Consider the following 72089-nt stretch of genomic DNA (forward strand, 5'->3'; position numbering starts at 1 on the left):
ATGGTCGATGGGAAAAGAACCCTATGATGGTGGCTGAGCTCTAGACGATCAAACCGTTTCTTGAGAGGATTTGAACTCTAAAACAGCAAGGCTTGACCGGCTTTGTGATTATTTCTAGTTTTCTTCGTCGCCGAGTTCAACCTTTGAAGGAGCGAGAACATTACGGTTTCGAGTACTCTAGGGCTAAGGACCCTTCTCATATGGTCCCTGCCCTTGAGTTGACTGACGAGGAGGTGCTTGAGCATCTTCAGAAGATGCTAAAAGGAGTAAGCGTCATCTCGCTTGCTGTCCTTGAGTACAGTGCTAACAACCCACCCCCTGCTATGAGTTGTTCTTTTCTTTATGCAGGTACTTTTGATTCTCTTTTGTTGTATCCACTTTTGCTTAATCTTCCTTGTCTTGTTGTTTTACTCTTTTATAGGAATTGGGGCATAATTTTGCTGATCCAATTCCCCTTGATGATTGCCCTGCAAATGTGGAGGCTGGGGGTAGTCTTGCTGGGGCATCCTTGACCAGTAAGTTTCAAACTACCATGATACTTCCTGGTGTTTCTTCTGTATTTTTTGATGTATATGAAGAGTATGTTCCTCGTCCAGTTCCTCAAGCTCCTTGTACTTTCGAAAAGAGGGGTCGAGCGGATAGTTCTTTTGCTCCATCTGCTGCCAAGAAGTCTCGCCAGTCGAGTACTCATCCTGGTACTCCAGTTGTAGCTAGCATGCTCTTAGGTGTGCATATTAATACGCTCTGCCCTCTTGTTGTTTGTTTTTATATTTGACTGAGTACTTTTGTCCTTTTTCAGCTGGCGCTATGGTGGCCTTGGTCGAGAGTGAAGAAGAGGAGGATGATGATGCCGCCCTTGTTACTCGTCGATGAGTTGTTTTCTTGTTTTCCTGTTGTTGAACCCTTCTTTTTGTTTTGACTTTGGTTTTGTTCCCTTGTAGTAAGCGGTCATTAGGTTTGAGTTCTTTTGGGGCTCTAGTTCCAGCCACGCTACTCCCGTCGTAGGGTGGTGGTGATGTTTTTGCTACTATGGTTCCCCCTGCGAGGTCTTCTTTTGGTTTTATGAAGAAGAAGATAGCTGAGTGAGTGGATTCTAGTTTTATTTCTTTGCTTCTATTCTCCTTTTTCTTATTCTTATTGACGAGTTTCTTTGTCAACTTTTAGGCCTTCGTCTTCCCTGAGCCTCTAGTCGACTTCTTGTCAGACCTCTGGTGTGCCCTTGTGTACCGAGTCTCAGGACTCGGAACACACGGTCGTCGAGGTGGCTGTGAGGGGGACAGAGTACGAAACTACTGATTTGCTGACTCCTAAGGTGACCATGGCCATGGCGGCGGGTTCATATGAGGGATTAGCTATGGCTTCCTAGGAGATTGCCCTAGTCGTGCCTTCTTTGCCTCGGCTAGCTTCTCCCTCTCCTCTTCTTGCTTTCGGTGGTCGGCCTTTGGCTGATGACATGGTGCAGTAATTTGATGCCACTCATCGATTGTCGGAGCTGACTGCTGCCTGGGGAAACTTGGCGACCTTCATGACTTTGTTTGGGGAAAAGCTCTAGGTAAGTTCTTCTGAAGTTCTTTCTTTGGATATTCATTTTTCTTCTGTCCTTATGTCTTTTTTTTCTCTCTCTTTTTGCTCAGTCTTTTTCTTATGATCATACTAGCTTCTTTTTCTATCTGAGAATGAGAAAAAGTTGTCTTCTGAGGTGAGTACCCTGAAGGCAGAGCTTGACCTCTATCGAGCCGAGTTGGAGACCAAGCATCAGATGCATCAGAAGGAGGAGAAGGCTCTCCATGCCTGGGTAGTTGAGGTGGAAAAGCAGAGGGATGCAGCTGCCTAGGAGGCTTTGAAAAATGTGGATGCCATGAAGAAAGAGTACCAAGGTATCGTGAGTTCTTTTTTTGTTTCCCTTTGTATTCAAATTTGCCTTTCTACTGACTTGTCTTTTGTTGCTTGGTCTAGCTCTTCGAGTTGAAAAGCAAAAGCTCTCAGAGGGTATCGAGGAGATGAAGACACTCGTTCGTACTAGCCACAATAAGGCTAAGGAGGTAATTACTCGAGCTGAAGAAGAACTCGCGCTTGCTAAGTTGATTAGGCGTGGAGCTGACAGAGATCTTGTGCAGGACCAAAAAACCATTGAGGACTTGACTGGTAAGTTGGCAATGGCTACTAAGAACTAGAAAGCTTTGTGGAAGTCTTTTTGGTCAGTAGTTGACCTTCTCTGGACTCCAGCAGATGATGGTCATTGTTGGGCTCAGTTCATTCCCCAAGTGCCGACCCGTTTCTAGGAGTTCGTGAAGAGGTGTGCCCATCTTTGTACCAGGAATATTCTTGCCTAGGTCCGGGTTCTTTCTCTAGAGTTTCCTTTGTCCAAGGTTGCTGATGAAGCCGAGAGTCAAGAGTATCTGGATGCTGTTGAGAAGTTAGAGCTTGAGGTCGATGATTTAGCCAGGAAGATTGTAGATAATCTTAACATTGATGTTTCTTCTCCTGATGACAATGCTTGATGTAATCAACCTTTGTATTCCAGCTTCTGTGATAAAACACTATACTTGAAGACTAAATGGAGATTCTTTATTTTTTGTTGATGTCTTCTTTGTCTGTATTTCTTTGTCTCGTAAACAACTCGGCTTAGGTAAATCATTGTCCTAACAAACTTTCTTGATCTGTTGAGTGCTTTTCTTGCTTTAGTTTGTGCCTTGTAAACAACTTGATATATGTAGATTGATGTTTTGGCAGACTTCCTTGATTTGTCAAGTGTTGTCTGGCTTTCATCAGTGACTTGTAAACAACTTGGTATAGATCGTTGTCTCGACAAACTGTGTTCTTGTTAGTACTAAAAAGACTTAGGACATCTCTAGCTTCTTCTTTTCGGCTTACCTCGGAGTGTGGTCAACATCTGGTCCTATCTCTGGTTGCAAAAACATCCTAGGATCGACAAGCCCCCAAGCACTTCATGGTTGAGTTCTGAAAGCCTCGTCTTTTTCCTTCAAGTCTTGTTGAGCAGGAACAAGCATCGTCCGAGTGCTTTCTTGAGCGAAACCATGTAGCACTACTTGGGATCTTCTGAGTGTTGCCCTCGAGCCTCTTGCTATTTGGAACAAGGAGCTAGAGGGTCTTGTGTTGAAATTGCTCTGATTTATGCTTAGGCTTAGTTTCAGTCATTTTGTTTTTTGGTTCGGGTGTTAGCTTATTAGCTACCCTCATCGGCGGGCTCAAGCATCTTTTCAACTCTTTTGCTCTCGATCGGTATGCTCAGGCGTATTTTCAGCCATTTTGCTTTTTTGTTCGGATGTTGGCTTATTAGCTACCCTCATCGGTGGGCTCAAGCATCTTTTCAACTTTTTTGTTCTCGGCCGGTATGCTCAGGCGTCTTTTCAGCCATTTTGCTTCTTTGTTTGGGTGTTAGCTTATTAGCTACCCTCATCGGCGGGCTCAAGCATCTTTTCATCTCTTTTGCTCTCAGTCGGTATGCTTAGGCATCTTTTCAACCATTTTGCTTTTTTGTTCGGGTGTTAGCTTATTAGCTACCCTCATCGGCAGGCTCAAGCATCTTTTTAGCTCTTTTACTCTCGGCCGGTATGCTCAGGTGTCTTTTCAGCTATTTTGCTTTTTTGTTTGGGTGTTAGCTTATTAGCTACCCTCATCGGCGGGCTCAAGCATCTTTTTAGCTTTTTTGCTCTCAGCTGGTATGCTTAGGCGTCTTTTCAGCCATTTTGCTTTTTTGTTCGGGTGTTAGCTTATTAGCTACCCTCATCGGCAGGCTCAAGCATCTTTTCAGCTCTTTTGCTTTTGGCCGGTATGCTCAGGCATTTTTTCAGCCATTTTGCTTTTTGGTTGGGCTCATTGGAAACAACTCTGGGAAAGCCATAATAAGACATATGTTGTCTAGAAAAAACCATCTTTATTGATCATGAACATTGGTAAGTCATAATAGTACATATGTTGTCGATGAGCACCATCTTTATTGATCATAAACATTGATCTCTTGTGGCTTGTATATATATTTTCCCTTGGGTTGTTTTCATGCATAGAATCTTCTTAGCTGGCTGATGTGCCATGTATTGTTGACTTCTTTTCTGTCTTCAATTATCAACTTGTATGTGCCTGGTCCGGTGACTTTTGTGACGATAAAAGGACCTTCCCATGGACTGAGTAGTTTATGGCGTCCATTAGCTTTTTGTATTCTTCTTAGTACTAGGTCTCCGACTTGTAGTGATCGATGCTGGGTATTCTTGTTGTAGGGGCGTCTTAATCCTTGGAGATATCTTGCTGATTAAAGGGTAGCGTTTACTCTGATTTCTTCTATACTGTCGAGTTCTAATCTTTGGGTGTGTTCTGCTTCTCCTTCATCATATTGTTCTATCCTTGGTGACATCCAGATCAAGTCGGTAGGTAGTACGACTTCTGATTCATAAACTAGGAAGAAAGGTGAGTATCCGATGGCTCTACTTATTTGGGTCCATAGCCCCCATACGACCTTAGGTAATTCTTCAATCCATTTTGATCCATGGTCCACTAGTTCTTCATACAATCTTGGTTTTAATCCAGCTAGTATGAGTCCATTAGCCCTTTCTACCTATCTGTTGGCCTCTAGATGTGCGACTAATGCGTAATCTATTCTGAAGCCACAGTCCTGTGCCCAACTTTAGAATTCTGCGGCTATGAAGGGAGAGCCCAAATCTATGATGATTTGATTGGGCATGCCGAAGCGGTGCATAATGTCTTGGATAAACTCGACTGCTTTGGCTGTGCTATATTTTGCGAGTGGTTTGTATTCAATCCACTTGGTGAACTTGTCAACTGCTACGAAGATGTACTCGAAACCACCTTTTGCTTTCTTAAGAGGTCCTACTTGGCCAAGCGGGTGGGATGCAGATGAGGTTGTGAGCTGGCACATGAGCTTGTCTTATGAACATTTGACAACCTTTGCATCTTCTAACGAGTTCTTCTGCGTCTTTTAAAGTGGTTGGCTAGTAGAAACCGGTGCGGAATGCTTTGCCGACTAGTGTTCTTGAAGCGGCATGATTTCCACAGCAACCTGAGTGTATTTCATCTAGGATCTCTTTGCTCTCTTTAAATGAGACGCATTTTAGGAGTACTCCTGATGATGCGACTCTTTTGTAGAGCTTGTCTCCTACTAGGACGTAATTCTTGCTTCTGCGAACAACTCGGGTAGCTTCCTCTTTTTCCGCTGGCAACTTATTCTCTTTGATGTAATCAATAAAAACCTGGGTCCATAAAGTGGTGATTACCAAAATCTAGGTGCCTTTAGCTGAGATTTCAGGGGTTATCTCACCAGGTTGTTTGATAGAGGGAGCTGATAACTCCTCTATGAATACACCGGGTGGGACCATCGCTCTGTCTGATCCAAGCTTGGCAAGGACGTCTGCCGTGACATTAGAATCACACAGGACGTGTAGAATTTCTAATCCTTGAAAATGTTTTTCGAGCTTTTGTATTTTAGTACAATAGGCGCCCATGTTTTCTTTGGTGCAGTCCCAATCTTTGTTGACTTGATTGATGACTACTGCTGAATCGCCGTATACGAGTAAACACTTGATTCCGAGGGTAATTGCCACTCATAGCCCATGGATGAGGGCTTTGTATTCTGCTTCATTGTTTGTAGCTTGCCATAATATCTAAAGGACGTACTTGAGTTGTTTTCCGTCTAGAGAAATGAGGAGGACGCCTGCACCGGCTCTGCCTAGCTTGAGTGATCCATCAAAGTACATCTTCCAATGATCAAGGATGATACTTGACATAGGTTGTTGAATTTCTGTCCACTCGGCAACAAAATCGGCTAGGGCTTGAGACTTAACTGCCTTCCATGGGGTAAAATCGATATTGAGAGCACCAAGTTCAACTGCCCACTTAGATATACGCCCTGTTGTGTCTTTCTTGTGCAGGATGTCTCCGAGTGGGAAATCTATCACCACGGTAATCTTGTGGCCTTCAAAATAGTGGCGAAGCTTACGTGAAGTGATCAGGAGGGCATAGAGTAATTTTTGCACTTGCGGGTACCGGATTTTTTTATTCTGATAGTACTTCGCTGATGTAGTATATGGGGCGTTGTACTTTATATACATGCCCTTCTTCTCTTTCTACGACAATCGCTATGCTGATCACAGTAGAAGTTGTTGCGATGTACAACATCATGTCTTTGTATTTCTTCGGAGGTGTGAGAATGGGTGAGGAGGTGAGGTATGCCTTGAGATTCTTGAAAGCTTCGTTGGCTTCTTCTATCCACTCGAACTTGTCTGTCTTCTTTAGCAATTTAAAGAAAGGTAACCCTTTTTCGCCCAGTCTTGATATGAAACGATTGAGGGCCACCATGCAGCCTGTTAGTTTCTACACATCTTTGATACTTCGAGGAGGACCCATCTCTATTATGGCTCAAATTTGCTTGGCGCTTGCTTTGATTCCACGATGATTGACCAAGAAACCGAGTAGTTGTCCTGAAGGCACTCCGAATACACACTTGTTTGGGTTCAATTTCCACCTCCATCTTTTCAGATTTTCGAAGGTTTGCTTTAAGTCTTCAATTAGTGTATCCGAGTTTTTTGTCTTTACTACTACGTCATCCACGTATGCTTCTACATTTTCACTGATCTGATCACCAAGGCACGTTTGGATAGCTCTTTGGTAAGTGGCACCAGCATTCTTGAGTCCAAATGACATGGTTTTGTAGCAATAGGCATCGAATGGAGTGATGAAAGATGTCTTGCTCTGGTCTTGTTCCTTTAATGCAATCTGGTGATATCCTGAATAGCAATCAAGGAAGGATAATAGGACAGATCCTGCTGTTGAATCAACTATCTGATTAATGCGTGGTAGCCCGAATGGATCTTTCGGGCAGTGTTTGTTGAGATCTGTATAGTCGACACACATGCGCCACTTGTCCGTATTCTTTTTCTGTACCAGAACTGGGTTTGCTAGCCAATCTGGATGGAGGATTTCTCTGATGAATCTGGCTGCCATTAGTTTTATGATTTCTTTTTTAATTGCTGCCTTCTTGTCGGGTGAGAATTGTCGTAGTCGTTGCTTCATAGGCTTGGAGCCTTCATTGATATCAATTCTGTGCTTAGCCAACTCTCTTGGGACCCTTGGCATGTCGGCCGGCTTCCAAGCGAAGATATCTTTGTTGTCCCGAAGAAAGTTGGTGAGCACGAGTTCCTATTTTGTCGATAGGTGGGCGCTGATGGTTGCCGTTTTGGAGGGATTACCAGTGCCCAGGTCGATTTGCTTAACGTCAGCTTCTTTTGGTGGTGCTAGGATGCTAGGTTTTTTAGCCAGTATCACTAGCTCTTCTATGCTCATTTCTGCTGTAATAGTGGCTATTTCTTTTCTTCCATCGGCAACCTGTGCTTTTGCTACAATTTGGATTGCATGAACATCGCAGTCAAAAGCGCGCTTCAAATCACTCCGAAGAGAAAGGACACTGTTAGGCCCTAGCATCTTAAGCAACAGGTATGGATAATGCGGTATTGCCATGAATTTTGCTAGTGCTAGACGCCCGAGGATTGCGTGATATGATGAATCGAAGTCCATAACCTCAAACTTGATGAACTCTGTATAGTAGTTCGAGGGAGTCCCAAAAGTAACCGGTAGAGTGATTTGTCCAAGTGGCATTGCTGCCTTGTCGGGTACTATGCCATAAAAAAGCATGCTTGTTGGTGTAATCATCCCAGTGAGTTGTAGTCCCATCTTCCTTAGAGTTTCTAAAAAAATGATGTTGAGTCCAGCTCCCCCATCGATTAGTACTTTCATAACAGTCATACCAGCAATAGTTGGATCTAGAACCAGTGGGTAATGGCCTGCGTTTCCTATGCTAGTCCATTGGTCTTTTCTTGAAAATTAGATTGGATACTGTGACCAATTGAGATATCTTGGTATAGCCGGTTCTGCTGCCATGATGGTTCATAACGCTAGCTTTTCTTGATGTTTGCTTCTAGAATCTAGAACCCTGGCAAAGATTACTGCTACTGTCCCCTTGGATTTTTGGAATCCCTTGTCTTCGTGATTGTCTTCTTCTTTTTTCTGATTGCCTTCTTTGGTATTCTCCTTACTATCTTTCCTTATGTATCGATCTTTGAAGGTGTAGCAATCTCCGATGGTGTGATTTCCTTTGGGGTGCAAGATGCAATGCATGTTTTCAATGTTGTCATACCTTCTGGGCTTGGAAAACTTCCTTGATTTGTCAATCACTGCTACGGTGTTGTCTGGTCCACGTTTTCTTTTCTGATGTCTGTTGTTTTGAAGATTTTGCCTGTCCGGGTTCGGTTGTTTCTATCCAGGAATCTTTCTCATGTCTTTTCCTCTATGGTAATCATCTTTTCCACTGTTCGTCTAAATTCTTCATTGTTTCTTAGGTTTTCTTTGCAGAAGTCTTGAAATTGTCACCTAGCTATGATTCCGTGAGAGAAAGCTTCGATTACTTCTCATTGGGTGATGTCATGTACATAAGCCCGTAGTTCACCAAATCATCGATAGTAATTTCTAAGACTCTCACCTCCTTTCTGCTTGAGTCCTTTTAACTCTACGTGGGTGATTGGGTGTGTAATGATACCCATGAAATTTTCACAGAAAGCTCTTTGCAAGTCCTCTCAATTTCTGATTGATCCTGGATTTAATTTGTCAAACCACTGAAGGGGCATGGTTTCTAGGGCCATGGGAAAGAACAAGGTCTTGATGTCATCGTCTCCTCCGGCCAATTCAATCAATTGCGAGTAAATCCTGAGCCACTGCCTTGGTTCGGTCTTGCCATCATACTTAGAGTGGTTGGACGGCTTGAACTTGTAAGGCAGTCGTATTGAAGTAAGTCTGTTTGCAAAATAGGGGAATCTATTGTGCGTTCTGGCTTCTGTGTATTCTGATTCAACACCCCCTTCTTGCCAACTGTTGTCTTGGTGAGAGTAGTTTTGCATGGCTGTCTGAGTAGGTGCTTTTCTTCTGGCCTTTCTTGGTTGTTCGACTCGGTCGTTTTGACTATGATTTCTTCTACTTTCTCTGTTGTGACTTCCACTTGGTCCAAGTCTCTCGAAAGCGGACTTTCTTTGATTTTGATCTTCCTGCTCATGAGATGTTGACCTATCAGGTAGTCTTGAGCGGGCCCTTCCGTCGTGCGTCCTTAGGACTGTTGATCGGAGGAAATCTCAGAGCTATTCTTGTTTTCCATTGGGATGTAAAGTCGCCCTGAGTTCTTCTAGTGCTTCTCAGATCTTATCGTAGGGTGTATTCGCTGCTCGTCCTTCTTCAACCTCTCGCTCTGATTTTCTTCTATTGTACTCAGCTAGGTCTGACTCATATTTGATCCAAGCTTCCTTGCACTGCTTAGCACGGCATTGATGTCCTTGTTTTAATTTGTTCTTTCTTTCTCTGGCTTGCCTCTAACTCTCGATCTCACCATCGTGCCCCTGGGTAAATGGTGATATGTTGGATTTAGATTCATTTGAAGACCTGACGTTGGGTGCTTTGGGGGGACCAATGGTGATCGAGGGCGGTGAATCATGAATACTTCTCGAGCGTGAGTTGTTCTATCATCAGCGTTGGTTTCTATACTGTTAGAGTGGTTGATAACTTTAGTAGAGGCTTTAGGGTCGCAAATCGAGTCTCCTTCTTGGTAGGGTAGAGCTGTTGTCGTTGTTGTGTCAACTAGGTGGGTACTTCTATCCTCAAGAACAGAACCTGGCCAGTGGATGATGTAGTCTTAAGATGTTACAGTTAGTACGAGACCTTTCTAAGCTCCTGTCAGTGGTATTCCAAGCACTAGATTAAGAGATCTTTTGAGCTATGCCCGATAAGACATTGCCATGTTGCCGAGACCGAATGGAAAGGACCTGTCTTCTTTAGAGTGCTCTGAGTGTACTCTGAGTTGTATTCTTGATAGGTTGATATCGTGTTCTAGAGCCTTATTGGAAAATAACTCGGTTTTCCAAAAGAACTCGGATAGGACTCCATCTCGAAAGTGGAGCCTGAGTTTGAATCGGATGCGTAAAGCCATGAAATCTAAGTTGGATCGGACATCGCGAGCTGTGTGAATCTTCTAGCAAGTTGATCTATCATTGTTGCCGAAATGGAAAAGTCCTGATGATGATCTGAATCTTCAAGGAGACGGCCTTAGAGCTTGCCATCGTCGCCTGTCTCGCAGATCCATGAACCGAAGATGAAGGTTGATCCCTTCGAGAAGATCATGTTGTCGAGGTCCATCAAGCTCTCGGATGCAAAGTCACCAAAGGCCCCTACCTAACGCGCTAGCTGTCGATGTTTGACCACCGATAGCCTGCCATAGAGGTCCCCCAGGGCAGTATGTTCGGGCTTCAGCGTACGCAAAACTCGACGATTTACGCAAGAGACAGTCGATTTATCCTGGTTCGGACCCTCGATCTTTGATCGAGTAATAACCCTACGTCCAGTCAGCGTTAGCCTCTACGTTGGATTGATTGTAAAGTGTTGTGTTGTACAATTGTCTAAAAGTCGCCCGTCTCTAGGAACCCTGCCCTCCTTTATATAGTCAGGAGGTCAGAATCCTAGTCGGTTTACAATGAGAGTTCCTAGTAGGATTACAGAATAATACTACTACTAAAATTACAGGAGAAGAATCCTAGTTAGACTAGATCTTCTCCCTTCCTTGCGCGGTATCCCGTGGGTCCTGCACCGATAGTTTGGTTCTTTAGTCGCTCCTAAAATTCATGTCACATCGAATGTTTAGATACTAATAAAGATCATTTAATATAGATTAATTATAAAATCAATTACATAGATGGAGGCTAATTTGCGAGATAATTTTTTAAGCCTAATTAATCTATCATTAACATATGTTTACTATGGCACCACGTTGTCAAATCATGGACTAATTAGGCTTAAAAGATTCGTCTCGCAAATTAGTCACACGTTGTGTAATTAGTTTCATAATTAGTCTATATTTAATACTCCATGCATGTGTCTAAACATTCGATGTGACAGGAATTTTAGGAGCGCCTGTAGAAACCAAACAGAGCCCTAGATTCTAGTAGAAAAGTTTCGGATCCAGATTTGTTCAAGAAAAGTTTCTCATGATGAACCAGAATCACTTTGTCAAACCTTTTGGCTGATGGGCTGAATTTGATTAAAAAAATATATTTTAATGAAAAATCATATAAATACTTCAAAAAAATTTAAAAATTTTTGTAGAAGAAGAACAACTTAAATGCAAAAGGGGGCAAAATTTTTTGTAGAAGAAGAACAACCTATTGTACCTTATTTCACTTAAAAACTAACTAAATAATAATTGTTGTTAATACACAAGGGGGCTAAAATCAAAATCACGCGAAACCAGCTAACATGCATGTGTTTCTTCTTGCTAGGCATAAAAACAAAAAATGTTTCCAGTGATTCTCGAAAACGTTTCTCATTTAATTCATTTGGTATTGATTGTACTGATTTTCGCAAGAATCTGAATTGTAAGGAAAATGGACCCTAGGTCCATTTACTTTGGATTTTGATATTTGATGACCAACACAATCAAATTGGACTAATGAATTTTCAAGTGATTGTTTTGTAGTTCAATAGGGGTGCAAGACGTGGCTTGGATGAAGGCGACGTGATGATCCGATGATCAACACCTTAAGCAAGACCTTAGAAGCACAAGGGAAAACCCAAGATATCAAGCAAAGTCCAAGCACAAAGGTAGGAACCAAGCCAGACACAAGATCACAAAAAAATAAGCTCACAGAAGTGACCGGACGCTGGACTGGATGCGGGTAGCACAGTGACCGGATGCCCCGATCAAGAGGCTCGGCAGCAGCAGCAACGACTAGACGCTGAACGAGCAAATCATCCGGACATAGGACAACAGAGTTCGGTCAAGTATAGAGGGGTTCTAGAGCGGTGAAACTACGACCAGATATGTTTGGTGGCATGTGACCGGACGCTGGCAGCGTCCGATCTGTTGATCACGGCTCTAACGGTTGGGACGACTGGATGCGTCCTATCAGGACGACCTGAGCGTCCGGTCAGTAGCAGGAAAGCAGAATTTTGTTCCCAATAGCTACTTTTTCAGTGGGGCTTATAAATACAACCCCTAACCAGCCAAATGAGAGTGAAGCTAAGAAAACATATCAATGGTGTTGATACACCATTTTAGTGATCTCCACTTGCATAGTGCTTAGTGATTCATTAGGTGATTAGCGTAGGTACTTTGCGAAGTGCTTAGGTTGATTAGACCACCGCTTATGCGCTTGCTCTAGGTTTAGGCCTAGTGTTTAGTGAGGTTTTTATACCTCTTACCACTCGGTGCTTGCGCGCACTATTGTTGTACATCGGAGGGTCTTGTAGTCTTGCGAGATCACATCAACCGTGTTTATGGTGTGGCCGCCACCGTGTACCAAGAGGGAACAAGGCCCGTGGTGTTTTGGCCGGAAGCTTGATAGTGAAGACGGTGGAGAGCATCCCAGAGAGGCTTGCTGGAAGTCACGTTGGAGACCCACTTGCGTGTGGGGAAGGCCCGAGGCTATCCACAGAGTTACCAGACCAAGAGCTTGGCCCTTGCGAGGGATTTCTAGCGAGGGACTCCAACGAGGACTAGGGGGAAGCTTGCGCGCTTCTCGATACCTTAATAAAAATATCGGAGTCATCGACAAGAGTTTGCATATCCCTACCTTGCTCTTTAGCTTCCGCATTTACATTGATTATGTTACTCCTTTTGCGGTTGAGATAGCAATACACTAGCATAACCATAGTTGCACATTTAGATAGTTTATCTTTTACATAGGTTTTGCTAGGGTTAGAAAAAGAGGCCAAAGTTTAGAGTTAGATTTTAAGTTACCTATTTCACCCTCCTCTTAGGCATCATGGTCCCCTACAAGTAGTATCAGAGCCGATTGGCTCAATTTGGACTTTTGGCTTAACCGTCGTTGAGCCGACACTATTTAGAGTAGTTGGGATGGATACCTCTAGGCCTCCACACTTTAACGGCCCTAACTTCCCCTATTATAAAGCTAGAATGGCTTGCTACCTTGAGGTGATTGATTTGAGAGTTTGGAGAGTCACTCATGATGGGATGAAACCCATTAAGAATCATGGTAAACCCACAAAGAGTGAAGAAAAGAAAATGCATTTCAATGCTAGAGCTAAGAATTGCTTGTTTGAATCATTTAGTATGGATGTGTTTAACCAAGTGTTCACTTTAAATACGGCACATGAAATTTGGTTAAAACTTCAAGAGCTCCATGATGGCACATCTAATGTCTGTGAGCAAAAATATTGTCTAGGTAAACAAAATTATGATTCCTTTACAATAAATGATGATGAGCTTGTTCATGATATGTATTCTTGTTTGAATCTAATTATCAATGAGCTCCATTCAATAGGATTAACAAAGCTAGATGATGTGGATATTGTGAGGAAGATCATCTCCGTACTACCACAAAAGAAATATACAAGCATCATCATCATCCTTCATAATATGGAGGACTTAAGCACCATGACCCCGAACATAGTCATTGGCAAGATAGTGGCATTTGAAATATCACATAAGATGGGTCATGAAGAAGCCTCTTCATCAAGCAAAGGCAAAGCTCTCGCATGTAGCGAGAAAAAGAAGATGAAGGGCAAGCAAGTTGAGACAAGCTCAAGCTCCTCAAGTGAAGATAAAGAAGAAGATGAGGATGATGATGATGATGATGAAGATTCAAGTGATGATGGTTAATCTTCCTACTCCACCTCCGACCTTGATGAAGAATGAATCAAACTTTATCAACAAGGTGGAGAAGTTGATTCAAAGGCTCAATGTCAAGGGTGTGCCCATCCAAATTCAAGATCTCATTTTTACCAATCAAAGAAATCAGCAAAGAAAGAGAGGATGCTATGGATGCGGTGAGTTGGGGCACTTTGTGGAAGTTTGTCCAAACAAGCCCACACCCAAGATAAAGAAGAAGGCATACAAGAACCAAGCCCTCACATCAATAAAGTCATGGGATGATTCTTCAAGTGAAAAAGAACACCATCACAAGAGGTGAGGGCGCAATCACTCATCATCAAGCTCTTCTCGTATGTGCCTTATGGCATGAGGTAACAAAAGCTCATCTTCTAGTGAGAGTGATAGTGATGATGAAATGCCTTCTTATGATGAAATTGTGCAACAAAATCTTAATTATGCTCAAATTTGCACTAGTCAACAAAAGAAGCTCAAAAAATTAAAAGAAAAGCTAGATAGTTTACAAAAAACATATAAAACTTTGCTTGAACAATATGAGAACTTTGCTAATCTCAATGTTGAACTATCTAGTAAAATTAAGCAACTTGAAACTAGTGCAACAACAAATGCATGCACAATAAATAATGAGCAACTTGTAAAGAGAAATGAAAAATTAAAAGAAAAGTTAGCTAGCTCACAAGATGCTTATAAAAGTTTGCTTGCTAATATAGAAACCATGTGCAAATATTGTGATGAGCTAACAAATAAAGTTGCTAATCTAGAAGCCGTTAGTACAACCCCCACCAAGGCATCTAAAAGGAAAAGTTCTATCTTCAACATGTCTAAAAAGGATGCCTCTACTTCTTGTAATGATTTATGTTTAGACTCATCTTTGTGCAACTAAGTTTGTGTTGAGAAAGTTGTTGTAGATACATGCATACAAGAGGTTGCAAAGGAGAATGAGCAACTCAAGAAAGAAGTAGCTCGCCTCACCAAGGACTTGACTCAAGTAAAAGGCAAGGCGAAGCAAGCCCAACTTCATCAAGATAACACCGTCAAGGGAGTGAAGAAGCTTGATGAATGACAAACCGTGGTTTGCTATGTGTGCCACAAGGAAGGGCACAAGTCCTATGAGTGCAAGGTGAAGAATGAGGGAGGAGCAAAGAAGAAAGAGAAGAAGCAAACAAGCAAGCTCTCCAACACCTAGACCAACAAGGTGGATAAGAAGGCCTCCACACCATACTTGTTAAAGAAGAAGAACAATGACAAGGTGGTGGCCATCAAGGTGAACAAGCAAGCCATCAATGGGGTCAAACGCTTTTGGGTGCCAAAGAAAATTATTTCTAACATGAAGAGCACCAAGAAGGTTTAGATCTCGAAAGGGAAGTGAGAAGTCTATTGGACTTTAGAGAATTCAGAGACTTGGCAAAGTATGGGTGCATTTCATGGGGTGCATCATGATGGTTAAAATCATTGCCAAGTGGGTTAGTGAAAACTATGGACCTAAATTCTCCTTTTCATGTTAGGTAACTAGATTCAATTTCCTTCAAGTAGTATCAATTTGCATTTCCTATAAGTGGTATTTCTTACAAATTGGTATCTTTAAGAATCTAGTTACTTTTCATGCCTATGTTTGCATTTATATGCTTATATCTTTTGTCATGCATACACTAGGTATATCTTATAGTAGGCTTGCTCGGTTTCATTCTTATTCCTTGGAGCAATCATACATGGTTTAAAATTATTTAGAAGCACGGCACATAGCTTGTCTGTCGATTGTTCATCTAATATGTGCCAAAGTCTAAATTGTAGATAATTTCTTCCGAATATCACCTTCGAAAATGACTCTCACATTTATGTGATGTCATCTTTCAAGTGGTATTTTGATTCTAAAATCAATGTGCATGTTTCCTACAAGTATTCTATACTTATGTGCATAAATTTAGGGGGAGGTTACTCTATAAGTTGGATGCTTTGAGACTAACACCTTTTTAAGCTTATCATGTGTGTAGTAGTCTCATTGTAAGGAAAATGGAGTCCCCAGAGTTAAGCATCGTACTTCAAATATCCACCACCTATTGCAAGTGGTACAAATCAAATTGGCTTCCACATGTGGTATTTCTAAACCGATATCATCATGGTGATTTTATTTTGATATTTATAAGCTTTCTCCATGCATTATATAGATTAAATTCCCTTAGGCAATAATTTGCTAATTATGCATATGTTTTGTCTTCTACCATATGTATGCATATATTTAGGGAGAGCTTAATATATATAATGTGAGAGTCAAATTTTATGACATATTCCACTCTACACACAAAGGATCACAAAGTTTGACCCTCCCTTGTGCTACTAATGTCTTCCTTTTCGGTGTTTGATTCCAAAGGGGGAGAATTTATAGGACCAAAAGCTAGATCATAATAATTTACAAGTGGTAATGGTCTACAAGTGATGTCTACAAGTGGTAATGGTCTACAAGTGATGTCTACAAGTGGTAATGGTCTGAGAAAGAGAGAATAGTGGATTATGGATTGCCTATGTAATGGAGAGAATTTGTAGGAAGCAAGGCTTAAATCCATAATGCCACATGAGGACATTTGTAAGGACAAGTTAAGTTTTTATGTAGTATCTTTTAGTCTTACAAGTAGTATCTTTTAGCATCATATAACCTTGCCCCTTGCATTGCATCCTAGCAAGTAGATAGCTTTTAAATTGCAAATTTTTATGATTTGCTTGCTTTGGTCGTGTTGTCATTAATCACCAAAAATGAGGAGATTGTAAGAAAAATGGACCCTAGGCCCATTTACTTTGGATTTTGGTGTTTGATGACCAACACAACCAAATTGGACTAATGAATTTGTAAGTGATTGTTTTGTAGTTCAATAGGGTGCAAGACGTGGCTTGAACGAAGGCGACGTGATGATCCGATGATCAACACCTTAAGCAAGACCTTAGAAGCATAAGGAAAGACCCAAGATATCAAGCAAAGTCTAAGCATGAAGATAGGAACCAAGCCAGATGTAAGATCACGAAGAAATGAGCTCACAAAAGTGACCGGACGCTGGTAGCACAGTGACCGGACGCCCCGATCAAGAGGCTCGGCAACATCAGCGATCGGACGCTGAATGAGCAAATCGACCGGACGTAGGACAGTAGAGTTTGATCGAGTACAAAGAGGTTCCAGAGCGGTAAAACTACGACCAGACTTGTTCGGTGGCATGTGACCGGACGCTGGCAGTAGCCGATCAGTTGATCGCGGCTCTAACGGTCGGGACGACCAGACGCATCCGATTAGGACAACCTGAGTGTCCGGTCAGTAGTAGAAAAGCGGGATTTCATCCCCAACGGCTACTTTCTCAGTGGGGCTTATAAATACAACCTCCAACCGACCAATTGAGTAGAGTGGAGCTGAGGAAACATATTAAGGGTGTTGATACACCATTTTAGTGATCTCTACTTGCATAGTGCTTAGTGATTCATTAGGTGATTAGCATAGGTACTTTGTGAAGTGCTTAGGTTGATTAGACCACCGCTTATGCGCTTGCTCTAGGTTTAGGCCTAGTGTTTAGTGAGGTTTTCATACCTCTTACCACTTGATGCTTGCGCGCACCATTGTTGTACATCAGAGGGGCTTGTAGTCTTGCGAGATCATATCAACCGCGTTTGTGGTGTGGCTGCCACCGTGTACCGAAGGGAACAAGGCCCGCGACGTTTTGGCCAGAAGCTTGATAGTGAAGACGGCGGGAAGCATCCGGGAGAGGCTTGCCGAAAGGCACGTCGAAGACCAACTTGCGCATGGGGAAGGCCTGAGGTTATCCATGGGGTTACCCGACCAGGAGCTTGGCCCTTGTGATGGGCTCCAACGAGGACTAGGGGGAAGCTTGCGCGCTTCTCGATACCTCAGTAATAATACCGGAGTCATCGATGGGAGTTTGCATATCTCTACCTTGCTCTTTAGCTTCCACATTTACATTGATTACATTACTCCTTTTGCGGTAGAGATAGTAATACACTACCATAACCGTAGTTGCACATTTAGATAGTTTATCTTTTGCATATGTTTTCCTAGGGTTAGAAAAAGAGGCCAAAGTTTAGAGTTCGATTTTTAAGTTGCCTAATTCACCTCCCCTCTTAGGCGTCACGGTCCCCTACACGAATAATTGACAAACATGGCCTAGGATCCGTTTGGGCGCTTCGCACCACTCTTTACAACACCTTTGTCTTCGTGAGAATGGTCCCTCCTCGGCTATCTCCTACAACTAAAAAGAACAAAAGTAAGATAATTTTTTCATGCAACTTTTTTTGGGTCGTCTTCGGTCCGCCTCACCTGCGATCCAAACCGCCATCCCGTCGCTCCCCCACGATTTGTCTGTGAGACCCGCTCCTATGACCCATCTCCTCCAATCACTCTCTATCTCCTCCGCCGCGCACGCCGCTACTCATCCCTGCGCCCTACGGCCGCACACGCTGCCGCTCCCCATCACCGCACCCCGTGTCCTTGCCGCAACACCATCCCCATTGCTCCTCGCCTAGGTCCAAATCCCATGGCTTGCCTTGCCACGGATCCTGGTGGAACTAAGCGGCTGCAGCGGAGGACGCACATGGTGCGTGCTTGGTGGCCTCCATCTCGCCACACTTCTCGATGTCGCTCCGTCCACCCCTGTTGCTGTGCCGGTGAGGGAGGCATGTATGTTGCCACGCGGAGGGTATCCGTGACTCCTCCTCAACCCCTCTCCCACGAACAACACGAGCTACCAGGCAACGGAGCCACCCCCTCTGGTCCTCACCTCCTAAGCCGCCGTCGATGCAGCCACGCTCACTCCGTCCACCCCTATTGTCGTGCCGGTGAGGGAGGCACATCTGCTGCCGCACTGGATGCCACGCCGCGAGCGGGGACGATGGCTCATCGCCGCCCCTACTGCCGCGTGGAGGGGACGTTGCCACACCGCCACGTCGGGTGCCGCCGCACGCCCTCCGTCTTCACCGTCACTACCCTCGTCGACCTAGGAGACGACGCTGGTGAAGGTTCCTATGCTGTTGACTTTCAACCGGAATCAGATCGGCGGCACCATGTCCATGGATCCACCCTCACCTCCGTCTCTCGCACACCTAGAGGCACGGTCATTGTGGGGGATGACCGGATGAGGAGGGTGACAGGGTGACAGTGTTCTCCGTGTCCGAGATGACCTCCACGACGTGTGCGCGGTCGGTGGAGAAGGCCGTGAAGTGGCTCCCAGCCATCCACGCCACCGCCATCGACGTCCTCTAGGGCCACACGCCGGAATGGTTTAAAGTTCCATGTTTTTTGTTTCTAATTTAGTTCCAATCAACTACTTTGTAGCATTGCAGCACTTAAATACCTTTTTCTTTGTATAGGAAATTCTTCCTGGCTCTCCGTGGTTCGCTCAAGATTGGGATTGCAGGGGTTTCTCGCGAGCTGCATCTAGTCCACGGAATTAGATATTGGGCTCGCAGGGGTTTGTCGGGCTTACCTCTGTTTAAATGTTTCAGTTGTGGATGGTACATGTATAGTCTGCAGTTCTCATATTCTAGATTCTTCAAAACTTTCTTCATCCTTCATCCAATTTAGTTAATTGACTTCATTGAATTAGTTTCTGCCATTTTCTAATGAGGTCGATCAAAGGAATATGATTCATGTGTACAAGCTGCTGCCACAAGGACCCAAAAAAGATCTTTGGTAGTATAAAGTGAGACTTTTTTGCCATTGTTTTCTTCATCTGCTCCATAATATTGGTTTTCACTTTGATGCAGGCAAAACATGTTTCAGTGAATATGTTGCTTTAAAGTTAAAGATGCACATGTATCTCAGTTACATTGCTCATCTTCATTAACTATTGGCAAGATCATTGGTACCATGTAACGTGAATTTTATCCATTCTTAAACAAAGTAAATTTATCAGAGTGCTAAGGCTTTTCCTTTCTTTTCATAGGTATCCTTATTGAGGGTTCGATTTGGACCTACGGCAAAATGTCATCAACCAGCTATGTCGCAACATGCCAAGCTGTTGTTCTGTTCATGTTATTACTGTTGGGTTTCTTCAGTGTATCCTATATAATTCTGTTGGTGCTCCTCATGGTCTTGTGTTGACCAAAAAAAGGATGCATACTGATATCATCTAGCATAGCTTTTTAGCTTGTGCCAACCAAACACCGGCAGTAGTAGTAAAAATATAAGCCAGTGTCCATATGGCTAAGAAATGCAGTACCAAAAGTACTTATACGAGCTGTCTTAGATTGTGTTGACAATTATGAGAAGCTCTTCCTTTTTTTATGATACTGACACTTTTCTTTTGGTTTTCAGCTTATAGTTGGTAACAATCATATATACTTTTCTACGTGTTATAATCTTTTTCTTTATGTGCTCCTAGGCCTAGCTGGTTTACATTAGAAGCTAGGTCCTGTAAGCTATTTGTGAAATTGTAAGTAGCATTATGTGCAAAATGTGCGTGCCTGACCATCGTCTCTGTTGATTTTGCAGGAATTATTCAGAAGACAAGGACAATCATGGAGTGTTTGCACCGGTTTGTAGGGACTGCATAGATAAATCAATGCATCTTGGGCCAGTGCTATGAAAACAACTTTGACAAAACACAATTAGCTAAGTACTTGAAATTTGATAGAATTAAACAATCTCAAGTTCTGAACACTGCATTACTCATCCTGATGACCAAGGATCAGATCCACTCAAAAAGTGTTGCTACTTGGTAGCTACGTAGCTTGAGTTACTGAAAAAGGAGCTGGGATACATGAAGTTGATTTGAATACAAATATTTTGGTTTATATGCATTTTGACTTGCCTTGGTACCTCCCCTTAGACTTCGATATAAATACTTTGTCGAGTCACTATCTGTGGTGTTACTTTTTATCTGCTTGCAATCTGATAATATGCCAAATATAAAATGATTTACTACCTCTGGAATTATATCCTGAGATAATACACTCCTTTTCCATCCTGATGTGATGTTGGTTTTGGGTCCAACTCCTTGTCATCATTAGTCTGACCATTGTCAAAATTGTGATAAATTTCCTTTTTGTTCATCTACTGCAGCCTAAAACCGACTCCTTTTCAACAGGCAAAGCTGGATACTGTCAAAATTGCATATGAAAGCCTGCAGGATAACTCGTATTGGGCTAAGGTGCTTTACTGCTTTGTTGACCATGTAAGCACATGCCGGGTGATTTTAGCACATGACGGCAGTGGAGGGAATCATAACTATTTTATTACAAAATAATGGTATATAAATTATTATAATATCCATCAATGTTCAAGACATGATCCTTTTGTATCGGTCATTGGTTGATGCTTACAAAATTTACAGGTTGATCAATTTTCTTTTGATGTATTTTGGATAGTTTGGTTGAAAGAACAATATTTATTCTTCAAATTAGAGATAAAATTATCTTTCGCTCAATGTTATGCTATAACGGTATAATTGTAGAATCTTATATATTTTACTGTGACAAAAATATTTGGTTATACAATATATAATACGTGAATCTTAATGAATTTTAGCAATGCGATTGCAGTGCTGATTAGAACTTAGGCATTTCACTTTTGTTGTTTTTAATTTGATGGAGTTTTAAACCTACCTATAGTACCTGCATATTGTTGTAGTTGCTTCTTTGCACATTATAGTTTTGAAAGTAAAGCCAGAACATATACTCTGGATTTGATTCGGTTTGCTAGCCGCTGGGATCTAGGTTGATGACTTTATGTTATCTCCATTTATTGTGTGCAAGAAACCATAGAAGAACATGTCCCCACCGGACAAAGTAATGATAGGGATGAGCCACCTGGTGAGGAGGCCAACTATGATATGGAGATGTTGTTAGGACTAGAGGGTTCCGCAGATGGTGATATAGGTACAACAAATATGGAGCACAAAGAGTGCGGTGACAGGGACAATCAGGCACACTATGAGGAGAAGCTCGTGCTGGACAGGTAAAACATGGATTTTTTCAGCTCATTGCGTTTGGAGGTTATAGTCATAAAGAATTGTATCACACAATATTGTTATCTTATCGTGCGATCCGTGTGTTTTTAGTGCAAAAGTTTAGCTGTCCCGTAGCGACGCACGGGCACGCTACCTAGTAAATAGTTGAAAGTCTGGAAAAAAATTCACTTCTCCGTTTACTACACTAGAAAACTAAAAAAATACATGCTCCTCACGGTTTCTTATTCAGTGTTTACTGGAATTATTTCAGAATCATATCTCACCTGCTCTCCTATAAGAATAACTGTGTTTTTTTTGTATCAATTCGGAGGAGATGCCCACCTACTTATATTGAACTAAGAGCTGAAAATTGCAGCCCACATTTACAGCAGAGACCTCGGAGGTTGTACAGTAGATGTGAGAGTGTGAGAAGCAGGGGTGGGGAGAAAGCTACAGAAGTGCAGATTGTTACAGTGGGAGAGGAATAAATCCTTCCATGCCTTAACCAGGAATTTGTCTGTCCTATATACCGGCAGGCCCACTGATCAACATCCCTGATCACCGCTCTTAGAACCTCTTGAGTGGAGGGATCTTGCCCTTGGAAAAATCAGTGCGTTCCGCCTGCTCCAAATCCTCCAAAGTTCAACAAGTATCATATGCAGCTGGAGCTAAGAATCAAGGTGTAGGTGGGAGGATCGGATGGCAGAATCCAAGCGCTCAAAAATTCAGCGTAAATTCAAAGCACGGCACTATTCCTCGTCCGACAATACACATCAGATGCCGGCTGCTGTGGGTCTGGACACGGTCTCAGATGAGATTCGAAAGGTACAAGCTGAGTTTTCTACTATGTCTGCAGGTGAGGCTGAGCGACTTGTCGCAGTTTGTCGGGGAGACCATCTTGAGCCCGAGCTGCGGGAAATTGTTCAGCAGAATGCTGCTCTTGTTAAGCAGAGCCTGGGTATACTTGGCAAGCGCCGTGACTTGGAGATAAATGTGATAAATCAAGATCTCAGTGCAAACTCAGAGGTGCAGGATGATTCTTGCAAGCGGAGGAAAGTAGTTGATGGTGATCAGTTGTCTCTCAACCTGACGGTCAGGAGCAATGAATCTACTAAGTTGGAACTGCCGAGGGTTGGGGCTCTCTCGGACAGTTCAAGAACTTACTGCTCTTGTTGGAGCTAAAAGTCCCCGCCTGGTGTTCGTGCGGCTAACTTGAGGTGGCGTTAGGGCCTGAAAAATTGTATTGCAGTGGATGGTTCAAGCACTGGAGGTGGTGGTTTGGCTTTGTTTTGGCATGAAGGGATCGAGGTCTCGTTAATAAAAAAGCACAGGAGGTTCATCGATGTTCATGTGCGTGAGTCTGGGACATCTCCGCGATTCAGGATCACGTTTGTGTATGGTGAACCCCGCACGGAAGATAGACACTTGATGTGGGAGCTGATCCGGCGCTTGCATGGGGCCTCGTTGGAGCCGTGGTTTCTCATTGGTGATTTCAACGAGGCCATGTGGGGGTACGAGCATTTTTCAGCATGTCAAAGACCTGAGCGGCAGATGGCCGCTTTTCGGGACGTGCTTGCTGATTGTGGTTTGCTGGATCTTGGTTTTGTTGGCTTACCTTTCACTTATGACAATGGCCGAGATGGTAATGCAAATGTGAAGGTACGGTTGGATAGAGCAGTGGCTGATACTCGGTGGAGAGGATTTGTTCAGTGATGCTACTTTACATCATTTAGCGTCTTCACGTTCTGACCATTGTCCGTTGATGTTGGAGATTAAAAAGGAGAGCTGGGAAAGGCACAAGCCAAGGATCTTTCGCTATGAGATCATGTGGGAGCGCCTCGAGTCCTTGGCTGTGGAAATCAAGGAAGCATGGTGTTCTGCTCCAAGTAGAGAGGGGTTGGGCGGCATTGCTTGTGCTCTGAAACATGTGCAGCGTGCGTTGAGGGCCTGGAGCAAGGAAAATTTTGGGCCGGTCACGAAAGAATTGGATGGGTTGCGGAACAGGTTGGAGGCCATGAAGGATGACCCCCAGTTCACTAGATCAGATATCCGACAGGTCACGGACAAAATGGATGAGCTACTGTATAGGGAAGAGATGATGTGGCTGCAGCGCTCTCGCATAGCCTGGCTTCGGGAGGGCGACCGCGATACCCGCTACTTCCATAGAGAGGCAGTGTGGAGGGCTAGAAAGAATAAAATTACAAAGCTCAAAACTCCGGAGAATGTATGGTGCGAGGACCCGAAAGTGATGCAGGCCATGTCTGTTGATTTCTTCAGTGATCTTTTTTCTGCAGATCCATTAGTAGACTCGACTGAACTTGTTGATCTGATGGATAGGAAAATTTCCGATGATATGAATGCAGCTTTGTGTAAACCATTCTCTGTCGATGAAATTTCAGATGCTCTTTTTCAAATGGGGCCTTTGAAAGAACCAGGGCCGGATGGGTTCCCTGCACGTTTCTATCAGCGTCACTGGGAAGTACTTAAAGATGACGTGGTGGCTGCTGTACAGCAATTCTTTGTGGACGGCTTCCTTCCAGAGGGGATCAATGATACTGCTATAGTTCTTATTCCAAAAGGTGCAAATCCGGAAGAACTCAAAGATTTCTGTCCTATAAGTCTGTGCAATGTTATATACAAGATCATCTCCAAATGTTTGGTGAACCGGCTACGGCCTTTCCTTGATGACATTATCTCCAAGGAGCAGAGTGCTTTCGTGCCAGGCAGGTTGATTACGGATAATGCCTTGATTGCATTTGAGTGTATTCATGCTATACAGAGAGATTATGAGAAGGACTTTTGTGCTTACAAGTTGGATTTGTCGAAGGCGTATGACCTAGTTGATTGGGGTTTTCTAAAAAAGTTGATGGAGAAGCTAGGCTTTCAAAGTAAGTGGGTTCAGTGGATCATGACATGTGTTTCTACTGTTCGCTACACAGTTCGCTTCAATGGGGTGCCTTCGCGCTCCTTTTCCCCGCCTCGCGGTCTACGACAAGGTGATCCACTATCTCCTTATTTGTTCCTCCTAGTTGCTGATGGTCTCTCTTCCTTGTTAAGGCATTCGGAAGGTTTGGGTCATCTAGAAGGGCTCAAAGTTTGCAGACGTGCGCCAAGCATTACGCACTTATTATTTGCCGATGACAGTCTCCTTTTCTTCCGTGCAAACTTGAATCAGGCAACTGTTGTCAAGCAACTCCTCTCGGTGTTTGAGAAATGCACCGGCCAATTGCTTAGTCCTAGCAAATGCTCTTTGCTAATGAATGAAACCAAAGATGATGTTGTGTGCGACCAAGTTCGTAACCTGTTGGGTGTCCAGCGAGTAGATTTTGAGGCAAAATATCTGGGGCTCCCAACACCACATGGCAGGCTCAAGAGAGGGGCTTTCCAGCCCCTTGAAGAAAGATTCCAAAAAAGAATGTCAGCGTGGAAGGAAAAGGAGTTATCTGCAGCTGGGAAGGAGATTCTTATTAAATCAGTAACACAGGCATTGCCGAATTATGTGATGACTGTTTTCAAGTTACCAGCCACCCTTTGTGATGACCTGATGCACCATATCAGAGGCTACTGGTGGGGGTCTGAGAATGGGCGCCGAAAAGTTCAATGGGTTCCATGGGAGAAAATGATTATGCCCAAAGGCTTTGGTGGAATGGGATTTAGAGATCTTCGGTTGGTCAATCAAGCTTTATTAGCTAAACAGGCCTGGAGGCTGGTATGCTAAATTGATCTCTAACCTAACTGGACCCAACGGCCCAGTTGCGCCTTTGATTCACGCCCTGATCGGGGGCGCCCAGCCCACCATGGCTGGAGGGCCCCTATCACCCTACGCTATAAAAAGAGGTGGGGGCCGGCGGCTCTAATCACGAGGTTCGCCTGAGCCGAGCTCCCCACCGACAAACCCTAAATCCGATCTAAGTGAGGGGCGCAGCCAGTGATGGGAAGTATCTCCACCACAGCACTGTGCCGTCATCGATCTTCACCGCTGGCACCGCATCTCCGACACGTCTTCCCCGACCGTCGCTGCCCGTACGCAGACTTCACCAACGAACCCGATGGAGGCCTCTGGATCTACCCCCTCCGCGGTGTCAGGTTCGTCAGACCTCATCTACCTCTCTCTGTCTCTCTATCGTTGCACTAGAACGTGTTCTAGGTCTTTGTTTCATCAAGCACTCTGGCTAGATCTATGGTCCTAGTGATTCAACAGTTCTAACAATGGTATCAAAGCCAGGTTTAGGTACAGATCTAGCTTATCAGTTTAGATCCTTTCGGATCTGAGAAAAGAAGGGGTCTCGGAAGAAAGCCAAACCTAACCCTAACTAGGTTAAAGAAAGGAGGGTTCGGATGAACCCTAACCCTAACTGGGTTAAAGAAGAAGGAGGGCTCGGTTTCACGTTTAAACCGAACTCTAGAACCCGCAATCAATTCGGGAAAAAGAAACAGTAAAACCCTAACCCTAACTTCGATCCCCATCCTAAATAGGTTCAATACGAGCTCCAAAAGAGATTCAAATCCGAAGGGGAAGAAGGGGAAAGGGTGGCCTACCTCGCTGCTGCGCAGCGATACGGCCTCGCCGGTGCGCGGGGAAAAGAACGCCGAGTTGGGGTGCTGCTCGCCGGGCTTGGCCAAAGGGGCGCCGCGGCCAGGCCGCTCGACGGCGGCACGCTCACCCGCTGGGGAGCGTGCACGCCGGCGAGGGGGCCGGCGACGGCGCCATGGCTGCTCGCTCGCTTGCTGCGTTCGCTCGGTCGTCGCTCGCCTTTGCGGTGCTGAGGAGAGAAGAGAGAGCAGCAAAGAGAGAGCGAGGAAAGGGTCGAATTGCCGCTAGGGTTCGGGGACGCGGCCGTGGGGGCGGTTTTGTTCGCCCGAAGACGCCGCGCAGCCGTCCGATGCAGACGGACGGCTCAGATCGAACGGGCCAACTCATGGCCCAGGCGGGCGCGCGCGGCCGCGCCACTTTGGCAGCCCAAGCCTAGGTTGCGGCCTGGGAAGCACAGCGCGCGCGCAAGAGGTAGTGGGCCGGGCTGTTTTGTCGGTCGGGTCAAATGAACAGTGATATTTGAGTCATTTTGTTTTTTCCTTTTCCAGTAAAATTTTATTTCCTGGAAAATGGATAAATGGCTAAAAGAAAATAGAAAAGAGGATTTTCCTGTGGGTAAAATTCATCAAATTGAATTATTTTCCGCTATGTATTTAAAGATGTTATTTTCATTATTAAATTCGAACCAGCGGGAGAATTTAATTTTAAAAAATGGATATGTTTTAATTGATCATAATATTGTTATTATTCTGACCAACGTTGATTAATGACAATATTATGATGCTTTGTCATGTATTAATTCTATTTCTGCCCAACGGTGATGTAGAATTAGTGTAGAGAACAATTATATGTTTTAATTTTGACCAATGTTGAAACTAAGGCATACAATTGTTATTGTTATTATTTATGTTCTCACACTATTTGAATTGTGTTTTTAGGCGGATACAACTTCATGAGTTGTATCAAAGAAATCCCCACTCTCAAAGGTGATAACTACATTGAGTGGAAGAAAAAGATCGACCTAGCCTTCATCTTGGCTGAGGTGGACTAGGTAGTCACCACACCGTGTCCCACAGAGCCTGTGGCACCGGTGAGGGAGACAAACGAGGCTGATGCCGCTTGGGCAACCAGAGAGAGGGATTTTGCATCCCAAAGAATGTCCTATGACCTTGAGCATAGGAAGTGGGTCACTGTCAATAAGAAGTGTTTGGTTATGATAAAGAACATGATTGGGCCTACAATTGTGGGCTTAATCCCAGAATATGACACCGTCACCGAGTATCTCAAAAGAATAAAGAGTCAGTTCACTGGCTCTTTAAAGACATATGCTACCCAGCTGATAAAACAGCTGGTGACAGAGAGGTACTCAGGTAATGGTGGCATAAGAGAGCACATACTAAGGACGAGCAATTTGGCATCTAAGCTAAAATCAATGGATCTAGCTCTCAAGGATAAGTTCCTTATCCATCTGATTTTTGCTTCCTTGCCAAAAGAGTTTGACACTTTTGTTGTCAACTACAACATACAGCCCAAGAAATAGGACATGGAGAGGCTCATGGCTATGTGTGTGCAAGAGGAGGAGAGAATAAAAGCAGCCAATGGTGGCTCTATCAATTATCTGAAAGATAATAAGAAAAAGAATAATAATGCTAACTCCTCCTCAAAGTCAAAGGGAAAGGGTCCCATGCTGCATCAGCCTCAGCAAAACAAGTTCATAGTAGAGAAAGATCAATGTCTCTACTGTAAGAAGATGAAACATTATAAGAAAGATTGTCTCGATTACCTAAAGATGATCATGGCAAAGAAATGTGAGAACATTATTATGTTCATAAATGAATCCCTGTATATATAGTATTCGAAATCTACTTGGTGGATTGACTCAGGTGCAACTGTTTATGTTGCTAATTCTTTACAGGGATTCCGTTCGACGAGGACTACGCAAAGAAGAGAAAGACACGTTAAAGTCGTAAATGGAGTTCGAGCAGAAGTTGAAGCCATTGGAGATCTTTCTCTAGAGCTTGCTGATGGTTTCAAACTTATACTTAGAGATGTTCTTTATGTTCCCTCGTTACAGAGAAACTTGATTAGTGTTTTATGTTTGGACAACGATGGATATGATTGTCATTTTGGAAATGGCAAATGTAAGATAACATTTAATGATGCATGTGTTGGTCTTGCTATCTTACAAAATGAGCTTTATTTGTTATCACTACGTGATGATGTGAATGTTGTATGCGATGATGGAAATGTTGCGTGCGACAAGGTGAATGTATCCTCGTCTGCGGATGTAAACAGAAAACAAAAAAGAGCTCATGATGTGTTGTCGAAATTATGGCACTATCGTTTAGGCCATATTTCGAGGGGGAGAATAGAAAGACTAGTTAAGAATGATATTCTTCCTCCATTAGAGCTCTCAGATTTAGAACAATGCAGAGATTGTATAAAAGGAAAGTACGTAAAGAAAATTAAGAAAGATGTCAAACAAAGCGCAGGAAATCTAGAGATTATTCACACAGACATCTGTGGTCCCTTTCCTATAAAGAGTGTGGATGGTTATGATTCGTTCATAACATTCATAGATGATTACTCCCGTTATGGCTATATTTATCCAATCAAAGAAAGAACAGAAACATTGGATAAATTTAAGATATTTAAGACAGAAGTTGAAAACCAACATAATTTAAAGATTAAGATAGTCAGGTCCGACCGTGGGGGGAGTACTACGGTCGGCGTACCTCATATGGTCAAGTCCCTGGACCTTTTATAAGATTCTTACAGGAGAATGGCATAGTAGCCTAGTATTCTATACTGGGCGAACCTCAGCAGAATGGAGTAGCTAAAAGGCGCAATCGTACCCTAATGGATATGGTGCGCAGTATAATAAGTTACTCCACCTTACCGATGGGCCTGTGGATGGAGGCGTTAAAAACCGCCATTCATATTCTCAATAGAGTACCAAGTAAGTCGATGCCCAAAACACCGTATGAGTTGTGGACAAGAAGAGTACCCTCACTAAACCACTTACGTGTGGGGGGAGTCCTGCTAAGGCTAAAGTATTTAACCCAAACATTGGGAAGCTAGATTCCAAAATAGTGAGTTGCCATTTCATTGGTTACCCAGAAAAGTCAAAAGGTTTTCATTTCTACTGTCCAGACAGACATACAAAGTTTATGGAAATGAGACACGCTGTCTTCCTAGAGAATGAAATGATAAAGGGGAGCATGGTAGCTCGAGAAATTGACCTTGAAGAGAAGTGGGTGTATGCGCCCACTCCGATGATTCATGAGCCATTTTTCTCACTACCTGCTGTCGCTGCACCGATAGTACAAGATACTGTGGTGCCAGCACCTGTTGTTATTCCACCTGTGGCAACAATGAATGACGATGAGGAACCTGTTCTTCAGGATCCTATAGAACCAATTGCCACACATGAGGGGGAGCAACAACAACCTCAAACAAAAGATGTGCCAAATGTGCAGGCCCCTAGAAGGTCTCAAAGAGTTAGAAAATCAGCTATTCCTGTTGACTATGAAGTGTACAATACTGAGGAATTTCAAATGGAGGATGATCCCACCTCATTTAAAAAAGCCATGAGAAGTGATCATTCATCAAAGTGGCTTGAGGCCATGGAAGATAAAATGAGATCTATGAATGCCAATAAAGTTTGGGATTTGAAAATAATTCCTAAAGGAGCCAAGACAGCTGTAAATGGGTCTACAAAACAAAACTTGACTCTCAAGGGAATATAGAGAGATATAAAATGCGACTTGTGGCAAAAGGCTTTACGCAAAGAGAATAGATTGACTACAATGAGACATTTTCTCTAGTCTCATGTAAGGATTCCTTCAGAATCATAATAGCATTAGTGGCACATTACGATTTAGAATTACATTAGATGGATGTAAAGATGACATTTCTCAACGGGGACTTAGAGGAAAATGTTTACATGGCACAACCGAAAGATTTTATCATGGAAGGAAAAAAATGAATGGGATGCCGCCTAAAGAAATTCATTTATGGATTAAAACAAGCTTCAAGATAGTGGTACTTGAAGTTTGATCAGACAATAAGGAATTTTGGGTTTAAAAAGAATATAGAGGACAATTGTGTCTATACAAAGTTTAAGAATGGAAAGTTCATCTTTCTTGTCCTGTATGTGGATGATATCTTACTTGCTAGTAGTGATGTCAGTCTACTACTGGAGACAAAGAAATTTTTGTCCTCAAAATTTGATATGAAAGATCTTGGTGAAGCTTCGTTCGTTCTAGGGATCGAGATTCACCGAGATAGAAGTAAAGGGGTATTAGGACTGTCACAAAAGGCATGCGTAGAAAAGATCTTAAAGAAATTCAGTATGCACAAATGTAGTCCCTCGCCTGCTCCTATAGTAAAGGGCGACAGATATGGTTATTTTCAATGCCCCAGGAACCAATATGAGATCGATCAAATGAAAGTGGTTCCATATGCTTCAGCTGTCGGAAGCTTGCAATATGCTCAAGTATGCACGCGCCCTGACTTGGCATTTGTTACCGGGTTACTTGGCAGATTCTAGAGCAATCCTGGAATAGAACACTGGAAATTGGTAAAGAAAGTCTTGCGTTATTTGCAAGGAACGAAAGGCCTCATGATGACGTATAGAAGATCTGATTCACTCTATATAGTGGGATATTCAGATTCTGATTATGCGGGAGATGAATAGAAAATCCACGTCTGGATATGTATTCACTCTCGCAGGGGGAGCTATTTCATGGAAAAGCTCAAAACAAATCTGTCACTACATCGTTCCACAATGTATGCCGGGTTTGTAGCGTGTTATGAGGCAACGGGACAGGTGAACTGGCTAAAGAAGTTCATACCTGGTTTGAAGGTGGTTGACGACATCTATAGACCACTAAAGTTATACTGCGATAATAATCCGGCAGTACTAGTATGCTCACAACAATAAGTCAAGTGGTGCTGCCAAACACATTGACATAAAGTATTATGTTGTGAAAGATAAAGTCCGGGATCAAGTTATAAGTCTTGAGCATATAAGTACAGTAAAGATACTCGCAGATCCGCTTACAAAAGGCTTACCACCCAACATATTCAGAGAACATGTAGCCGGCATAGGTTTAAGGGAAAGCCTATAATTCCTGGACAAAAGAAGGCCCAAAGATAAGTATCTATTTCAGAACAGAGTAGTGTGTTGTAGCTGTTAAATCTATCGGCAATGGACTGTAACAATGAGACATGCTCTATACACTAATCTATAATGGAATGAACAAAAATAAATAATATGAAAGTAAAAGATGGAAAGAGATCAAGGGAGAGATTGTTAGATTGATTTATAACCTAACTGGACCCAACGGCCCAGTTGGGCCTTTGATTCGCGCCTTGATCGGGGGCGTCCAGCCCACCATGGCTGGAGGGCCCCTGTCACCCTACGCTATAAAAAGAGGTGGGGGCCGGCGGCTCTAATCACGAGGTTCGCCTGAGCCGAGCTCCCCACCGACAAACCCTAAACCCGATTTAAGTGAAGGGCGCAATCAGTGACGGGAAGTACCTCCACCACAGCACTTCACCGTCACCGATCTTCACCGCCGGCACCGCATCTCCGACACGTCTTTCCTGACCGTCGCTGCCCGTGTGCAGACTTCACCAACGAACCCGATGGAGGCCTCTGGATCTACCCCTCCGCGGTGTCAGGTTCGTCAGACCTCATCTACCTCTCTCTGTCTCTTTATTGTTGCACTAGAACGTGTTCTAGGTCTTTGTTTCATCAAGCACCCCGGCTAGATCTATGGTCCTAGCAATTCAACAGTTCTAACATGGTATACTACCCTCCCTGAAAGTCTTTGTGCAAGGGTTCTGAAAGCTAGATATTTTCCACAAGGCAATTTATTAGATACTGTCCCAGCTGGGGATGCCTCTCCATCTTGGCGGGGTATTGAACATGGTCTTGAATTGCTGAAGCATGGAGTTGTATACAGAGTGGGTGATGGCAGGAGCATACGCATTTGGCGCGACAACTGGATTCCAAGAGCGCATGGAATGAAGCCAATTGGTAGCAGCAGAACCTGTCGACTCAGATGGGTTTCTCACTTAATTGAGGCTGGGACTGGTTCCTGGGATGAAACGCTTGTTAGAAGATATTTCTATGCATGTGATGCTGAAGAAATTCTAAAGATAAAAATTCCCCACCATGGGGGCAGATATTATGTGGCCTGGCACTTTGAAAAGAATGGGATCTTCTCTGTTAAAAGTGCTTATAGGTTGGCTATGAGAAGGGAGCATGGTGAAGGCAATATTGGCACAAGCTCGACCACTCTGGATGGTAGGACGGTCTGGAAGGCCTTGTGGTCTGCTCAAGTACCTGAAAAAGTGAAAGTTTTTGCATGGAAAGTTGCTAATAATGGCATTCCTACACAGGCCAATAAGTGCTACCGGCATCTGTCACAACTGGAGTCCTGTGAACTATGTGGTTTTCAGCGTGAAGACTGTTTTCATGCCTGTGTAAAATGCCCCCATGCAGTGGCACTTCGACATGCTATGAGAGCACACTGGTTGCTACCGTCTGAGGAAGATTTAACTTTTACAAGACCTGATTGGTTGTTGGTGCTGCTGAATAGATCCTCTCCAGAAGTGATCGCCAATTTTCTCATGATTTTGTGGCGGGCTTGGAGTGTGAGGAATGGTGTACTACGTGCTGGCCAGACGTTATCTATTGAGGGATCAGTTAACTTCCTTACTCGGTACATGGACTCTTTCATGCTTTGTAAGAATGTGCAGGTTGACAACAAAGGGAAGCGATGTGTACTGCCTGGTGGTGCGCGGCAGACCCATGTATTGCCAATGAAAGTGCATAAACGATGGCTTCCACCGGCAGCTGGTACTCTAAAGATAAATGTTGATGGGGCTTTTTTTCCTGAATCTGGCAGGGCTGCGGTGGGGGTGATTATTAGAGACCATGAAGGCCACACGAAGTTATCAGCTTGGCGCTTACTTGTCCATTGCAGGGATGCGGAGGAAGGGGAGGTCGCGGCGTGTCGTGAAGGGATTGTCATGGCTGCCCGATGGCCTGATCTCCCAATGGTGATTGAAGCAGACTGTGCTGCTGTTGTTGAGAGGCTGAAGAGCAAGGAGCAGGATCGCTCGGTGACGTGGTCGCTAATACATGAAGCGCGGCTTGCTACGGAGGATTTATGCAGTTTAGATGTCGTTAAGATTAGGAGTCAAAATAATGTAGCTCATGAACTCGCTCATTTTGTTATTAGGTCGGGTCATAGTCAAGTCTTTTTTAGTTCTTTTCCTGAGTTTGTTTTGTCTCTGGTCTGTAATGATACTATGTGATTATTAATAAAGTTTTTGTTCGGAAAAAAGAATCAAGGTGTAGTAGAAGTAGAATAGAACTCTACCAAACATGCTCTTATGGTTGGTTTCAATGTTAAATATTACATATGTATACGCATGTGGCTAATGTAATGTTTGTTGTTTGTCTCTCCATTGTAGAAATTGTTGTCAACACAGGAGGGCAAATGATCTGCTACTCATAGAACGAATCTTCAGGCTAGGTTCAGACCAAGCAACTATGCAAAGCTAGCGAAGAACCGTCGGAAGGACTGGCTCCCGAATTTTTTACTTTTTAGCCCTTTTTTCGAAAGTTTCTCACAAATAGATCTCTGGAGGAAAGATTTCAGAATATGGACCCTTAGCTCGGCGCCATCGATGCTAGCGCCGAGCTAACACGTCTCGGCGTCAGTGTTCCTGGTGTCGAGGTCTTAGGCTCGACGCAGACGTGACGCTGACGTGGCATTCAGCTCAGCGCCAGTCACTCTGGCGCCGAGCTCGGCACCGTAGACGCTGGCGTCGAGCATGCAGCTCCAGGCCCTTGAAATGAACACTGACCACTGTCTTTAAAGTTGAAATGACCCCCTAAGCTGACCACTGCCTTCACCCTATCCTGTACGAGTGCCAGCCTTTGCTAAACCAACAGTACTACGCCCTAGGTATCCAATGCATACTGCAACGGTGGGAAACGCAGTGCATGTGTGGTGACGAGGCCGTCAGTGCATTGCATGTATGGGACGGCCGCATCATACGCCATGGATTAGAAAACTCGCGCATCTCTCTTTAACTTGCGGTTGATGGGATTTGACGACTTGGCGCTTTCCATCTCTGCCCCAGGAATTGACTCCAAGCTTTTCTTTCTAGGCCTTTTTAGTTCTATCTCCTAACTATTTATATTCTATCATATCAAACGTTGGACACATTAATGAAGTATTAAATATAGACTTAAAAAAATTAATTGCACAGATTGCGACTACTTTGCGAGACGAATCTTTGAAGCCTAATTAGTCTATGATTTGACAATAAAGTGTTACAGTAACACATGCGCCAATGATGGATTAATTAGGGTTAATAAATTCGTCTCGTGGTTTATTAATGGATTCTGTAATTTGCTTTTTTTATCAATATCTGAACATCCCATACAACATGTAACACCTAAAACTTTAACCAAACAAGGCCTCAGGAAAAGAAAAAGCTCCAAGACTGCATGTCCCTCGATGAGGCAGCTACTTCCATGATGGGATTTGACGACCTGGCCGCTTTCGATCTCTGCCTAGCATTTCTTTTTAGAAAAGAAAAACTCCAAGCATGCGTGTCTCTCCTCAACCGATGCAACAGCTTCACATCATCATCGCTGGTGTCTTAAAGCAGGCAAGCAGATGATGCAGAGAGGTTTCACAATTCAATGCAATCCATTGTCCTTTCCCTTTGGATTGGAATCTTGGATGGTGCCATGGTGGCGTTGGCGTCGAGGGAACCCAAAGCTCTGCGCACTTGTCGGACGGAACAAATAGGCACGCAGGCCGACCGGTCGGTATGCAGTAGTCTTGGCGTCGTTAAAAACCTATCTCTCGCTGTGCCTACTCCGTATGTGTGTGCTCGCTCTTCTCACAAGCCACGTCCCAAGTAGTGGTGCTAGCCGGTGGCGGGCGGCCGGTGAGGTTGAGGCCGGTCACTCCACTCTCGATTCTAGCTCGTGGGTTGGCCATTGGCAGTTAGGATTTGTTTGTGCCTTCTCGTCCTCTTTGGCTACCCAGCCGGCGAGCAGAGGTGGTGTGCACATACTCAGATTCATTCTTTTTTCTGCTGCAGCCTGAGGTCTACACGGCGCTCAAGGCCTGGAACTGCATGCTCGGCGTCGTTGACGCTGGCGCCGAGCTCGGTGCCAGCATCTACGGCGCCGAGCTACCTGCCACGTCAGCGTCACGTCTGCGTCGAGCCCAAGACCTCGGCGCCAGGGACACTGGCGCCGAGACGTGTTAGCTCGGTGCCAGCATCGATGGCACCAAGCTAAAGGTACAGATTCTGAAATCTTTCCTCTATGGATCTATTTGTGAGAAACTTAAAAAAAAAAAAAAGCTAAAAAGTAAAAAAGACGGGGCTAGCGCCGCCATGAAAATCAGAGTTCAGAACACTACTTGTCAAGACCCGAACGAAGCTCTCGTGGCTCGTGTCATACTTATTCGGAACAAATTCACCGTGGAACTGGTCAGGCTATAAAGATTTGCCGTCTATCGCCTCCTTGTCAGCTAAAGAAACGAAACTGAATTTTGTGGGACTCGAATGAAGGATTGTTGGATCCGGCGTATTTTTTGTCTTGCGTCACCACCGCTTCTGTCTCACAAGTCACAAGGCGCACAAATACTCTGCTTCCTGCCAGCAGCCACCAGCGCGCCTAGTGTTTCATACTCTGGTTACGAGTTAAGACGTGGCGACGTGTCTTGGTGACATCATACACCGTGCCCTTTTTGAAAGATTTTATTTTTAAATTATTTTTTAGTACTTTAGAGATATTTTTTGGGGGCAAGATTGGGATTCTCCTCATTGTCTCCAGAAAAGAGAATCTGGCAATCCAGGACCACCTTTTTGCATTAGTTTTGTTCTCGGAAAAAGAGAATTTGGGTCACCTTCCGCGGCCAGTGGGCTTTAGGGTTTAGGGCCAAGATCACAGGTAGGCCTGGTCTTAAGACATTGCGCCAGTTTCATCTGCAGTTTTCTAAACAAGTGTAAAACGCGACTAGTCGCGCTGGTGCACGACCGCGTGACGTAGGCTGGCCAATGCACCGAGCGCGGGCGACGCAGCCGGCCCACGGGCGCGCGCCCAGCCGCCACCGAAGATGAAGAAGAGGAGGAGGGGCTCGCCGTGGGCGCGCTAGGGTTTGTTAGAGTTCCGGCGTGCTAGGGCTGATGGGGCCGTGGGCCGGCGGCGGGGCGAGTACAGCGAGAAAGCGGGGTCGAGGACGACGGCGACGGAGGAGCATGGAGAGGGAGAAAGGGGTAGGGGAGGAGACGGACGCGCGGTAGACGATGGGGTCGTGCTATAACATCGTCCGTTTCTAAAGGAAATTAGGAGCCCGCATATTATCTTATGTGTATATGGCCTGTTTGAAGTATAGAAAAAAAATTGTGTACTATAAAATTCATAAATGCATGCGAAATGCATCTGTTCCGTCCCCCATTCCCGCTCAAAGAAAGCTTCATGCAACCACCATGACGCCGATCTCTTCCACATTAAGGCCCAGTTCGCTTCGCTGAAAAGCTAGACTAAAAATTTGTTATGAGAGAAAAATACTGTACCATGACTGATAAGAAGCGGCCCGGCCATTAGTTGCACCGGGCCATACAAGTATCAGTACCACGATGGAACTGTCCATATTGCTGGTGTCCAGTTCGCTTCGCTGAAAAGTTAGACTGAAAATTTATTATGAGAGAAAAATACTGTTCCATCACTGAGAAGAAGTGGCCCGGCCATTAGTTGCACCGGGCCAAGTATCAGTACCACGATGGAACTGTCCATATTGCTGGTGCCAGCCGTGGCTGCATACGACATTTCAGGCGGCATGCATGTCATGATCTCATGGGTGGAGCAGAACAAAATTATGATGGGCTGCACGCTGCGTTAACCAAAGCCGTTGGAGCTGCACTCCCTGGTTGTACGCGCACGGCTCCTGACAATGTAAACGCTGCTGCTGGCTCTCGCTTGATTAACCACCAAACTGGCTCGAAAAGCTGCTTTCCGTGTCTGTGTTAAGAGTAACATAACACAGTGCACTGTGCAGAATGTAACGTCGCCGTACCATCCAACGGCCAACCGTTTTTGCAGATCTGTCGTGCTGTGCTGGCTTTCATTTCCACCGCTTATTAACTGATTGATGGCATGGCGGGATGCCGTCGTTCTAACCGTGCGCGTTTATCTGCCTGTCAGTGTCAGTCATCTCTGATCAGGGCCTGCACGCCACTGAAAGTCTCGACAAATTTTGCTGGCAACGCGAGGAGGTCCACGATGCAAACATGATGGCCCATGGCCGTATATACGCAAGAAGGGTGCCTGCTGTCAGTTACTATTAGTTAAGCGATGGTGGGTGAATACATTTGATCCAAAATGTATGGAGCATGGATCATGCCCTCATGAGTATTGCGTTGTTCGTCCCTAGGGGCGATGCCTCTTGAGTCTCTGTCCCTCCGTCACCGTGCAGATAATCGGATTCTTACGGATAGCTGTGATGGATGTCAGTAGTTGCTGATTTTTTTTTCAATAAAAAACCGACTGCTCCTGCTCTAGCTCGTTGCCATCTAAATTATTTTCGATAACAACTTTCTTTATATCGAAAAAAATCAGATGTCAGCCGGCTGCAGCTAGAGCGTCAGCTAATCGGATCGGATGCAGACACGCAGAGGGTGTTTGCTGGTGGAGTCAAAGTAGTCTGTCATCATCTCACTCTTTAGTTTTTTTTTTTTTATAAAATGGAATAAGCGGATCTATCACCACTTAATTCCTCATAAGCTAATAACTAGTAGTACTAGTATAAGGAATGGGTTAATTTCACTAAATTTGAGAAACTACAATGTGTTAATTCTTCAAGCTAAAGGAGCAAAGGGAACCGCAGCTTCTGGAAATGGCGTGATCAATACTAGTAGCCACTTTATTACTAACACAAGATAAGCTGTACAGAAATGGCGTAAAAAACTTGGAAGTAGTAATGGAGATTATGTGATCGCTTTTTCTGCTTGTGGAAATCCCCTAAATCAGTCGTCATAATCGGTTGCCTCCTGAATGACTGGAACGACGTAAACGATCTTTTGCACGATTTCTGTATGTAGCTAGCTCGGCCTCGTCTACCGTTTGCACTGGACCTTTCTTTCTCTAGACTCTCTATAAAGAGATGCACGTAGCTGTCACTGTGTATTACCTGGTGACCTAGATTCTATATATACCATTATTACATAATTGATTTTCAGATACGCACGCCTCTAATTTTTACTAAAGGAGGCTGGATCAACAACAGTCTCTATAGACGTCTTCATCAGGCTCCATCAAGTGAACCACATTTGAAAAATACATTCCCGGATGCTTCTAAAAAGATGGAGTTGGCAGACTTTAAAGTCGATTTCTAAAGGCAGTTGGCTAGTCAGTTTTAGACGTAGTTGATTTTAGAGATACACGACTACTGTAAAAAACAGTTTCGTTGGTAAAAGGTGATATCTAGATCCAATTCTACGTGAATTCGATCAGTCTCCATCCTTAGGAATGAAGCCTCAGTTCCGTGACTCCTCCGGCTTCAGCAGTTCCTTTGGTAAAAACCCTTCACCGGGTCCGGACCCTTAGCTGACATGGTAGGAATCCAGATGACTCCCTCCTCTTTCGGCTTCAGCCTTTCACAGGATTGCGGTGGCACATGGACAAGTGAGGGACGGCACCGACGATCGGGATAGCAAAGGAATTGACTCGGATTAATTGCAGTTTAGCAATGCGGATGGGGTACCGCATTTTGTTCATACAGTTGCCAAGGCCCTAATCCCAGTATTTTAATCTTATTGTCCTAAATCAATAGCGACTGTTTTCTAATTTTCTTCTAGTACAAGAATTTTAAGCATACAGTGGGACATGTTGCAAGAGTACCCATGAGGAGTACACTCGACCAGTACTTGAACTTGAATATATGGATGAAGGAGGCACCGACGAAGCCTGTAAAATTGATCATTAGCCCACAACGACACCGATGCAACGAAACTAAGAAAAAAAAATGTCAAACACAGCTTGGTCATGGCATTCCCAAATATACCAGCCCAGTTCCCCTCGTTTGGTTAACGTTCACGTATGAATCAGGCCGTGCGGGGGGGGGGGGCGGGGGGGGGGGGGGGGGGGGGGGGGGGGGGGGGGGGGGGGGGGGGGGGGTTCGCGGTCCACGCATGGAACTGAAGTAGTAGTACTGAAGTTCTTGTCCTGCAACCAAATCCCAACCAAAAGGGAGACGAGCTGGCCCCAAGTTTCCACACGCCATTACTTGTCCGCGGCCCGCCGGCCTTCAGATGGACCTCTTGTTCCGCTCCAAGTCGCAAACGGCGATATTGATAGTGCGTCATCAGTACAGAAACAGATGCACCCTTCGCCGTCGGTGATGGTTCGATCTCCAGACCCCGGCAAGGAAGATATGCCGGCCAGAGCATCCGTCTCTCAGTAAAGTGCTTCGAACCGTACGCTGAACGCTGCAACTACCAGACAAAGACCGTAGTTATGGTGGCCCTGGATATGGTTCGAGGATGCCTTATACGTATCCGTTTCTCCTTACCTACTGTACTAGATGATGCTACACGTAGGAATATTTGTATAGGTATACGTATACGTATACACCCGGCTAGCACCATCGTCGCCCGTCGGCTTGGGACGGTGACGAGCATTCAATGGCGCGCGGCAAGGCAGCCAGGTGGGGGGCAGTTGAGCGAGGTCTTGTTTAAATCACGGGCGTAAAGTTTGGGGGTGTCAAGCTTATTTAATCTATCATTAGCATGCTGTCAAATCATGGACTAATTAGGCTTAAAAGATTCGTCTCCAAAAGTAGTCGTAATCTTTACAATTAGTTATTTTTAGTCTATATTTAATGCTCTATGTATGTGTCTAAATATTTAATGGGATATTGTGTAAGTTTTTTTTTGGAGAAACTAAACAAGACCTAAGTTGCCACGATACACAGTTCCCAAATGGCCCATGGGCCATGGCCGCCCCGGTCGTGGTCTTGTCCCAGTACGGCTCTCTCTCTACCCATACGACCCTACCATTGTGCGGCTGTGAGTGGTGCGTGCTGACGGTCGAGTGAGCAAGGAGGAGTCCTTGGACTTGGACCCGGTCGATCTCCGGTGGTTCAATCAGGGCATGATTGGTTGCTCCGGCATTGGTGATCCGGGATGGGGGCCCTGTGCAGGCTCTTCCCAGCCATGATGGAATCATGCAAGTAGGTGTGTTTGGTTGCATCCGAGCATAGGATACCGGATGACCTACATCATGTTTGGTTCCCCGTTTGCACCGTTTAGGTGTATGAACTAGTGATTTCAGGTCTTGTTTGGTTGGCCGCATTGCCCCAGGTCTGAGTACCCATGTATGAGTTTGGTGTGGTTACCACCAGCTATTGCAGAATGAAGAATAGTAGAAGGAAACAGAGATAACCTTGCCTCGGTTCAACAAGCTTGGCATTGACAATGACCTTGAAGCTTCTAATGACATAAATATGACAATAGTACTCGCAGCAAATCATGAACAACAAAAGTCACAGTTCCTCACAAGGTCATTGTCTTTACACGTGTTCATGGCATTTTGAAACCATCACATGCAATATGAAACAATTAGAGGCACCTACAACAATGCTTAGCAATGAAAAAGAGAAGCATCATCAAAATAAACGATCGAACCAAAGCAATAGCCAGTAACCAAGGTATTTTAGGGCATGATTGGTTGCCCGAAGCACTGCAAGGAGGGATTTTAGGGCATAGACCCAGGCTCCTTTCCCCGATAGACAACATACCAAGCCATGGCATTTTGAGCATCACAGACAGTTGTAGCAACGAGCAAGAACGAACCATAGGAGCACCAGCAACAAAAAAGACTGCACCACAGCCATAACAAATAACACCGGTTTGTTCCTGACCACCTTTGGTGGAGGATTGATAAAAACTTTGTCATCTTCATAACCCATAAACTCCAAGTATGATGCATCTGCCTCTTCTTTGTTAGGGAAGCTCTTGTAGCTGTTGTTTTTAAAACCAGTTACCTAGGCATTGCATCTAGCCCAGGTTGCATATACCCCAGAAACTCTACCACGGTACACAACATACCAAGCCATTTGCCCCTTAAAAACACATAAAAGCAAGTATAAGATGTTGATAAGATGAGGGGTAGTTCAATCGATTTGCCTCAGATTTAATTGCCTTTTCATTTGACCTTGAACTTAGAGCTTAAGAAACATAGACAGCAACAAAGCTCAAACAGATAGTAAAAAACCAAGATCATGATAGACATGAAACCATGAGAGACATCTAGCCCAGCCATCAGATCATCACAACCGCCCAGCTATTGCTTGGCCATGGATGTCTCACATGGTTTGATGACAGGCATGAGAAAGCATAAGCAGAAGATAGAAGAAACAATGCTCCACTACCTCATAAGTCCAAAGTCATCAATGTGCATAATCTATTACTCAAATTGGCAATATTATCTTCATAGGCATGAAAAGGATCTCATAATTGTATCGGTCTCAGTCAAAAAAAATGGTTGACATCATAAGCACAAAAAACGTAGGTCTCAGCTAATGTAAACTAACTTATGATCATCTTGCAAGCTAACTGCAATCATCCCAGGTGGCAAATAAGAACATAAATTGCTGAGGCAAGTTCATGGCTCCCATAGAAATGTGGGACACGTCCATCCTAGCCATCCGGTAGGCATGCCTACAACAGTTGCTTTGGAATGGACGTATCCCATGGTTTGATGACAGACATGAGAAAACACAAGAAGACAATAAAGCACCAACATGAAGAATACCCACAGCCACCTCAGATTGCTATAGTTTGCATCATCAACCAAATAGGAACTCCAACAATAAGAATAACAAGAATAATAACAACATCTGAAATGTCTTAGATCAACTAAGTGATAATCCAATGTATTTTAGGGCTCAGATCAACTAAGTGATAATGGATCACCCGTTGTTAATGTCTACACCACACAGATCAACAAAGCCTCACATCCATCACCATGGCTCCTATGCTATTCCAAAGTAGGTGCAGCCTTGGTCAGGCGGCAAATGGTTCTTTGTAGCATCAGATGAGGTTAGTGCTACACATCAAAATACTTCCTACAGCATAAGACAGTTAGCATGGCTATATGTAAAAGTGGAGAGGCCAACTCATATGCATCTATGCAAAGTAGGTTGTGCTCAGGTAGGTCCTAAGCCACAGGAACCTATGAGCCTCTGTCATCTGAACAAAGCAAAGTCCCTCAACCTTGTTCTTTAGCAGGTAAACCAAGGCAAACATGAGTGCCTCCTGTGAGTACCCAGGGCAGTCCATAACATAGCCATAAAGATCCTGATGCACCTCATTGTGCTGTGGAGTCTTGAGAGCATCTCCTACAAACTCCATAGCCTTAATCATTCCATTCATGAGGTCTATTTCCTCTAGGGCAAGCTTCCTTCTCTTGCCACCCCTTTCCTCCTGGCCCTTAGCATCAGAACCCTTAGAGCCTTTCATACCAGAAGGAGTTTCCTTTCTAGAATCAGCATCTGTGCCACCTAAGTCAGTGATGTCCTCAACGACATCAATATCACCTTGGCCAATGTCAGTTGGAGTACCTAGAGGCTCATTTGAGCCCATTGCATACCTGCCTATGGCCTGGTTACCACCAAAGATGGCCTCTATCTGAACATAGTTCTCTATTGGTGTGTTCAAGAACTTAGCATCAGCGAGATGGTCCTAGTTAGTGAAACAGATGTAACTATTAGACATAGAGGAGAAGAAAAGAAAAGAAAAGGGATAGCTGAGGTGTTATCCAAACAGTTTCTAACCTTAGTGTGGCCAAGTAGGTGTTCATCATCAAGTACTATCATATGGTGGTCCTCATCCCATAGAGCACCACTCAAATTCTTGAGCCTAACAATCTTAACCCACCTTTGCCTCCACTTTCTCAGGTGATTATAAATCTGCTAGGTGCTCACATTGAACCTAGCAAACTCAGAGACCATGAGTGCAACCTACCTAACATGTACCTCTTTGAACCCTTTCTTAGTTTTGACCCCCTACCCCACCAAATCATGGAACTTCCTTAGCATGAACCCAGACTAGACAGGAGTCTAGTGCATAGGGCCATTGGGCTGAGGGGCTGCTTGGTTTCCATCATCATCAGCAACTCCCCACCCTGTTCCACCACATTGTCCTTACCACCAATGTTAACAACCAGGTCAGGCATATTGTCCATTTCCTATCCACAACTACCATAACATTGAACAACCAGTACGTAAGGAAAACAAATTGTATGATATGAAATACAAGTTCAACAGATCAAATAGGCAGAAAAGGAATAGGTACTACATCATTGCAAAGTGCCATAGGTCTCAGTTAAAATACAAGTTCCTCCAATGCTACTAAACAGTACACACACTATGCCACTACACCCTAGAATTCCTCCTGTTTTGTCACATATGTGCAGCCCATGCCTCCCTCTGTTGTGCCCAGGTATCATTGTCAGGGACATAATCTAGTTGTGAGGCATTGTCATTGATGTTAGGAGTCCATGTGGATTCAGCAGGCCCATGCTCGTCCTGCCCATGCTTGAGGATCCAATTGTGAAGAATACAACAGGCAAGAACAAGCTTAACTTGGGTCTTGTATGGGTGAAAAGACTTGTTGTCCAATATCCAGAATCTATTCTTTAGAGCCCCAAAAGCCCTCTCAACTGTTACTCTAAGAGACGAATACCTTAGATTAAAAAGCTCTCTTTGATTTTGAGGTCGGTTTGAACCAAACTCCCTCAAATGGTACCTTGTGGCATGAAATGGTGGCAAGAAACCAGGCCTCACTGCATAGCCAACATCAACAAGATAGAATTTACCTAGAAATTAGCAGATAGGAATATATTTTAGTAGTTTCATTTAGGATTAAGCAAAGTGTCAATGGTTTTTTGTGGTTTGGATGATACCTGGTGGCACTCTAAGGCCATCAGCTCTTTTAAGAGCATCAGACAAGATAAGAGCATCATGTGCAGATCCCTCCCAACCAGCAAGCACATAGGTGAATCTGAGGTCAAAGTCCACGGCTGCCAACACATTTTGTGTGATGGTGTGCTTCCTGCCTCTAAAGACAGCTTGCATCTTCACAAGCACTCTAGCTAATACATGAGTACCATCAATTACTCCTATGTAGTCCTAAATCAACAAAACATAAGTGTAAGTGAACATTGATACTAAACTGATAATGAATGAGACCTATGTATGACAAGTTATGGATACCAACCTTAAAATAGGGGTACCATCTTCTGCTCCCAAGGATCCTAGGATGGACATTGGTAGCAGGAGGGACAATCAATTTATTCCTCAGCTGAAGGGTCGAGATGGCGGACTAGAGGGGGGTGAATAGTCTTTTCTAAAATTAATCACGTCGGCTAACCGAAACAAGTGCGGAATTATAACTATCGGTCTAGCCAAGACTACACCCCTCTATCTATGTTCTCTAGCACCTTTCAAAGATACTAATCAAGTAACAAAGGTGCCGGGCTAGCTAGAGCTCACCTAACCAATTCTAGGAGCAAGGTTATGCAAACCTATGCCACTAGCACTTTAAGCAACAAGGGAGCTCCTACATATGCTAGTAAGCAAAAGCACAAAGCTAACTAAGCTCACTAGCAATGCTCAATAACAAAGCAACCAATGCCTAATTAGAGAGCGCAAAAACTTAGCTACACAAACTAAACAATGTGACTAACAAGGTTACTAAAACCAAATTAGCCACGCAAGAGAGCTACTTCTATGCTACACAAGCAAGAAGGTAATTAGCAAGCTACATAAGCTATCTAATTACAAGAGCAACTACACAAGCTTAATATGTATAAAAGTAATTGCAAGCTTGTGTAACGGGGATGCAAACCAACGGGAAGAATAAGGTTGACACGATGATTTTTCTCCCGAGGTTCACGTGTTTGCCAACACGCTAGTCCCCGTTGTGTCGACCGCTCACTTGGTGGTTCGGCGGCTAATTAGCATCACCTGCTAAGCCCGCACGTCGGGCGCCGCAAGAACCTACCCCGGAAGTGAGGGTAGCTCAATGACACGCTTTACTAGAGTTGCTCTTCACGGCTCCCGCGGGACGAGCACAATGCCCCTCACAAGCACTTCTCCGGAGCGCCGCACAAGCTTCTTGCGCGCTTCGATGGAGACCACCACCAAGCCGTCTAGGAGGTGGCAACCTCCAAGAGTAACAAGCACCACCGGCTTGCAACTCGATCACCTAGTGCCACTCGATGCAACCTCACGATGCAATTGCACTAGAATCGCTCACTCACACAATCGAATGATCACTATCAAGTATGTGTGAGATGGAGGGCTCCTAAGCACTCTCAAGCATGGACACAAAGTCCCCCAAAGTGCTCCACGCCAGCCATGGCCAAAGGCCACTTCTATTTATAGCCCCAAGGGCTAAACTAGCCGTTACCCCTTCACTGGGCAAAAATCGGGCCGACCGGACGCTCTGGTCGAGTTGACCGGACGCTGGACCGCAGCGTCCGGTCGTCCGCAGACGACCACGTGTCCCGATTCCAACAGTCACTTGACCTGACCGGACACAGTAGCTTCAACTGACCGGACACTGAACCTCCAGCGTCCGGTCGTTTCTAGTAAGGTACCGACCTCGACCGGATGCGTCCGGTTACACTTGATCGGATGCAGCCCAGCGTCCGGTCACACTCCAGCTTCTGCGTCACCGTACGTCAGTCTGACCAGACGCACCTGACCAGCGTCCGGTGCTTTCAGACCCAGCGTCTTCGCGATCAACTCGTTTTTACTTCTAACTTCTTTACCCTTGCTCCAATGTGCTAACCACAAGAATTTGCATCCGGCGCAATAGAAAATAGGCATTCTATTTTCCCGATCCAAACCCATCTCAACCCTGCAAACACCGCCTCCTTTGTAAATGTGCCAACACCATCAAGTGTACACCACCATGTGTATGTGTGTTAGCTTTTCATAATCATTTCCCAAAGGATGTTAGCCACTCAACTTGCCACGCCACTCAATCCTAGCGACGATGCAAAGTTAGATCACTCGAGTGGCACTAGATGACCGATATACAAACAAGTTTGCCCCTCTTGATAGTACGGCAATCTATTCTAAACCTGGTCATAAACTTCTCTACACACCTATGACCGGTAAAATGAAATGCCCTAGGTTATACCTTTGCCTTGCGCATTCCATTCCATCTCCTTCAACGTCGATGCAACACATGCACCAATACGATCAACAATGATATGATCCACTTTATATCATCACATAATCATATTGGTTCATCGATCTTAACTTTACTTGCTCTTCACCGTTGCCATTGTCCATCGGCGCCAAGTCTTGCTCAAGCTTCACCGCCACGCGGTCCATCACTCCAAAGCCTTCGACTTGCCCTTCATGCTTGCAACCGGTCCATCAAGCCAAGTCTTGTCTTGATCTTCTCCACCTTGATCACATGACTCAATGTCATGTCTCATGTGCAATAAGCTCCTTCATCATCACATGTGTGAGCTTTGCAACATCTCCAAGCCATTTTCACCTCCATGGCATATGTTGCTCATACACATGTACCTGTGGACTAATCACCTGTTTATCTCACATAAACACAATTAGTCCACCTAAGTTGTCACTCAATTACCAAAACCAAACAAGGACCTTTCATCAGCTCTCCTACCGTATATAACACCTTCTGAAAGAACCTACTAATTGTCTCTGCGGATCTCCTGAAGGTGAGGTCAACCACCCTAAACCTCTCATCTTGACCAACAACATGCAAGAACATGGCTACTTGTTCTTCAACAGATGCATGTATGCTGTCAGTGACAAGCTCTCTACTACGGAAAATGTCACAAAGTTGAAAAAAGGGGCCCTCTTCATTCTAAGAAGGTTGACACAGTGCACATCATCAGATTCATAGATGTATCTAAGGTTGTTCATCCTCTGTTTATCCCTCTCAGCCAAGGGACCATAGATGACTGAGCGCGAATCTTCAACTCTTCTTCTAAACCACATGAAAAACCAAGCAGCCATTGGAACAACCACAACAGCGGCAGCCCTGCGCCTAGCTTCAAAGGCCATGTCTACCAACAGGATAGAGGGCAACATTAGAAAGGGAGCATGCAACATGGGTGTCTACTGCTTAGTAAGCAAAAAATCAAACAAAATAAACTATGAAAGACGCGGCTGACACACCAAAGGGTGCTCCTCCAGCATATACTATTACACAATCAACATCACTGACCTTTAGGCACTTTGCTCAGTGTGTACAATAAAATAGGCATCAGCATATACAAGATCTACACAAAACATGAGGTATAAACCAAATACGAAGCATCATGTACAGATCTGAGCTAGGAACAGGTAAATCAGGTATAGCATCGCACAAATCTGAGGATGTCAAACCAATAACTCTAATTTCTTGGCATTTTAAGCAAAATCCACCAATAAATCAACAAAATCGACACTGAAGAAGGAGGAGGGGAAGAGCGCAGGTGGCAATACCGTCGAAGCGTCGGAGGACCGAGATAAATCCGCCGGCGAGGGTCGCCTCGGTAAGGCTACCGAGGTCGAGGGGGAGCTAGAGGGGAATTCGCACTGGAGCTATGGCGGAAGGAGAGGCGAAGAGTGAGGGCGATAACCCTAGCCGCGACCCGTGCGCGTGCTTTATGGCCCAGACGGCCTCATCTCCTGCGCTCTGCGCAAAGGTTCCCGCCAAGCACCGAGTGAGCCTGCATCGAGAGGGAAGTAGGGATTGAGAAGACGACGCCATCCGGGATGGAGGAGAGAATCTGAACGCGAGGAAGCAGAAGAAAAGTACGAGTAGAGCAACCAAACATAGGCGAATGCACCAAAGGATACGGGATGAGTCATATGACGTCCAGTTCGAACAACCAATCACGCCCCTCAGCGATGGCACTCTATTACTGCGGCTGCTGTGCCCCAGAGCTGAGCAGCAGTGAATGAATTATTGGTTCCCCTTTCATGCCAATTAATTCTCCCAACTCCCAATCTACTCCCTGGTTTTGGTTATAAATATTGGCAAGTGCCACCTGCTGCAGGGCCATCATCTGCATCGCTCGCTCTCCTTTCACTGGGAACATCTATCAGCTTGCTCATTGGCCATCTTCGATCGTCTTCCATGGGGAGGCTCCTCGCCGGCCTACTTGGCTTCCTACTGGTCAGTCCCTCACTTCCACGCAGTTCATCTCGTGCATCTTTTTCTCCCCCGTTTGCTTCATCAGCCTTACATGTATCGAGGGAAAGATATGAGGGCAGTCTCAACGGTGCATTGATGATGGTTTCTATCCTCATTAAATGACTTGCCACATAGGCAAAACGCTGACATGGTAACGTAATTAATGAAGAAAGAGAGAAAAAATCATAGAAATGGTTTCTTCATGAAGAAATCAGGTCTACTCTTGACCCAATGCACCAAAAAACCATGAAATCGCCATTGGGGAGAAACCACCAGTTTCTAGGGAGCTCGTGTCGCACTCCTATTGGAAGAAGAAGATAGAGTTAGGAGAGAGAAAGAGAAAATAATTATTACTCATAGAAACCATAGGTTGGAAAGCAGTATTTTTTTTTGGTACGGTATCCTATGTTATAGAAACTACTAGTTTCTTTCACTGGGACTGCCCTGAGGGAAGGAATGTCGTTTCGTTTTTTCAGTAATGGCTTCTACAACACGTACACGGTTGCTAGTGATGCCTTTGCAAACATTCAGAAGAAATTCAGATTTAACATATATAAGTTGTATATGCCTGCTAATTATATGAGGGCTTTTTTCCTATTGGTATATATATATATCGATGCATTTTCAGACGATGTTAAGGTTTTTTCCACTTTCACCCTAGTAATGGCATAAGGTAGACACGATCTCTGATGCAAAGAGAGAACTCTTGTGGTTTGCATGCAGATTGCGTCGGTAGGAAGCCATGCAGCTCGTGCTCCGGATCAATACTGGAAGTCTGCTCTTCCCGACACTCCCATGCCGACCTCCCTCACCCAACTCCTCAACACCCCAGGTATAACAATTTAACAGACACCTCCATATCTCCAGGCTCAGGCTTCAGTATGTAGATACTTTATATAGGCATGTCCATCATACAAACACACGTAACACTAACACACCTCTTCCCTGCTTAATTATATACGCAGCCGGAGGCACGACCGTCAACGTCGGCTGGGGCGGTGTCCACGTCGATGCCGGGCACGGTAAGCCCGGGGGTACGACGGTTAACGTAGGCAACGGCGGCGTCGGCGTCAATGTTAACCCTGGCAGCAGCGGCAAGAAGCCCGGCGGCACCACGGTTGGTGTCGGGAAGGGCGGAGTTGGTGTTAACGTCAACCCCGGCTACGGGAAGCCCGGTGGCACCACCGTTGGCGTCGGGAAGGGTGGCGTTGGGGTTAACGTCAACCCTGGCAAGCCCGCCGGTAGTGGTACCACGGTCGGCGTTGGCAAGGGCGGCGTTGGCGTCAACGTCAATCCTGGCTACGGCAAGCCCGGTGGCACCACGGTCGGCGTCGGCAAGGGCGGAGTAGGCGTCAACGTCAATCCTGGCAAGCCGGGTGGTACCGGCACAACCGTTGGCGTGGGCAAAGGCGGCGTGGGCGTCGGCGTCAATCCCGGGTACGGCAAGCCGGGCGGCACCACGGTTGGCGTTGGCAAGGGCGGGGTTGGCGTCCACGTGAACCCGCGCAAGAAGCCCGTCAACGTCAACGCCAGCCCTTTCAATTACATGTACGCCGCATCAGAGACGCAGCTGCACGAAGACCCCAGCGTGGCGCTCTTCTTCCAGGAGAAGGACCTCCAGCCCGGTAAGAAGGTGACCGTCCAGTTCGCCAACACCGCGACCACCGGCGCCAAGTTCCTCCCGCGAAGCGAGGCCGAGGCCATCCCGTTCTCCTCCGAGAAGGTCCCCGAGATCCTGAGCCGCTTCTCGGTGGACCCGGACTCCGTCGAGGCGGCGGAGATGGCGCAGACGCTGCGCGACTGCGAGGCGCCCGCGGCCAAGGGCGAGAAGAAGGCGTGCGCCACGTCGCTGGAGTCCATGGTGGACTTCGCCACCACCAGCCTCGGGACCAGCCACGTGAGGGCCGTCTCGACCGTCGTGGCGAAGGAGGGCTCGCCGAAGCAGGAGTACACAGTGACCGGCGTGAAGCGCGCGGCCGGCACCGACGGCGACGGCCGCCTGGTGGCCTGCCACGCGGAGCCGTACGCGTACGCCGTGTTCGCGTGCCACCTGACGCAGCAGACGCAGGCGTACTCGGTGTCGATGCTCGGCAGGGACGGCACAGCCGTGGACGCTGTCGCGGTGTGCCACGCCGACACGTCCGGCTGGAACCCCAAACACGTCGCCTTCCAGGTGCTCAACGTGAAGCCCGGCACGGTGCCGGTCTGCCACTTCCTGCCGCAGGACCACGTCGTCTGGACCCGCAGCGGCTGAGGCTGCTGCTGGATGGCCGGCGTTTGCATTGGTCACGACGCCTGATGGAGTGATGGTTTCGTTTCATTGTGTTCTAGTAGCCTCTAGGCATACTGTCATATTATAAGGAGGTATCGTGAGTTTGCTTATGTTTCCAGTAGTGTTTGATGCTTGTATGGATGGTGTTGCCAGCCAGTATAGACCACCTGCTTAGATTCTGTTGTATAGTTTTAAATAAACAGACATCTCTCTATGGTTACAGCCTGAACAAACTTCTGTTGATCTCCGATATGAGTAGTAAAATTCCAGGGTGACCATTAATTAAACACAAAACAAGTTCCAAAACCATCAAAAGTAAGTTAGCTGAACTGAAACAGGCCTAGATAAGTTGAATGCACACTAGCAATCAGATGCAACAAAAGCTGATGTAATTACGGCTCACTTAATCAATGAAATGACATTCCGTATACTCCTAGAGGTCTAAACGAGGAAACGTTAGATCAACCTCTATTTCTCTTAAGTAGGTAAATTCTGTCGAATAAATTGGTTGCTTTTACATGTACATGTTTCCACATTTTCAATGCCTTTGATTTACACTGAAATTCTCCCTAGTTCCATACTCAGCAAACATTACTCGGAATTCTGATATGTACTTTCTTGCCGTGGCAGATAGAAACCATCACAACTATGACCAAGTCTCGATGTTAAGTCTACCAGCCCTTTCTAGATCCCTGAGCCATTTTGAAGCACCCGCTTCTTTGACACCACCTTCTTTACAAATAACCTCCTCTAGTGCAGCTGTAACATCGGCAGGCATTTTCATCGAAGAGCCCGCAATGTAAATCACTGCATTGGACAGTAATAAGTTCCACACTCTTGAACTCTGTTCCTTTATCTTATGTTGCACATAGACCTTTTGAGGCTGATCCCGGGAAAAAGCAACAAATAAACCACCACCCTTTTTCGAGGACAACACCCCCTCATCCTGGGCATGAGTTAACCAGAAATCCTTGTATAAAAAATCGTTATCTTGATTTCTACAGCCAAAGAAGAACAGAACCGGGGCTGTTGGTTCTGCTGCGGCCTGTGCTGCCCTTTCCTCCACAAATGCACGGAATGGTGCACACCCTGTTCCTGGTCCAATCAACACGAGAGGAACCAATGGACGTGGAGGACGCAGGGATCCTTGGTGTATCCAACACGGGATAAGATTGTCTGCACACAAGCATAATGTGAGAGAGGGTAGATGGCTGTGTTTTGGTCAGTACTGAGCAGCGTAGCTACAACAGCTAACTGAAGTTAAGCAGAAGAGAGGATACTAATTGCAGCTAATTCAAGCAGAACATACCTTTATTTGGATTGAGCCCAGCCAGCCATGTAGAGCAGAGTCCATGCCGGGTTCTCTTGTATGGAGTAACCCATGCTACAATGCTAGCAGTCAAATGAATTTGATTTGGGTGTACCAGTGGGGATGATGAGATGGAAAAGGCTCTTTTCTTCAGTGGAGGTGTTAGTTGCACCAGCCATTCAAAAGGCATTTGCACTGAAGGAAAATCCTCCAACACCTAAAAATGCCACAAAATCATGTAACTACTGAACCATGGAAATTAACTGAAGAGAAAAATGGGTATATTATTGCCAAAATTATTCTGCATGCCAAGCCATCTATGAGAGAATGTTGTTAAGAAAAAGCTTCAGTGAAGCCTTCCTCACCTCTAGAACAGTCCTACTCTCCTTCTGATTGTACTGGTAAAGATGATCTCTTCCTTCAGGAGAAGCAAAATACTGAAGCCTCTCCTTTTCACGTTCACTTGTTGCAAAAAAGCTCATGACCTACCAAAGAACATTGGAGTTATGTGAGCATTTGCAGCTTGGCATGACATATATTAGTTAGACATCATATTAGACGCATAGATATAAATATGTGACATCAAAAGAATAGAAAAGAGGTTATAAGATTAATTCAAAATATTGGTTCTTGCCTCAAAGAAATATCACCTAGAGGAAGCTGACGCGACATCCATTGTCAAAGCAACAAAGGTCCTTAATTTGATGCGGTCCATCTGGCTATTCACAACTGAACCCTTGGAAACTTTATCCCCACTTCTCACTCCAATCTGAGCAAACAAAAGGACATGCTTTCTCATTAGTTAACTAGATAACTGCAACAGATGAGAACATAAGAAAAATGCACATCTAAGGGCTAGTTTGGCAGCCTCTGCTCTGCGAGATTCAGGTGGAGCGCTGCCAAACGCCACTGCTACCGTCCGCTCCGCACGTGAAGCGCTCCAACCGTTTTGCACAGTGGAAAAAACCTGCTCCCCACGCTCTGCTCCACTCCCATCGTACTTCTCTGCTACCCCGCCGCCCTTCTTCGCCGATTCACAACTAGCTGACCTTGACTCATGGGAGCAGAGCACGATTTGCCAGAGTCCGACCTCGATCCATGCGAGGAGGTCAATTCGCCGCTGCCGACCCTGACCCGGCCACGTGCTGACTATATGACGCTGTCGCCTGAGATGGAGCAACGAGAAGCTCTACCAAACGGTTCGTGCAGGAACCCAGAATGACTAGGAGCGGGAGCTAGAGCAACGGGAAGTTGCATTGGAGTTCAACCATGGCCCTAATTATCTCCCTTCTAACAGATTTATCATTTCAGGAAAGAAAGGTGTAATTGTCTAAGCCATCTGATAAACTGATTGTAAAACAAAAATGTTGTTAAGCCAGCTGTATTTACAGCTACTAATGGGGATACGACAAGTATTGAAAAATAAAGAAAGTTGCTGTATCAGGATACCAAAAACACAGTAAGTAGATAACTCTATTATACAGAACAAAATAGATTCATATACCGTTATGTAACAATCTGGATCCAAGTTACAGCGTTCAATGAAGGCATCGACAGCTGATGGATTTTGACTTGGTAGAATTTCAAGAGCATCACCAATTTTATAGCTGATGGCCTAACATGAGAAATATGCAATTATCTTCCTTTACCATTTCTGAAGTATCACATTTCATTGGAATTCATGAGAAAATTACAGTGTAGTATAAAAAACACATACCAAAGATGGATCTTCCAATTCAAAGTGGCGAACATCTCTATCAGAACCCTCCTTAGTCAAACGCTGGCTTTTTACCTGAAAAGGGTGTTCAATATCATTAATTCATTAGCAACAGAAACAATAAAGAGATTAGTGCCGAATCATGATACATTGCCATAACAGGACCATCATTTTCACCAAGCTTGTTGTCTGCCAAACTAGTCTTTAAAAATTGACATCCAGTATCCACTAGTTAGTTAGGTTTGACTTTATTTCACCATTGTAAACATCTTGGAACGCCAATAAGACCTATCGGGGCAAAAATATATCAATCTATAACGTGTAACTTCAAGCTGACCTCAGTACTGCAATGATAGTGATTAGCTGCTCGAATTCAGCTCGTTGCAGGCTTGATTCGAGCTCGACTCAACAGGAGATCAAGCAAAGCTCGAGCTCAGGCCAAAGCTAGCAAGCTTTTATCGAGTGATCTCAAGTAGCTTGATGGAGCTCGTGTTAGTTGATTTTCTAGCATGTTTATCTCCTTTCAAACTTACAGGCAGTCAACAAAGGCCCAAGGCCCAAGCAACTACCAGACTAGCAGACCACAGAGCCCACTCCTGTGTCCATCCCTCTGAGTCACCGATGCCATCCCTATCCTAGCGTTGCTTATTACCAGTGACTCAGTGAGTGCTGTCTCACGTCACTGGCCAGCGACAAGCCGACCACCACATTCCTCACTCTTCACGCCAGTACCCTCCGCCATCGACCATCATGCCTCTCTCCCCAAACGGCCTAACCACCCCCTTCGCAACTAGAAATGTACTGCACTGCCATGCTCGACCCCACGAATATCCAGGTTGAGCTCCTGAAGACCTCAACACAGATATACAACAACAACAACAACAAAGCCTTTAAGTCCCAAACAAGTTGGGGTAGGCTATCTTGTTCTTTTCCTTCGATTCATCCACTCGAGCGTTTTTTGAAGCATCCCTAGTTGTATCTTTGGACTGTGAATTTCTCGTTTGGGATCATGTCTTCCTCCATCCTCCCCATGACCATGACCATGACGTCAATGTAGATGCTGGTGGCGAGCTTTTCCGAGCCAAGCTCGAGCTCCACTGCAAGATCGAGCAGGATCCTGAGCTTGCTCGGGCTCGGCTTGAGAGCATGACCAGCTCAAGCAATAAGCAGGTGTCATGTGGGGCAGACAGGGACCGGCTGCATGCAGCCAGGACGGTATCCCAGGGGGTGCCGGCTGTAATCAATGGCAATTAGAGTCTGGGGAAGAGATTAGAGTTAATGAGAGATTAGAGTCATTAATGTTGGGGAGAGAATCAAGGAGCCAGAGGCTGGGCGCCCAGGGGCTGAGCTCCTCTATTTATACCCTGTAACCAGTTTAGATTGAGGAAGCAATGAACAACAACAATCTAGTCTCCCTCCACGCCAACTTTGCCCGGCCTTCCTCTTGGCAATGGTTATCCTCCTTATCCCCGATATGAACTAGGGTTCATATCAGCAGGTAAGTTCACTTGAGCTCGGTTCATTGACAGCCCTATTTGGGAGGCACGTGCCTTTTTCAACAATGAATTTTGTGAGTACTCTAGAGTACAGAAAATAGTTTTTAGTACCACAGGAACAAAATTTAAATAATATCTATGACTCGAAATGGTCAGTAAGTTGTAATTATTATGGTCTCAAAGCAAAGGAAAACTAATTTAGATATGAAACAAGGATTAGAGATAACAATGATTCAAGTTCAAGCTGTGTAAAGAGCATATTACATACCATTTGAAGCATGTAAGGTGGCTCTCCATCAGCATGGAACCGTAGTGCAGGGGACATTGATCTTGAGCTACTTATTATTTTTCTGGGGTCTGTGAAATAGACAATAGCTAAAATCACAAACAGGTACTGCAAAATAGAGCATGCCAGTAAATAATACCCAGCTCATCCATTCATACCTGAAAATATAGGATCTTGTGAAACTTCATTGGAAGAGTAATAAATGACATGAACTTTTGGATCCCCCAAAATACTCAAATTAGAATCATTGATATCAGACACTCTAGGTAAGAGTGATGGATTAATTTCATTCAGAGATTTCCACAAAGATAGCAACCAAGGATCTAAAGCCCCTTCATATCTGATGTTGCACAATGAAGAAAATCCATTGAAGTTGAGAAAAAATGCTTCTGAGGGAAAAGAAAATGACAATGTACAAATTTTACAACCACAATGTCACAATTATTTACACAAAGCAAGTGAGATATTAAAATCATACCCTGAAGGGTGTTGGTCATCTCCCAGACCTATCTCTAGAACCGGTTCTGCACCAAGATGTAAAAGCCTTCTATCAAGCTTCTTTGCAGCAAACTGCAGTAGTAAACGCACTAATGAAGGGCAAACAGAAACAAGAGGGCCATTGCAAACCAGAAGTCATGACTTATGAGAAGCATATTACAAGCTTACAGCCTCGTTTGATTGAAATAAGATACAAATACAGTTAAGGATAGAGCAGAATGTATGTTCAGAATATACAAAAGGAAAAGTTACAATGTTGTGTTGAGGTGCATGCAAATGTTATCTGAAGCTGCTACAGTGGTCATATTAGAACTTAAAAATATACTGCTTCAGTTTACAAGCATTCATCTAAACAGTACTAGGACTAAAAAAACAGCTTTATATCTCCCCCAAATATGGTGCTTAACACTTAATTGTTCATCGCAACCACCCAAAGCAAAGGGAACAGAGTCACTGAGCAGTATATGTCATTATAACCATATACTATTATCTAAAGATGCATGGTGTGGAACGTTATTCTGGCAATAAGTCACTAAAATGTAGGCAACTAACTGTGGTTATTTCAACAAAATCTACACACATCATTGTACTGATGGCAACATATAATATGATTATTAGCAAGCTCAATTAGCCAGAAAAAAGTCTCACATTGTACTTCTGGTAGCCTGAATCCCCGAGTCCAAACACTGCATGATGGATCCCCTCGAGCCATTGTCTGTCCAGATCCTTCCGAAGCAGGTACCTCCAAAACCCCTGCCGCAACATCCAACCAAAATCCCAATAAGCAATTCAGACGACTGGAAATAATCTAGTGGATCAAAATGTCCAGACCTTCATGGAATCCGGGGGATCGCCCTGCCCCGTGGTGGACACGACAAAGACCACGAACCGCTCGCTTGGCAAGCGACTATGCACGAACAAACAGAGGCGTCACATTCGCACATGCACGGGTTGTGTGGCTGAGGGCTTTAGGTTTTGGAGCTTACGGGATCGAAGCTGTCCATGGAGAGCACGTCGACGGCCGGGCAGCCGCCACGTTCTGCCTCGCGGCCGACACGCTCTGCGGCGTCCATGGCGTTCCCAGTTTGTGACGCGTAGAGCACGAGGAGGCGGCCGCTGGAGGACATCGCCGAGTCAACCTCCGCAGACGAGGGTGCCATGGAGTAAGAGCTCAGAATCCGCTGCCTGCAGTAACCTAGCGGCGGCCAACAAGCGCAGCCAAGAGGCGCCTCAATCGGCTCACTCCGCCCAGGTCACTCAAGCTCCTGCCGCCGCTGCAGCGGTTCGCCCGTACGATCGCCTACCTTGAGCTTGGTGCTCGCTGGGCGCACGTGCCTCCCTTGTGTCCGGCGGCGGCGGCGGCGGCTGCCAAGCGAGACTATGAGAGGGGGAAAGGGTAGGAGGGCGAAAGAGAGTTGCTTTCTTGCCCTGTTGACCATGACAAGGCCCAACCTATATGAGTATTGGGCCTAGCTCGGGCTGGATTCTAACGTCGTGGTGCCGTGGTGCCTTTCACATTGGGCTCATTCTTTGGTGACGCCCCCATAGGTCTCAGCTTTCAAACACTTTCGTAGATTTCTTTTTTCAAAAAAGGGAATTTTATTCCGATCTGTGTACAGGGGCAGAGCTACAGAGTGATCCCTATGGTCCGTGGACCACCTTGCAGTCCAGCCAAGGTTTATAGGAATTAGTAAGAACTAAGAACTGTAATCATCAGCTTTTGGCCTTCAGAAGGTGAGTCGCCCTCCCAGCGCCCAGCAGCCGCGCGTGCGCCTGTTGGAAGACAGAAGGCCCTTCTTATTCGTCTTGTGAATTGCGGCCACCCGTTCCACGTCTGTCCCTTTCCCTTCGTATTCATCCCTGCCAGTTGCAAGTTTGCAACCATGCCCAACCAACAGAGTTCCGGCGACGAGAAGCACTACAGCTGTACATCGCACATACATTCAGTCCTCCCGTATGTCTACAACTCTCTAGCCAATTAGCCTGCTCGCCTTTCCCTTTTATGCTCTCCAGCTCTCTCCTAGAAACTAAGCAAATAAGCAGCTGATTAGCGATCGACATGAAAGCATGACAAAAAAAAATGCACAAGCCACAACCACATGATATGCAATAGTGATTTAGGTTCTTGACTTATAGGACTTTTTTTAGGCAAACAGGAGGGGGTTGAAGCCCCCTACTGGACTACTTAGAGGACATTATTTGTAACACCCCGGTGTTATGCCTGCATTTAGGCATTGCTAATCATACATATCATGCATCATCAAGCATCCTAATCATACATGCGTAATCTTGCATATAACAACTGAAACATTACTTCGAAACATACGAAACATGTTTGTGAAAAGTAAATGATGCATACACTTATTAGAGTTGTTTTGCTCTGATTCTTGCTTGCTAGTTGAGTAGAAACTGTTGGTTATGCTTGTAAATCATCTAGAATTGTTTAGCACAATTTTTGGAGCAAGGTTTGTATTCAAATTAATTCAAAACTTTGCTTCCAAAGTAAATTCCCAAAATTAGGGTTTTTGAGTTAAAATTTAACTTTGATTCTATAATTTAAAATCTAGATAGAATTGGACTTTGGTCATAAAAGAAAAGTTGTAGGGAATTAAATTCTAAGCAACTTTCATTTTTGGTACATTTTCAAAAGATGTCATTTTCTTGCTCAAAATAATGTTTGAAAGTTGGCATTTAAAAATATCTTGAAAATATAAATTGAAAATCTTCATTTTCCTTAGCGGGCCGCCGCCTCCTTTTCGGCCCAGCCCCGCAAGCCAGCCCAGCCTGCCCCGCGCCTCGCTCGCTCGCCAGCGCGCCACGCCGACCGGCGTCAGGCCGCAGCCGCCGCGTGGCCACCGAACGCCAGCGACGGCGTACGGGTGGCACCCCGGTGGGCCCGGCTACGCCATGCGCTCGCCTTCACCTGCCGACCCCGCTGCGCCCCTCCTCACTCTGCCAGTTCGCTCTCTCCTTCGCCAGCGCAAGCAGCAGCCGCAGCGCTCGCTCCGCCGCGCGCCATCGCCGGCGTAGCCGTTCTGGCCACGCCAGTTCACCTGAGCTCACTCCATCTCGCCCTGAGCACCGCCTCCTCCTCGCACGCCTCGTGCTCGCCTCGGTAAGACATGGGAAGCTCCCCTTCCCTAGGAATCCCTCGCCGGAGTCGTGGCCGAGCTCGCCGGAGCACTCCGCTCCGCGGACCTCGCCCCTCCGTACTCCCTCTCACTCTCGTTTCACGCGCATGAGCACCGCCCGAGCTCGGTGAAGCTCCCGCGCCACTTCTCACGCCACCTCTCGTCCGGAGATGGCCGGCCGGCGGTGAGCCGCACCACCGCGCCGCCATGGCCACAGGCTAGCTCGCTCTCGAGCTCCTTCGGCCCTACCATTTGCACTACCGTGTCCGCCTTGGCAAGGTGGTCACGTTGGTGGCGACCTCGTCGCCGGTCACCTCGCCGACAGCGAGTTCCCGTCGGACAGCGCGGCCTCCTCTGCCTCAGGGGCTGACGGGTGGGGTCCCGATGACCCCCGGGCCCGTTGTCAGTCTCTGTGTGTGCATGCGTGTTTAGATCCGGGTGCACCCAGCGTTTTCTTCGGCTGGTTTTCAAAACGATTTCTAAAATGATTTCAGAAATGAATGAAATAGCTTGGAAAATGTAGATCTCGAGTTATATGGCTCCAAATTTGTTGAAACAAATTTTGCTAGGTTCCTTATCATCAGATCTACTAGGGAAAATTATTGCATGCCATTTTTGAAATACTTTTCTGTGGAACTTTATTTAATCATGAATATTGCTGATAACTTGAAAAATTTGTAGAAAAATCTATAGGATTCAGAAAAATATGATTCTAAGTTTGTTAATCTTCTAGTGTCATGTACTTCTTAGGAAAAATATGTTTCATGCATGTGTTGTGGAAAATTTTGAGGTGTAGTTCAAGTACCTTTAATGGCTGAATTCTGTTATTTTTGTTAGAGAGCAAACTTTGTATAAAACATGCATGTGATAATTTTTGTACAGTCATTATATGCTATGAAGAACCTAGGAAAAATATTAATTCTGTTGTTTGACACTTTTCATAGTGCAAAGTAATTTCATGCTCATTTTTGTGCTATAGCTTGTCATTTTTGTGTAGGATAGTTTACTTATCCAAATGCCATGAAATTTTTATGGTAGTCTGTTTAGGGTAGTATTGTGCTACTGTAATTTTCTCAGATTTTTAGGAGCATCAGAAATGTATGTTGTTATTCAAACCTATTATTAATTAGGGTTTAAGCAAGTGTTGCTTTAAGTGTGATTAAGAAAGTAGTAAAGCTTTGTTGTATCTTTGAAGCATTTCATAAGGTATGTTAACTTAACATATTAGTAGTAGAAGAGAATGCAGTAGATGACATGTGCTTGTAGTATAGTTCTTGGATGATGTTGACTACCTTGCATTTCAACATATCCATTACATTCATCTCCTTCGATGCACCGTTTGCATAATCACTTACGCGCATTGCATCATACAGGATCGCAAACCGAGAACCCAGTCGTCATACCCGAGGAGCCCGAGGAGCAGCTCAAGGTGCAGCAGCAGGAAGTGCCAGAAGTCGACGAGGAGGACGTTGAGGAACTTCCGGAGTGCCTCGATCACCGTCCGAGCTCCTTCGAGAGAGGCAAGCCCCGGAGCATTTTTCTCCCGGTTTGCAATTATTTAATTAAATACTTTACTTTAAATTGATGCATTACGTTCAGGAGTTGTTTGCAACCGTTGCTGCATTATACCTTGCTTACCTTTGTTATACTATATCCTTGTTACCCTGGTATCCGCAGTCGAGTCAATGCTTAGCTGGCTTAGACCGGTAGAAGTCGGGTGATTTCCTGTCACCTGCGAGCTATAGGTGGTTACCTGGATCTGCTTGGATGACTATGAAGTCATGGTATAACTAAGTGTTAAATGAAGTTGAGACCGGACGGAGACTTGCAGAGTTTTGGACTGTAGTGTTTCCGTCTGTGTCGATTAAGGACCGATCGTTGTTGGGCCTCGAGTCATGTTGAACGCATGCCTTACATTTAGCTGGCCGGATAAAGTACCTTCCGACCGCGAAGCTGGGAGATTTTTCAGGCCGAGTAGATTGCCCGCAACGCACTGTACCGGAGCAGGTGTGGTAGGACACGGGGGCGGGATGATAAGACCAAAGTGCAGTCGGTCGGCCCCCGGGTACATGTGGTTCCTGGCAAACTCGAGATTCCTAGAAAGTTGACTCGGTGATCAATATCTCACTTTAGCGGGTGAGTGAGGTTTGTGTAAGGAATAAATCACCAGCTGGTTAGGAATCGATTCGAATCGCCATCGCTCCTGGATAGTGAGCACTTGACTTGAGTTACTTCATCGTAGTAAATGTTATGGAACATTTGGACAGTTATAGTGAATATGACAGTATGGAAATTGTTTAATGATCATTGGTTATCATTATCTGCTTAATCACATGTTTACTCTAGAATAGGTGCAAACCTAGTTGATAGGTTAATAATAATTAACTTGGCAATAACGCTTCTAGAAAGGTTCTTGAAATGCTAAAATGCTTCTTTTTGCAAATGAGTCAGCTACCCTACTATAAAGCCCTTCATAATCCTTGGTGTCATTTATTTTCGGTCATGTCGGGTAAGTCTGGCTGAGTACCTTCTCGTACTCAGAGTTTTATTCCCACTTGTTGCAGATGGGTAGATGTATTACGGCTACTGTATCAACTGCCTTTATCCTGCGATGGGTGATGCTTAGGACCATGGGCATGGTCATTCCTTACGTCTCATCTGATGCTTTTGTTGGAGATGATCATCCACTAGCACTATATTTAAACTCCGTGTGAGTGTGTGTGTGGTTTGAACAAATGATTTCCGCTACTTTTATTCGAACTGGTTTGTAATAACTATGTTTAAACTCTGATGTATCTGAGACCGCGAACTTTTATGTAATATGTGATGGTGACCGCTAAACTTATTACGATCATGGCTGGGACACGAGTTGGTTTGAAATCCTTCGTGATTTCACGGACTACCGGGTTATACGGGCTTAAGTTTGCCAATCGTCTGTTCTGGTGGATGATTTTCTTACTTAATTTCGTATAATTGGTCGGTTCTGTCACAGCTGGTATCAGAGCATGGTTTAGCGTGTTACTCTTCACAAGTGTATTTAAAACAAAAAGGCATTTGGAAAACGTGATTTTAAAACTATAAAGTGTGCCAGTGATCATATCCTTTATGCCCAGTTAAGGACTTTAGGTGGCTTAATTAAGTACTGACTGGGGTTCTTGCATCATATTTCTCTTTCGTCGCTCATACGGCGTGCTATTGTATGAGTGCCACTTGTTTGAGTGGTAATGAATGGATCATTTGCCTCTACGCCTCGGTAAGTGTGAGTTGTGAGAGCATGATCGGATACACTGCCAATCTAGGGTGAATGCTTATATGATGCTGGAGTAATTACATGTTCTACGCATGTTTTACAAAGGTGTCCCATGTAAGGGTCTTCCGTCGGTGGAGGCGATGCCGTCAATAGGACGATGGTTCGGGTAGTTACTACCGTTGTACACATATCTGGGGATTCGTGTAGAGCGTGTAGATAAAACTTTACTGCTTTTATGCATTCATTGGGAATTGGGCTGAAATGGATCTTCTGCAGGTACATAACAACGCTATCGTGTAGAACGTATTAACTACGTATTTGAGAGATTGTTGTTATGCCACCGAATTCGTCGTTAGAAATTATTATTTCCTAAGTTTGTGAGAACGTACGAACCGTACATACATCATGTTACTTGGGCATCTCATTCATCTCGTGCATACCTCCCCTTATAAATTGATTATCTCATTTTGATAAAAGTGTATCACCTAAAATATGTTTCCCCGAAGTAATAAGAGAACTTTTGCTACAGATGGCCCGCACGAAGCAGACCGCCCGTAAGTCCACCGGAGGAAGAGCACCTCGACGTCTGTTGGCCCTAAGGGAGCACCGCACCACAGACACCTTCTTGAGCGAGTTTGGCATGCCGACTTTGCTTTGGAGAGTGCTCCATGATGTGGGGTACCCAGAGGGTCAAGAGCCGGTGTACTCTTGGAATGAAAGCCAGTTAGCAGATGATGGACTTGCAGTGGTGGAGATCACGGTTCCTGCTCTCGGTGATGCTCTAGATTGGGATGGTTGGCATTTGGAGTTCCATGTCATCAGGGACATTATGAGCAGATTTCTCAATGAGCTTGCTGCAGCTCTAGCTGGTACTTTTCCTAGGGATGATCCTCGCGATGCCATTTGGGTTCAGCCTCAAGGAAGTGCATTGGTCAGAGGTCCAGCTGAGGGACATGCTAGCGACAACCAGGCAATGAGTGCTATGTTCGCCGCCATCAGAGCGTATGAGGGTCTCGAGAGTACCTACTGGACTTTGACTGGCTTGCGTAGTGAGGATAAGCTCAAAGGGAAGAAGCAGAAGAAGAGACAGGCATGAGCTATAGCTAGCTTGCAGGAGCAGTTGGCTGATATGAACTTACAGCGAGACCAAGCGGTTGAGAGAGGTGATAGAGCTATGCAGCGAGTGCATACGTTGACTCAAGCCAACAACAATGCAGACCGCATGATTGGACAGTTGGTTCAAGAAAGGAATGAAGCCTGGAACGCAAGAAACCTTCTGCTGCAGAGGGTCGATGAGCTAGAGGAATACAACGGCTACTTGCACGAGGAGTTTCACGCGCTCTACAATGGGGTTGGCCCATATGCTCCACCGAACGTCGCTGGTATGGACGTTGACAACGACAACGAGGACGAGCCTGTAGTTTCACCTGGGGGCGATGGTGACGTCTCCGATCCCGACGATGGCCCCGAGGAGTAGGCTAGTTGCTTTGTGCTAGTATCTAGGTCTTGTCGCGATGACCTTTCTTTTGTTGGCATGTAATCTATCGTATGTTGCTTCGAATGTATGAGACTTGGCATATGGTTGGAACTTGATTTTAGAATGCGATATCTGAACGCATAAAAAGTCCAGTGTATGTATGCTGGCAATGTGATTGTATGGACGCAATGTTTGCCGTTGAAGTAATTCGATTAAGTGCTGTTGTTTTAATTGGAATGCGATTGTTGTGCCTCTGTTTTTATTGTATGAATTTATTCTCTCCAGTAAATTCAGTATGGCATAATTTTTCCTTCACTCGCAATTATTACAGCGTCACTCAATCGTACTTGTTGCTGAAATATGCAGATGACAAACACTCGCTGAACCACGTATGAGGCCGCTGAGCCCGGTGCCAACGGTGCGGGGACTGGTGGTGGTGGTGGAAACCACAGCAACAACAATGAACCTCCCCATGACCCGCATTTGCCACCTCCTCCCCCGTTTACCCCCGAAATGTTCCTCGCACAGCTGCTCGGGAGTCAGCGCAACATAGAACAATCTCAGAAGAACATGGAGGATCTTCTCAGAACCATCGCCAACAACGTTCAACGTGGTAACAATCAAGGTGGTGGCATGGGAGTGAACCAATATAGCAGCTTCAAAGATTTTATGGACACCAGGCCACCAGTCTTCAAGGAAGCAACAGAGCCACTCGATGCTGAGGAATGGATCAACACGATGGAAGATAAATTCTGTGTGTTGAGAATGACTGAGGTGCTGAAAACAGAATATGCTGCACTTCAATTGCAAGGACCGGCGGGAATGTGGTGGAAGCACCATCGCACCACCTTCCCTCCAAATGCTCAGATTTCTTGGAGAGAGTTTGCTGAGGCCTTCCGTGGAGTCTATATTCCACCCGGGCTGACAGAGATGAAGTTGGGAGAGTTTCTGGCATTGAACCAGGGCACCAAAACCGTGACGCAATACCTGCATGCCTTCAACAACTTGTGTCGCTATGCTCCCGACATGGTTGACACAGATGCTAAGAGAATAGCCAGCTTTAAGAGGGGTCTCAATCCAAAAATGATGAAGCATGTTGGTACCAACAACCGCGTCAGATTCAATGACTTCATCAGCGACTGTCTAAAGCAGGAGAAGAATAACAACGCCAGCACCGTAGCCAAGACATGCAAGAGAGCCTTTGAAGGAGGGCCGTCTCAAGCTAGGGCACCTATGGGAGGTCGTCCTCCTTATCGCCCATCGGCACCTGGCGCTAGATTCAGGCCACCTCAGCCAAGAAGTCAGAATTTCTGTGGACCTCAAAAGCCGTACAAGATGGCAGTACAGCCCAACAAAGCAGCCGCAACTGCGGTACAAGGCAGTTCCAAGGGAGCTGTGGGATCTACCGGGACAGTAAGAGGACCCTGCTATAACTATGATCAACTCGGTCATTTCTCGAGGTTTTGTCCGTACCCGCCCAAGAAGAAGCAGCAGACTTATAATGCTAGAGTGCATAGTACAACAGTGGATGAAATTCCAGAGGGAGAGCCCGTCACTGCTGGTAAGTTTCTTGTCAACGAAAACCCTGCAGTTGTTCTATTTGATTCTGGATCATCACATTCTTTTATGAGTCAAGCATTTGCACAGAAACATAGACAACTATGCACAGAATTGGGTTATGGGTACCGTATAAGTTCAGCAGGGGCTGATGTTTTGACCAACCAGATGGTTCGAGGGGCAACCCTTGAATTAGGTAGCAGGAAGTTCCGAGTGAACTTAATAGTTATGCCTGGATTAGTTTTGGATGTCATTATAGGGATGAATTGGATGAAAGATTGGGGAGCAGTCATAGATACGGGAAGTCGAGTACTTACCCTTAAGGATCCCCTGGGTGAGGGTACTTTCCAAGTACCATTGCCTCGAAGGACAGACCTTATAAGTGTTACATGTGCTACGGCAGTCACACCTATTCATCAGATTCCGGTAGTGTGTGAATTCCCGGACGTATTTCCGGATGAGCTACCTGGTCTTCCGCCAGATAGGGAGATTGAGTTTGGAATCGAGCTCATCCCCGGAACAGCTCCGATTTCAAGGAGACCTTATCGGATGCCTCCAGATGAGTTAGCTGAGCTGAAGAAGCAATTAGAAGATTTGTCGAAAAAGGGGTTTATTCGACCAAGCAAGTCTGAATGGGGATGTCCCGCTTTGTTTGTGAAAAAGAAGAAAGAGGGCACGTTGAGAATGTGCGTAGATTATAGGCCACTCAACGCTGTGACCATCAAGAATAAATATCCCTTGCCACATATTGATGTTCTGTTTGACCAATTATCCAAGGCCAAAGGTGTTCTCAAAAATAGATTTGAGATCCGGTTATCATCAGATCAAGATTAGGCCACAGGATATACCGAAAACTGCATTTTCCACCAGATACGGGTTGTATGAGTATCTTGTCATGTCTTTTGGCTTGACGAATGCTCCCGCATACTTTATGTTTTTGATGAATACAGTTTTCATGCCAGAATTGGATAAGTTTGTGGTAGTGTTCATCGATGACATTCTGGTGTACTCCGAGAACGAAAAAGATCATGAAGAGCATCTGAGAACTGTCTTGACCAGACTTAGAGATCATCAATTGTATGCTAAGTTTAGCAAATGCGAATTCTGGTTGAAGGAAGTTCCTTTCCTTGGTCACATTCTGTCAGAGAATGGAGTTTCAGTCGATCCAAGTAAGGTGCAAGAAGTTATAAATTGGAAAGCACCGACCACAATTCCTGAGGTTAGAAGTTTCTTAGGATTAGCAGGTTATTACCGTCGCTTTATACCAGATTTCTCGAAGATCGCCAAACCAATGACAAGCCTCCTTCAGAAGGACCATAAATTTGTGTGGACAGAAGAGTGTGAAGCAGCTTTCCACACTTTGCAGAAACTGTTGACCACTGCTCCGGTTCTAGCACAACCAGATATTGAGAAACCATTTGATGTGTTTTGCGACGCATCAAAAACTGGATTGGGTTGTGTCCTTATGCAAGAAAGGAGAGTCATTGCTTATGCATCACGACAGTTGAGAAAGCACAAGGTCAACTATCCAACACATGATCTTGAACTTGCTGCAGTTGTGCACGCCCTCAAAATTTGGAGACATTATCTACTTGGTAATGTGTGCAATATTTTCACGGATCATAAGAGTCTTAAGTATATCTTTACCCAACCAGAGCTAAACATGAGACAACATAGATGGTTGGAATTGATCAAGGATTACAACTTGAATGTGCAATATCATCCTGGTAAAGCCAATGTAGTGGCAGATGCTTTGAGCAGAAAGTCACATTACTTGAATGTGCAGCCATTACTTGAAGATGGATTCGATCTAATGTATCCTGCTGTGTTGCATAGTATTCAGATTAGTTGCTCTTTGGAGAGTAAGATAATAGAAGGTCAGAAGACTGACAAGGGGATATTCCACATCAAAGAGAAAATAAAAGAAAAGCTGTCTCAACACTTTAAAGTGGATGAACAGGGCGTGTTGTGGTTTGACAACCGTCTTGTGGTTCCCAAGGATCGAGAGCTTAGGAATAAACTCATGGATGAAGCTCACCTTTCTAAGCTATCTATCCATCCCAGAAGTAGTAAGATGTATCAAGAACTAAGATCTCGTTATTGGTGGACCAAAATGAAGAAAGAAATTACAGCATATGTTGTCAGATGTGACACATGTTGTCGAGTGAAAGCCATTCACATGAAACCTACCGGTATGTTGCAACCCTTATCAGTCCCTAGTTGGAAGTGGGACGACATCAGCATGGATTTTATCACGGGTTTGCCCACTACTCAAAAAGGACATGATTCGATATGGGTAATTGTGGATCGTCTTACCAAGACCGCTCATTTCTTACCTGTCAAAATAGATTATCGACCACCTCAATATGCCAAGAGATATATCACAGAAATTGTGAGGTTACATGGAATACCAAAGACCATAGTGTCTGATAGAGGCTCACAGTTCACGGCTCATTTTTGGGAACATTTACACAAAGGCTTAGGAACTAGTTTGATACGCAGTACCGCTTATCATCCTTAGACAGATGGTCAGACTGAACGAGTAAATGCTGTTTTGGAGGATATGTTGAGAGCCTGTGTATTGTCTTCTAAGGGATCATGGGAGTCATGGTTACCGTTAGCTGAGTTTTCTTATAATAATAGCTATCAAGAAAGCATCAAGATGGCCCCATTCGAAGCTTTATATGGCAGAAAATGTAGAACACCATTGAATTGGATCGAGCCTGGTGATAGAAGGTATTATGGCATTGACTTTGTAGAAGAAGCCGAGAAGAAAGTTCATATTATTCAGCAGAATATGAAAGCTGCCCAATCACGTCAGAAAAGCTATGCAGACAAAAGAAGGAGACCCCTTGTGTTTGAAGTTAGTGACTATGTTTATCTGAAAGTCACTCCAATGAAGAAGAAAAGGTTTGGAATTCGAAGAAAGCTTACCGCGAGATTCGTAGGACCATACAAGATCTTGGAACAAAGAGGTCCGGTAGCCTACAAGTTAGAGTTACCTAAGACAATGAGTACCGTTTTCCTAGTTTTCCATGTATCACATCTCAAGAAATGTTTGCGTGTTCCGGAAGAAAGAATAGAACCTCGAGGTATCCAACTCAAATCAGATTTGGTGTATCGTGAACAACCAGTCCGGGTGTTAGACACTAAGGAACGTGCTACTCGGAATAGTGTGGTAAAAACATACAAGATACAGTGGGATCATCATGATGAGGGAGATGCAACTTGGGAAACAGGAGAGTATCTACAAAAAGCTTATGAAGAATTTTATAACAAATGGTTCGTAACCCAAATCTCGGGACGAGATTTTTATAAGGGGGGAGGGCTGTAACACCCCGATGTTATGCTTGCATTTAGGCATTGCTAATCATACATATCATGCATCATCAAGCATCCTAATCATACATGCGTAATCTTGCATATAACAACTGAAACATTACTTCGAAACATACGAAACATGTTTGTGAAAAGTAAATGATGCATACACTTATTAGAGTTGTTTTGCTCTGATTCTTGCTTGCTAGTTGAGTAGAAACTGTTGGTTATGCTTGTAAATCATCTAGAATTGTTTAGCACAATTTTTGGAGCAAGGTTTGTATTCAAATTAATTCAAAACTTTGCTTCCAAAGTAAATTCCCAAAATTAGGGTTTTTGAGTTAAAATTTAACTTTGATTCTATAATTTAAAATCTAGATAGAATTGGACTTTGGTCATAAAAGAAAAGTTGTAGGGAATTAAATTCTAAGCAACTTTCATTTTTGGTACATTTTCAAAAGATGTCATTTTCTTGCTCAAAATAATATTTGAAAGTTGGCATTTAAAAATATCTTGAAAATATAAATTGAAAATCTTCATTTTCCTTAGCGGGCCGCCGCCTCCTTTCCGGCCCAGCCCCGCAAGACAGCCCAGCCTGCCCCGCGCCTCGCTCGCTCGCCAGCACGCCACGCCGACCGGTGTCAGGCCGCAGCCGCCGCGTGGCCGCCGAACGCAGGCGATGGCGTACGGGTGGCACCCCGGTGGGCCCGGCTACGCCACGCGCTCGCCTTCACCTGCCGACCCCGCTGCGCCCCTCCTCACTCTGCCAGTTCGCTCTCTCCTTTGCCAGCGCAAGCAGCAGCCGCAGCGCTCGCTCCGCCGCGCGCCATCGCCGGCGTAGCCGTTCTGGCCGCGCCAGTTCACCTAAGCTCACTCCATCTCGCCCTGAGCACCGCCTCCTCCTCGCACGCCTCGTGCTCGCCTCGGTAAGACATGGGAAGCTCCCCTTCCCCGGGAATCCCTCGCCGGAGTCGTGGCCGAGCTCGCCGGAGCACTCCGCTTCGTGGACCTCGCCCCTCCGTACTCCCTCTCACTCTCGTTTCACGCGCACGAGCACCGCCCGAGCTCGGTGAAGCTCCCGCGCCACTTCTCACGCCACCTCTCGTCCGGAGATGGCCGGCCGGCGGTGAGCCGCACCACCACGCCGCCATGGCCACAGGCTAGCTCGCTCTCGAGCTCCTTCGGCCCTACCATTTGCACTACCGTGTCCGCCTTGGCAAGGTGGTCACGTTGGTGGCGACCTCGTCGCCGGTCACCTCGCCGACGGCGAGTTCCCGCCGGACAGCGCGGCCTCCTCTACCTCAGGGGCTGACGGGTGGGGTCCCGATGACCCCCGGGCCCGTTGTCAGTCTCTGTGTGTGCATGCGTGTTTAGATCCGGGTGCACCCAGCGTTTTCTTCGGCTGGTTTTCAAAACGATTTCTAAAATGATTTCAGAAATGAATGAAATAGCTTGGAAAATGTAGATCTCGAGTTATATGGCTCCAAATTTGTTGAAACAAATTTTGCTAGGTTCCTTATCATCAGATCTACTAGGGAAAATTATTGCATGCCATTTTTGAAATACTTTTCTGTGGAACTTTATTTAATCATGAATATTGCTGATAACTTGAAAAATTTGTAGAAAAATCTATAGGATTCAGAAAAATATGATTCTAAGTTTGTTAATCTTCTAGTGTCATGTACTTCTTAGGAAAAATATGTTTCATGCATGTGTTGTGGAAAATTTTGAGGTGTAGTTCAAGTACCTTTAATGGCTGAATTCTGTTATTTTTGTTAGAGAGCAAACTTTGTATAAAACATGCATGTGATAATTTTTGTACAGTCATTATATGCTATGAAGAACCTAGGAAAAATATTAATTCTGTTGTTTGACACTTTTCATAGTGCAAAGTAATTTCATGCTCATTTTTATGCTATAGCTTGTCATTTTTGTGTAGGATAGTTTACTTATCCAAATGCCATGAAATTTTTATGGTAGTCTGTTTAGGGTAGTATTGTGCTACTGTAATTTTCTCAGATTTTTAGGAGCATCAGAAATGTATGTTGTTATTCAAACCTATTATTAATTAGGGTTTAAGCAAGTGTTGCTTTAAGTGTGATTAAGAAAGTAGTAAAGCTTTGGTGTATCTTTGAAGCATTTCATAAGGTATGTTAACTTAACATATTAGTAGTAGAAGAGAATGCAGTAGATGACATGTGCTTGTAGTATAGTTCTTGGATGATGTTGACTACCTTGCATTTCAACATATCCATTACATTCATCTTCTTCGATGCACCGTTTGCATAATCACTTACGCGCATTGCATCATACAGGATCGCAAACCGAGAACCCAGTCGTCATACCCGAGGAGCCCGAGGAGCAGCTCGAGGTGCAGCAGCAGGAAGTGCCAGAAGTCGACGAGGAGGACGTTGAGGAACTTCCGGAGTGCCCCGATCACCGTCCGAGCTCCTTCGAGAGAGGCAAGCCCCGGAGCATTTTTCTCCCGGTTTGCAATTATTTAATTAAATACTTTACTTTAAATTGATGCATTACGTTCAGGAGTTGTTTGCAACCGTTGCTGCATTATACCTTGCTTACCTTTATTATACTATATCCTTGTTACCCTGGTATCCGCAGTCGAGTCAATGCTTAGCTGGCTTAGACCGGTAGAAGTCGGGTGATTTCCTGTCACCTGCGAGCTATAGGTGGTTACCTGGATCTGCTTGGATGACTATGAAGTCATGGTATAACTAAGTGTTAAATGAAGTTGAGACCGGACGGAGACTTGCAGAGTTTTGGACTGTAGTGTTTCCGTCTGTGTCGATTAAGGACCGATCGTTGTTGGGCCTCGAGTCATGTTGAACGCATGCCTTACATTTAGCTGGCCGGATAAAGTACCTTCCGACCGCGAAGCTGGGAGATTTTTCAGGCCGAGTAGATTGCCCGCAACGCACTGTACCGGAGCAGGTGTGGTAGGACACGGGGGCGGGATGATAAGACCAAAGTGCAGTCGGTCGGCCCCCGGGTACATGTGGTTCCTGGCAAACTCGAGATTCCTAGAAAGTTGACTCGGTGATCAATATCTCACTTTAGCGGGTGAGTGAGGTTTGTGTAAGGAATAAATCACCAGCTGGTTAGGAATCGATTCGAATCGCCATCGCTCCTGGATAGTGAGCACTTGACTTGAGTTACTTCATCGTAGTAAATGTTATGGAACATTTGGACAGTTATAGTGAATATGACAGTATGGAAATTGTTTAATGATCATTGGTTATCATTATCTGCTTAATCACATGTTTACTCTAGAATAGGTGCAAACCTAGTTGACAGGTTAATAATAATTAACTTGGCAAT

The 72089-nt window shown here is 45.0% G+C and overlaps 2 protein-coding genes and 1 pseudogene across 2 annotated transcripts; 2 read left to right on the forward strand and 1 right to left on the reverse strand.

Annotated features, from left to right (window-relative positions):
• The first annotated feature begins 22326 nt into the window (after positions 1–22326).
• On the forward strand, positions 22327–35473 carry LOC136460974 (uncharacterized). Its single transcript, XM_066460475.1, has 7 exons — positions 22327–22777; positions 22877–23286; positions 23399–24515; positions 24685–24695; positions 24803–25336; positions 32117–33298; positions 35303–35473. Exons 1-7 carry the CDS (start codon positions 22327–22329, stop codon positions 35471–35473), a joined length of 3876 nt encoding a protein of 1291 aa, XP_066316572.1.
• A 12794-nt stretch (positions 35474–48267) lies between these two features.
• On the forward strand, positions 48268–50947 carry LOC136456499 (BURP domain-containing protein 3-like). Its single transcript, XM_066456400.1, has 3 exons — positions 48268–48424; positions 49166–49274; positions 49408–50947. Exons 1-3 carry the CDS (start codon positions 48386–48388, stop codon positions 50694–50696), a joined length of 1437 nt encoding a protein of 478 aa, XP_066312497.1. The 5' UTR covers positions 48268–48385; the 3' UTR covers positions 50697–50947.
• Positions 50948–51090: 143 nt separating this feature from the next.
• Positions 51091–57398, reverse strand: LOC136456498 (NADPH-dependent diflavin oxidoreductase 1-like; annotated as a pseudogene).
• Positions 57399–72089: the final 14691 nt, after the last annotated feature.

Source organism: Miscanthus floridulus, chromosome 6 (assembly GCF_019320115.1).
Source record: "Miscanthus floridulus cultivar M001 chromosome 6, ASM1932011v1, whole genome shotgun sequence".
In the NCBI taxonomy this organism is placed as follows: Eukaryota; Viridiplantae; Streptophyta; class Magnoliopsida; order Poales; family Poaceae; genus Miscanthus; species Miscanthus floridulus.

Excerpts from the sequence above, each read along its gene's own strand:
- LOC136460974 (XM_066460475.1), top strand. The coding sequence starts at position 22,327 with ATGGCAGAATCCAAGCGCTCAAAAATTCAGCGTAAATTCAAAGCACGG. Across the intron at positions 23,287-23,398 it reads ATGGTAATGCAAATGTGAAG|ATTAAAAAGGAGAGCTGGGA; the intron begins GTACGGTTGGAT and ends TTGATGTTGGAG. Across the intron at positions 25,337-32,116 it reads CTAAACAGGCCTGGAGGCTG|CATGGAGTTGTATACAGAGT; the intron begins GTATGCTAAATT and ends GAATTGCTGAAG.
- LOC136456499 (XM_066456400.1), top strand. The coding sequence starts at position 48,386 with ATGGGGAGGCTCCTCGCCGGCCTACTTGGCTTCCTACTG. Across the intron at positions 48,425-49,165 it reads GCCTACTTGGCTTCCTACTG|ATTGCGTCGGTAGGAAGCCA; the intron begins GTCAGTCCCTCA and ends GTTTGCATGCAG. Across the intron at positions 49,275-49,407 it reads CCAACTCCTCAACACCCCAG|CCGGAGGCACGACCGTCAAC; the intron begins GTATAACAATTT and ends TTATATACGCAG.